General features: G+C 30.7%; 3 protein-coding genes across 9 annotated transcripts; 1 reads left to right on the plus strand and 2 right to left on the minus strand.

Annotated features, from left to right (window-relative positions):
- Positions 1-20,004: 20,004 nt before the first annotated feature.
- On the plus strand, positions 20,005-21,843 carry LOC137814297 (probable arabinose 5-phosphate isomerase). The gene is made up of 3 exons (XM_068616947.1): positions 20,005-20,805; positions 20,883-21,106; positions 21,397-21,843. Exons 1-3 carry the CDS (start codon positions 20,149-20,151, stop codon positions 21,551-21,553), a joined length of 1,038 nt encoding a protein of 345 aa, XP_068473048.1. The 5' UTR covers positions 20,005-20,148; the 3' UTR covers positions 21,554-21,843.
- A 310-nt stretch (positions 21,844-22,153) lies between these two features.
- On the minus strand, positions 22,154-29,817 carry LOC137814296 (putative lysine-specific demethylase JMJ16). Of its 7 annotated transcripts, none has more exons than XM_068616943.1 (11): positions 29,711-29,817; positions 29,494-29,621; positions 29,347-29,388; positions 27,248-27,519; positions 26,213-26,284; positions 26,047-26,124; positions 25,390-25,917; positions 25,082-25,300; positions 24,768-24,929; positions 23,492-23,863; positions 22,154-23,222 (listed from the first exon to the last, which is right to left on the minus strand). In XM_068616943.1, exons 4-11 carry the CDS (start codon positions 27,515-27,517, stop codon positions 22,335-22,337), a joined length of 2,589 nt encoding a protein of 862 aa, XP_068473044.1. In that variant the 5' UTR covers positions 27,518-27,519; positions 29,347-29,388; positions 29,494-29,621; positions 29,711-29,817; the 3' UTR covers positions 22,154-22,334. The 7 variants fall into 7 exon arrangements, with proteins under 7 accessions (XP_068473044.1, XP_068473043.1, XP_068473047.1 ...); XM_068616942.1 differs by having other exon boundaries at positions 29,494-29,638; positions 29,711-29,805; XM_068616946.1 differs by having other exon boundaries at positions 29,494-29,644; positions 29,731-29,801.
- A 16,395-nt stretch (positions 29,818-46,212) lies between these two features.
- LOC137814298 (protein CUP-SHAPED COTYLEDON 3-like) lies at positions 46,213-52,527 on the minus strand. Its single transcript, XM_068616948.1, has 3 exons — positions 52,101-52,527; positions 49,694-49,959; positions 46,213-46,962 (listed from the first exon to the last, which is right to left on the minus strand). The coding sequence occupies exons 1-3, from the start codon at positions 52,267-52,269 to the stop codon at positions 46,519-46,521; spliced, it is 879 nt and encodes a 292-aa protein (XP_068473049.1). The 5' UTR covers positions 52,270-52,527; the 3' UTR covers positions 46,213-46,518.
- Between the last annotated feature and the right edge of the window lie 19,562 nt (positions 52,528-72,089).

The following is a 72,089-nucleotide window of genomic DNA, read 5'->3' on the forward strand; positions in this document are numbered from 1 at the left end:
TTTTTATTATAAGTTTACACTCAAACCAATTCACTTTCAGGATTTTTTGCATTATTAGTCCAATTAGATTTTAATCCATATCTCTATTACATTACTGTGATTGTAGAACTGTTAACATTGTGTTTCACAGGACCACTTTTCATGTGCAAGGTTAAATACGTAGGAACATTAGGACAAATTTTTTTATTATAAGTTTACACTCAAACCAATTCACTTTCAGGATTTTTTGCATTATTAGTCCAATTAGATTTTAATCCATACACAGAAGACTTTCTCTATTACATTACTGTGATTGTAGAACTGTTAACATTGTGTTTCACAGGACCACTTTTCATGTGCAAGGTTAAATATGTACGAACATTAGGACAAAATTTTTTATTATAAGTTTACACTCAAACCAATTCACTTTCAGAATTTTTTGCATTATTAGTCCAATTAGATTTTAATCCATACACAGAAGACTTTCTCTATTACATTACTGTGATTGTAGAACTGTTAACATTGTGTTTCACAGGACCACTTTTCATGTGCAAGGTTAAATACGTAGGAACATTAGGACAAAATTTTTTATTATAAGTTTACACTCAAACCAATTCACTTTCAGGATTTTTTGCATTATTAGTCCAATTAGATTTTAATCCATACACAGAAGACTTTCTCTATTATATTACTGTGATTGTAGAACTGTTAACATTGTGTTTCACAGGACCACTTTTCATGTGCAAGGTTAAATATGTAGGAACATTAGGACAAAGATTTTTATTACAATTTGACTAACCAATCTATGTTTTGATATCTGTTTTTTAGGTCCTGCTTCAAAGATTTTATTTCATGCTTGGTGATAAACGAATCTTTTTGTAATCCCCCAATATAATAGACATGTCTTAAATTTTGTGATATAAGTTAAAGCATCTTTGAAATGCTTTAATTTATTCATTTTAAATATTGATAAAAAAAATCAAACTAAAATAAAGAGACTGAACACAATTTCTTAAACATATATTCTCAGTCAATTAATATCTAAAATAATTGATAGATTCTATTCTTTGGGTATTTTGTTTGATGTATGAATTTTTTATGTCTCTTAGATTAAAAATATGCACTTTGACCTTTGTAATTGGTAAGGTAGATTGATTTGGTTATCTGTTAAGACACTCTTTAAGTATTTTGTTTAATTATATTTATTTATTACTGATAAAAATATATTTAAAATATCAGTAGCTAAAGAATTATAAATATTTTTTATTAAAAATATCGTGATGTTAAGTAATTAAAGGAAACTTTTCTTGCTTAAAAAAAGGTATTTATAGGAAACATATTGATAAAAATATATAAAGAATACTAGAATAATCAGATAACCCAAATTCTAGTAGCTAATAAGATAAAAAGACAGGAAATCATCATCTAATTTCAGTAAACAGATACTAACTTTCTAACTTCAATCACCACAGCTGTAAAATCACAAGATTTCTTTCATTTTCAGATGGAACAAACTTCATTATGATCAGAAGTCACAAGGTCCCAAGCAACTTCTATCCACAGCTTTTTTCCATGCAAATTTTGTCCTTTGCATTTTATTTTAGGAACACAGCCCACGATGTTGAAGATAATGCTCTATATACTCATAAGAAAATTTTCATAATAACTTTATGAATCACAAAAAGTCAAACAAAATCAAATAAACATCTCTACAGTTTAGCAGCAAATGAGCAGAGATTCCCAACTAATCAAAACAAAAAGCACAAGGCTGGTTATAAAGAGATGATATCATATTGCTTTTGATTAAATTATGCTTATGAAGAGTTGTGTTAAAAAAAAGTCCCATACAAATAAAGTAGAGTTGTATGTATATATTATGTATTTTTATGACTGTATTTGAGTGCCTAGCAGATTTAGGTGTTTAAAAAATTAAAGAATAATGAAATTCATGCAACTAAGCATAGGTAATAATTTGTACTAGATTTTTCTATATCAAGTTAAAGCTACATAATCATGATGATATTAAGTCTTTATTTGAAAAATTAAATTTGGTTACAGACAGTATTAGAATCTTTTGGTAGAAAAATTTCATGGATATACAAAATTGAATGTATCTAAAATTTCCCTAAATTTAATGATAGTGAATCATTGCTATCAACAGATTAAACACTTTCAATCTTTTTGAATGACATGCAATTGGAATTTGTTCTTATGAATACGAGCTTAATTTATTTCATTAACAAAATTGAGATTTTGCCTTCTCACCATTGAGTTACAAACATAAGATTTAAATAAAGCAAATAAAAGATAAACAACATAGACTATCTTTCTAAAAATTTTGTTAGAACTGTTTTAAAAAAAAATCATTATTTTTTAATTTTAACATGTTTTGGGTAAACTTATTTTGAAATGCAACAAAAGAAAAAACAGTCCTACTATGTGCTTTAAGCAACTTGAAATGGTTTTTCATGAGAGAGGAGACATGTACAAGAAACAGAATTTAAGAAAAACATAGATATGTGTGTTATACGTCTGACTTCTATTAAAAACATTATCTTACAAATTTCTGAAGTCTCACAATATTTATTACTAAGGAATCTTCTCTCAGATTTCCTTCCTTTTAACTTTTAATTAATTTTTTAATATATATATATCAATTTTTGTTTAAATAAAAATAAATAATTTTTTAGCAATAGGTTTCTTTAACACAAACTTACTCATAACAAGTAGCAGCTCAAACAAAAAGATTAGGAAAGTAAATGATCATATAGATCAACAAACATAAAATAAAGAGAACAAATAAATTCTTAGTAAAACGTTGAATTTTATCCCACTACAAGAAAATTCTGAAATAGAAATCAATTTTAAATATAAAAAATAATTAGTTTCTAAGTTATTAAATTAGACATCATTTTAAAGACTAATTTTTTTTTGTTATAAATTAGTTGATATTATTGTTAAATAGTTTCTAAATTGGTATCTAATTAGCTACCAAAGTTTTAATTACCAATTATTTAGATTTTAAATTTGGTAGCAAAAACCTTGATAGCTAATTAGATACTAATTTGAAAATCATTTAACAATAATAGAAACTAATTTATAAACTAAGAGTTTTTTTAGTTTCTAAAATGGTTCCTAATTTAGTTATTGTAGCAACTAATTATTTTGGTCTCTAAAATTGGTTTCTATTTCATGATTTTCTTGTAGTGTGGGGTTATACATGCTATGCAGAAAACTTAAAAGATAAGGTTTACTAATGTCTGGTTGAAATGTGATGTTGCTTTTGTTTGTGTTGCGTTTACTGCTAGGACAAATGTTCCTTGGATGATTCGGAATCAATGGAATTCTTGTGGGAAAATCAGGTTTAGGTTTACTCATATTTTTCGTGAAGGGAATGTATGTGCTGATAAGTTAGTTAATTTAGAATTTATTCATAGATGATCATTTAAGGTATAATAGGCTTCCATTTAGTCTGTTCTTAGAATTCTTTGTGAATATGTATAATTTACTTAATGTATCGTTTTTGTTAACATATGAGTTTTTTTGACCTATTTCCTCCATACTTTTGTATTTTTTTAATAATATTTTTTTTATGTGATGACTGATGATTGTTGTTACTTGAGGTGTCAGCTTAGATGAAATGTCAAGTTGTATGATGTCTAACATAAAAACATTTTCATACTAAAAATATAAAAAAAATAAAAAAAAGACTTCACTCCCATTTACCTCCTAAATAAAGAAAATGTCCATGTTAAAAACTAAATTTAGGTTTAGGAATGTCTGTGATGAAAAAATTTGAATAAAAAAATTTAAAAAAAGCATTGAGAAAGTTTACATGCAAAGAAACCATAAAATAAAATAATAACTACAATTTTTCATATTTTCTACTAATTTTTCTGTTTCAAATGAGTCATTTCTATTATTATTTTATTTTATTTCAACGACAATAATGGTGTATTAATTTATTATATTTAAAAATATTTTAAAATTAAAAACAAACTTAATTTATTAGGTCTGTGAATCAATTCTATAATATTTATAAATAAAAAAGAAAACAATATAGTCAATTATATTAGTACATAATTGATTATATTTGCACAATTAAATACAATTAAATAATAACTATGAATTTTGCATTCTTTTATGTTATTTTTATTTTTTTAATTATTATATGGTAAAAGTAGCTTTAAATAAAAAATAAACTGAAATTTATAATACTTTTCTTTCAAACTAATTTTACCAAGCCTTAAAATTTTTAAAATATTTGTATTTGTAGATTATTTATAGTAATTATTTATCTGAAAATAATATTAAATTACTTGATAAATTAATTTTTTTCAAATAAATACAATGATTCAAATTATAATTTTTAATTTTATTGTCTAATTAGTTCTTAATATCTTGGGGATATATATATATATATATATATATATATATATATATATTATAGCTCATTTAATCCCTAATTGTCTTATTAATTCTCAACAAAGTTCCATAATTGTTATTGATTATTTAAAATATATTGATAATTAAAAAATATTTTAACCTCGATAAAATATAATCAAATTATTTCAATAACTTATTATATAATTCAAATTTATTTAATCTAACTATTGAATTTCATACTTTTTAGTTAGTATGTATAGAAAATTTTATATTATTTCAAAATTAGGTTAATATTGCAAAATTTAACAATTTAATTGATTATGTAAGAATTTATTGAATCTGTAATAACTTTCTAATAATTGTTGTTATAAAAAGGAAGTATAAACAGCCTATATCTTAAAACTATTTTGTCTCTTCATTTATTCTTTTGTCGTCTTGCCACGTATGTGGTTATATCTAAGAGCTACAAACATGTTGGAAGTGCTCCGGTAATTGTGTCTAGGGTTAGATGTTTATGGCCAACCGAATAAAATGTTCTCTGTAGTACATTCTCATTCCTTCATTATGATTTATTTTGATTCTCCTTAACATTGAAATACTTTTATATTTAATATTGATGTTGGATTCTAGTGTTTTTATGACACAATATATTATTTATATTTTTAATTAGTGATGAGAGTCTTGTTTAGTAATTTCAACTGTAGGTATTTAATTTTTATTTATCTAACTTGATTATATGTATGATATTTTATTATTTTAACACTATAAAAGGTATTTATATGATTATAAGTTAATTAAATATTTTATTCCTTCACATTTATCCATTAAGTAGTTCTATTTAAGATAATATAACGTTAATCAAATTAATTTATTCATGACATCTTTTATTCTTGTTTTATTATACTTTATCTGGTGGTCAAGAAAATAAAAAGAAGAAAATAGTAAATTTGCTGTCCAAAGTAATAAAATTAACATGAGAATGAACAAAAATATCTATAAACATATATGTTATTAGAGATAGTAAAATGAATAATATATTTTGTAAATTTATATTGTAAAGTTGGATTGGGACGAGATTTTGACTTATCCAACTAGAAAGTTCTGAAAAATGCGAGAGTTAAATAGATATTTTTTAATATATATATATATATATATATATTATATTTATATAAAATTTTGAAGTGATTAAATAATATATCTAATTGAATAGATTGAGATAATTTTGATCTTTATAGAATAAATTACTCGGTTATACAGTTAATTTAATGATTAATACTTAATTTGTAAGTGTTTATTATTTATATCATAATATTTTTTTCTATTTATATTTTTAAAAAACATAGCATATAATCTTTTATATTATATCATTTGATTTAAAATTTAATGAATCAATTTTAATATGTCACACATAATATAAAGATTTTAAATGAGTTGACGGGTTAGTCTATCCTATCCATTAGACTAATAAATTAAGTAGGAGAACAATTCAAGATAAATAAATAGGATAAAAAATATCAATTGAACTTGTGAAATTGATGGTCGATTAGGATCAAGTTTTCATAATTGTTTATTTAACAATTTTAAAAATATGAGGTGTCAAATGTGAAATTCTATCGGTGTTATATTTTTTTCTTATCTATGTTGTATGATTGGATAAGAAATAGCTAAGAAAAACGCATTGTAAGATCTTGAGTAATGGAGGAGTTGTTACTTGTAGGTAATAAAGAATTGATAATAGAGCAATGACTCAAATGTTTGGAATGAGACTATGGAGAATGGAGAAGAGGTCAATATATTTCAACTTTCTTCTTCTCTAGTTTCCTCAAGATTTTAGGGAGTGGGAGATGACAAAACTCAATAATGCTAGTTGGATTGTATTGAAATAAGAAATACCAAAATGTATGTCAATATCCTTGAATACTTTTCATCAAAGGTGAACACCAATTAAAGAGCATGATATATATTCTTGGTAACCTGAGCATATATGATTTTATGGCCAGGTACTAAAGGAGAATGACAAAAATGTAAAGGAAGCAAGAAGATGAACATTAAGGTTGACGTGAAGACAAAAATTGACTACATGACACCTAGGTTGAAGATTAGTAAATACCACAAAATTTAAGAAGTTACACAACATTCACAACATGTTTTTTTTTTATCAACAATGAATAAATAAAATTAAGAGGGATACTTCAGAGGTATCTCAACCCGTATACAGAACCAAAACTATTACACTCCTGATGGATACTAACAGGACCATACATAAAAGCTTATAACAGGTAAACCTAGAACTAACTACCACCAAACCTTCCTCGAGAACCTAAGGAGAGGCAAGCAAAAAAGAATCTACAAGAGCAACCTTGAGTATAGATCCCATAGGTCTTCACACCTGCAATGCCACCAGGAGATGCACAAAGAGGACTAGATTCTCAGCATCAGAAGACTGATATGATCTCTCCAAAAGCCTCAGGTTTAACAAGGCCATAAATCCAGGATGGCCCTTGGACCCACCCACCTTTATATACTGGCCACTTGGGGTAGAAACCACGGAAAATGTATGAGTTCATACTGTTTCTGCAGACTTGAGATATCTACTTCAAGTGATATAGGTTCCTGATAATCCTCCATGTCTCTTTCGAGCCCTCAGCCTCCAGATTGCCTCCTTTACTATGCTTAAACCTCTTTACTCCGACTGCTCCTTGTTCTGCAGACCCACACCAGCACACCAACCTTTCGACAGGAAAATCTGTGACTCATGTGTGCTCACGATGGTACCATATCGATACCACACTACTCCTTAACAGTCTACACCTTAATAAACTTCTAACAACAAAAAATTCTTCCAATTTGAATTCTTCCATCCATTTTCCACTGTTGTCCATCGTGTTGAGGGTATGGTGACAACTACTAGATCTCCTCTTACTGCTACACATTCAAAACACCATGACTGCCTACACTTTTTGCTGGGAATGGCACCCTGTATATTCTAACATTCCTCCAACACTACAGACCTCTCACAACATGCATAAACCCAACATGATAGCCTCCCTAATGCAATAACCAGCTGTGACTTCCTAATGATCCAAGCATAAGCTTCTCATACAAAGAAAAACCTTAAGCCAGGAAAACTAGAATCTGCCTCACAAGCAACACATGTAGTTCGTACATGTGATACATCTAGAGAGCTGACTAATTGTTGTGTCTCCATCTTCTCCACTTCCCTCCGCACCTAGCACCAGAACTCAATACCTGCACCGACATACACATTATCACAGATCCCATTTCCAGCAAGAGACATAAATTGTTGCACTAAAACCCATACATCTACTTCAGACCAGCCCATTCCATCATACTACACCCGTGACATGATATTTCTTTACGCATTTGGGCCTTACTTGTAACTTCTAATGCATATCATTGGATTAACCCAATCTACGAAGGAGTAGTGAAAGGACTGCACCTTATGCTTCATCTAGAGCCATGATTTGAGTTGAGCCTTTTGGAACACCTCCTCCGCATCTACTACCCCTTGCTTGGAAATTATCAGGTTCCTTTGATCCCAAATGCATCTAATAACAGTTGTCCATACACCTTTCCATACCAGATTTTGCTTATTACTGGCTTGGCTCAAATGGAAGCTTAGAAAGTTCATATTTAAGTCATTAAGTTGAACAAAGGAGATACCTATCCACTTGAAGCACATAGACCAAACCTAGTGTGCATGTTTACACTCCACAAAGAGATGCTGGCATGACTCCTCCTTTGACTGACACATTGCATATAATGTAGAGTTCATCATCACTCCTCTCCTGTTCAAGCACACCCTTGCAGGAACTCTACCCAACAACACCCTACAGGTTGTCGTTAACACATTTGAGAATGCCTTAGCCTTCCAAAGGAGTTTAAAAACTTAGGAGTGAGGACCTCTAGATCGCTTGGCTAGGCACTCATACGCAGAGTTCACGAAAAATAACCTTGGTATTTCCTTCCCTCACACCTGCACATCATTGACATCCTTTTTCAAAAGGGTCCCGGATAAAAGTGTAAACAGATCTGCTTCCAATGAAGATTCCCATTCAAATCTGGTACGTCTCCATCTCAGACTCCACCTCCATTCCGACTGAACCCAGTTGCCAACCTCGCCCACTGTTTGGCCCTGATTTAAGGACAATGAGTACAAATGGGGGAATATTGATTTGAGATCAGCATTTACAACCTACACCTCCTCCCAGAATTTTACTTTGTAGCGTCTAATGAATATGTTAATAGCAATATTGATAACATGGTGTATACAAGAGTGTTGATAATAACATACATGCCATAGTTTCTCACATACCATATAAATCAAATTCAATGAGGTTATTTCTATGGTGAGCATTGTTGAAGAAGGGTGCACCAAACAAAGGCATGCAAATATACACAATGGAGGTTTGTTAATAACTCTTCAAATGAACCTTTCTGTGCAAAAGATGGGGTGGGATACACCAAAAAAAGGAAATAAAGGGAGGGATGAAAGGGAAGATCACCTTAAGAGACCCAACAATCCTTGGGCTAAAGGGTAAATCAAAACCCTTATTAATAATGTGCAAAGTCATAAAAATAGACTATTAGGTATGGGGAGAAAAATTTATTAACACAAAGGATAAGTACATATATGGATAATGATAAAAGGGGAGATAATTGAAAGTGATGGTACATATAGCCAGAGAAAAGGAAGGACTACACGTCAAATGGTTAAAAGAAATGAAAATATATGTTACTTATCCTCATATAAATGGAATCTCAGGTTAAGAATGACACCTCAAATGTTGGCCCACACTAAAAAGTCTCGAAGACCTATCACATTTTTGGGCATTTGTATAATAGACCTACGTCAAATGGACATCAAGGAGGTGGAACAACCCAACAATAGATTAATATGACACCTCTATAGGACACATATAGGGCCCAAAGATGGATTTACATGAAACATAATTTGCACAAGAAGCAAAGAAAGGAAAAGTTTACAATCTCTAACCAAGATTTTCACACAAATGTGTCCTTATATAAGGTGGGTAGCTTATTTACTTCAGTCAGGATAGTGGAAGAAAGGCGATCAACAAGCTTCACGAGACAATCAATAAATGTTATTGAAATCCTTCCTTTATTCTAATTATCTTTCTATAAAATTTCTTTTGGATTGATACAAAAGCTTAGAAGACTAGAGGATTAGTACAATTTCATAGGGACTAGAGGTTTAATTGGCTCAGCTATTTGGGTTTTGATATAAGGCTATGGATAGGGTTTTTGGAAGGTTATGTTGACATCATAACCTCATGTTGTATAGGGTTAGAACATTCTTAAAATGCTTGACATTTATTCATTATTTTTGCCAATAAAAAAACTTAGAATAATGCAAAACATGGGGAGACGAGGGAGAATATAAAAAAGTATGGTAGGTTAGATGGAAAAATATATGTTGTTCAAGGAAGTAGGGTGGATTAGGGTTGAAATATTTAATTATGTTCAATGAAACCTTGTAAAATGGAAGTTGGGGAACTTCAAACCTCTTCCTTATGGAATCGGATTTTAGACGAGACAATTGATGTCACATGCAAAAATCTTCCATCAACAATTGTCCGGAGAATAAAGAACTCATGACTTTGACTTTGATACCAATTTTTGGATTTAACACTCATCACTAGATAAAAAACTATATTTAATATTCCTAGTGCAAACTCTTTACACTTAAGAGCTTGACAACCTAAGTATTTGATTGTAACTTGGATCATCTAACCTTTGTCACAAGATAAGTAATGTCACTTAGAACAAAGATATGGTGATTGGAGAAACATAAATAAGAAAACTAATCTCACATAAACATTTTTATAGTGGAGAGATATTAAAAAAAATGTGTGGAGGAGAGAGTAGTAATTTGATAAGATGGTCTAGAGGAATTTGAGAAATAGTACTAAACTTATAGGTACAAGGTACAAAGGTAATAAGTGATAAGAAGGATAGTTAGATGTGACAGGATAATACATGATTATATAATTCTTAATTAACAAATAGACTACAATGTGAATGTGATGAGGAGGACATATACCATGAAAAGTGGAAAACAAAAGTTTCTAAAGAAAAGTTAACTTTTTCATTTGGAAGATATTCAAGGATAGGTTATCAACTAATTATAATATATAGTTTTTATTACAATATCAAATTAATATCAACCAATTTAATTTAAAAATAAAATAGTATACATTCATTGAAATAAATTTTTTTAATCCACTAACATCTTATGAAATTCGAACAATTTAAGAAAACAAATTACATATCTCATTTTCGTACATAGTAGTTAAAATAGCGTAAGCTACATAAGTCTATATCTAGTAAAACGAAAAGAATCGTTTCAAAAAAAATAGTAGCCGTTCGTCTTTATTTCAACATCTTTTCATATCATACGTATAGGTTTGTGTAAATTACAGAATGAAATTTTCTTAGATTATATTTACATCTCCCTCCGGTTCTCAATGATTTTTTTTAATTAAAAAATATAATGTTTAAAAGCTATACCTATATATGTAAAGTGAAAGTGAAAAAGCAATGTAATATGTGTATATTTGAGTGAGAGAAAATGTAAAAGAAAAAAGAAGAAAAAAAAGTCTGTATAAAGTTTTTACGTATTGGTGGTTAGTTGAAGGAGAGAAGCATGCAGAGGGTGATTGTGTGGTGCGTGTGAGAAAGTGAGAGAGGTAAGAAATGGGGCAATAGAAGCCAAAACGGGGAGAAAAGGGTGTCCAAAGTTTACCTTCCCCATAACTGCGTGATTTAAGCTAGTGACTGCAATTTCTGATGAACCAAACCAAAGAGTTCCTCCAATCCAAGGGACTAGCCACTGAACCCTTCTGATCTCTGACCACCTCTCACGTTATGTACAGTATTTCACAGATCCAAGTGCAGACTCTGTGCTCACACAATTATTGCCCCACAATTTCAACTGCTCTTCCATTCATCTCTCCAACTCAACATCACCATCACCATAACCAAACACCACATCATCAACAAACACATCGATCTCTGTATCAATACCAGGAACCATATTCATTACTTAGGACTACAAAATCAATTTGTATTCCTCTTCAAACCTCTCTCCTCTGTCTACCTCAAAACAAACAACATGCATGTTAATGTTAATCCATCCAAGCTGCATACACTCCTTTTACCTTTGCTGGTAGAAATCAATTTTCGAAAGTTTTATTATATGAATGAATTTGAGTTTTAATTGATTAAGTGGTTTTAGTAATATAATGATGGTTCGAATTTTTTGAATGACTTTTTTGCTCCTCGAGAAACATAAAATAAGGGTATAATAAATAAAAGGATTTTCAGACCTTATTAATGAACTGCAATTAATTTCCTTTAATATTGTTGCACACAATTTTATTTCTTGGGTCCACAATTCTTCACACACTCTCTTTCATAATTGCCTTACTATTAATTACCTCGTGTCCCTCCTATGAATCAGACAGACACAGGATTGCTTTTATCTTTTATCTGGTGGAGGATGAAAGAAAAGCTAAATATAATGTTTTTAAACTATTTTTTTTACATTTTCTCTATTTCTGTTTCATCGTGTTATTTTATTTCTCTTTTTTTTTTTATCTATGTTCGTCTAACATGTTTTTTTTTCTCCTCTAATAAATTACTTAAAGAAGTGGAGAAAATATCTCCCGAAAATAAAACAAAATAAGAAAGTGACATTGTTTTGTTGAGTGAATAAGAGAGAAAAATATAAGATATATATATATATATATATATATATATATAATATTTAAATTTTTACAGGGAACAGTAAAGAAAATGAACAATCATGACATTTCAATAAACAATTTGTGGCATTTTCTTTACTGTTTGGTTTAAAATTTCCATCATAAAACATTCACCAGAAGCATACTTGCTTCTCTTTTGAAAAGTTTTCTGAGATGCATTCTATTTTTTCCTTTTTTTTCTCACAAATTTGAAAGTTACTTTTCTACAAATTTCATAAAAAAACATTGCTAAAATAATATAAGTATATTGTTATGGAAATTTCAAATTTATGTTATTTAAAATTGCTTTGGAGTTGAAGATCATAAAGTACAAATTGATTTTTTGTAAACTTGAAAAAAAAATGTTACGTAAAGATGATTCTTTTGTAATGACTTTTCAAGTTCATCAATATTTATGCATGCGATAATATCCTTTCAAAGAAAATAAAAAGCATTTTATAAAGATTTTTCACAAAAGATATTTCTAATATGCAAGAATAATAAAATCCAAAATGTTCAACATTAATATGAAATCTCTAATCTTTGTTAAAAAAAACCTCCACCTCTCAGAAAGGAGATAATAATTGAAGATTATTTTGTTTTTATCATATATTATCAGATTAACACATTATTCATTTGATAATATATTTTATGGATGACTCCTATTATTGTATCTTCTAATGGTTTATTTATGTGTATAATGATCATCAATATTAATGTTAGGGATGACAAATAGATTTGCAATCGTATGTAATTTTAACTATTAGGTTTACTTTCCCTATCAATTTTAATTTGTCTTTTTTAAGTGCATATATATACTCATTTATACTAATAATATTTCCAAGTGTAGAAGTGAAAGAAAGTTGTTAGATTTTAGGTTAACATAAATTTATTCTAGTTTTAATAACTAAAGTTGTAACATGTAGGACAATAAGAAAAGGGGTGAGACTTTTGATCCTAAAGTGCAATTTAAGTGTAATGATTAATTAATACAAATGTATAATATCAAGCTAAGCTAAGAAAGGTTACCACTTTAAAAGCAAACAAGGGATGTACTTAAAATAGAGAAGAAGAAGAAAAAAAAGAGGAAGAAGTTGGTTTTGATTCTAGCAAAAAATCATAGGTACTAATGGAAAATAGACCAAATGAATCGACCATTGACAAATAGAGGTATAATTCAATTAATAAAGTCTAATTAAATGCAATACAAAGAACAAAGAGACAATCTTAGAAAAATAATGTTGAAAAGAAGAAAAAAAGGTTTTAATAAGTTCTATGCCAAGAAGGCCCAAGAATGGTTCAAGTTTAGAAAACTATAATGAGTAGAAAAGGCTGATTCTCCCTACACCCAATCTAATTGGACCTGCATCCAATTACATTTGTGAAAGTACCGAATTATCCTTAATGAAAATGAAATTAGGGTTTAGTGATTTCTGTACCCAGTCACACATTCAAAATCGTTTCTGCCATTCTCGCACCCAACACCATCTCTCGCACGAGCGTTCGCATCCTCGCATCTTAGTTGACATTTCTCCGACAGCGTAGTGTTGAATGGAAGGACCCCTTGAACAAAGATGAAGCCAAGAGTGCGAAGGTGCTCCATTGTTGCGCGAAGGTATGAGGTTATCAACGCACCCTACAAGTTTTTTCAAAATAAACATGATAAGGATACAATTGAATTTTAGAATGTTCGTCGAGTGCCAATCACAATGAATTGGGTGTAGGAAGAAATTGGCAGTAGAAAAATGATTCTCAAGACAATACTATTGAAACACAATTATAACATAAAATTTGATTATTATGAGAAAACAAAATAAGGGGTTTTTTAATATGAATAATGAATGATAAGAGAAAATTAAGGTAGGTTATGTAAAATCAAGTTAAAGGATCAATGACAAGAAGTTGTTGATAAGAAAACTACTGCTGAAAGTGTCCAATTATATTTATATGTAAGTATATTAGTTAGAGTAACAAGCAAGACATGGAACAAGAAATAAGGAAGGTGTCAACCATGAGAGTGACAAAATTGAAAAACTTAATGAAAAAGTCTCAAGATAATGTGTGAACATGGTTTCTGACTTCTAATTATCTATGTTTTGATTATCTTTTGCTTAATTTTGTCAAATTTTAGAAGTATGAAAATCTTGTTCTATTTATTATTTTCTATTGTTTATTAGGGACAACAATGAGAAAATGAGGGATATGTTCACATTTTTTTTTACAACGTGCTACTAAAAAAGGTAAATAAATCTTGTTTAAACTGAAATGCTTGTTAAAAGTCTACAAAATAAAAATGAAAAAATAAATTGTGGGATGAATAAACAAATGACAGAATTGTTAATTTTATTCTACTAACACAAAATTTTCATTATAATATGTATTTCATAACTAATATTACTTTTAAAAGAAGGTAGGACTTTTTTTTTTCTTACGTTGAAAAAGCCATACAAATGAGGGAAACACTTATTGTTTAATTTTCAACTTCAAAAACATCTTATAATCAATTAGGGCATGAGTTCTTTTGTCCAAATCTTAATTTTTAATAGTAAGTAAAATAACAACACAAATATAAATAATAAAAAACAAATAAATTAATATTAAAAAAATATTGTCAATTCTTTAAACTAAACCATTTTTATTTTCATTCTATTTGTTATTTATTTATTTCTCCCCCATTAGGGACATACCTCTTTTTGACTTCTAACCTAAGCATCCCAATAAATTTTTGTTTCTGTAAGACATGTGTATAAAAAGTTTTATCTCTGGAATGAACATGATTCATAAATTTGCAGATACATTTGACCCGTGTTTCACTGGGGAAAAGAAGCATTCATTAACATAACATCCTTAAAAAAATACTCTATCACATATTTACACGCGTACGAGTGTTATACTTGACTTCATCACAAAAACAATAGATAGAACAATTAAAGCACGTGTTTATCCTTGAAACTTAGCGGTCAATTCTCTGAGACTAACTGAACTGAACAAGGAATTTGTTTCCTCACATTCATTCCTGTCACACAACAAAAATTTGAAACACACTTTCAAATAATCTGATTGGTCACATTTGTTTCACCATGTTTGCTAGGTTATTGAATTGTCGTTTACTTACTTCAAATCATAGAAAAATCATTTTCTTTCTTCCTTAACTTAAATGCCTTAAACAATATTTTACACATTTTAAAACAAAGAGGTGTCTTGTGTTGGGCCTAGACATCCTCAGACTTTTTTTTTTTTACATAACAAAACATCATTGGACCCTAAGTCAAATAATGTTCTGCAAAATGAACAACCTAGTTTGATTTCTTTCTTGGTATAAAATTTGATAGCATGTTTTTACCACAAGGGAAAGAAGAGACTGTGATAAGAAGTATTGAAATTAAACTGTGAAGAGAAGAAGAAGTTGTGAATTATGCATAGGAGTAGAAGGGGACCAAACTAGCACCCTTTTTTATTGCTTGTTAGTAATAGTTTGATTGTTGTTTCAATAATTGAGTTTGAAAATGACGTTAGAGAATAAAGAAATGCCTGCAGATTGTTATTTTTGTTTTCGTACAGAAAAGGGTAACTTTTATCAAACGCGTGTGTTTTGAGAAGACTTTTCCAATATCTCTCTTATATGTAAAGAAGATCAGCCCCTACGAACTTCAACTGTTTGTCCTTCTCTAAAGTATTCAAGTATATCACAAGTACATCAAAATGTTGCACTCCAATGCTCTTTATTTTGTATTTTATATATATAATTTAATAATGAAAGTAAGAAAATCTTACTTCAAATAGTACAGTGCACAAACTTTTATTAACTACTAACTTTATTTTGGAGATTGTTTTTTATCAGAGAACTTTTTCTCAGGGATTGAATAATTTCAAAGTTTTTAGTTTTAAGTTTTATTTAGTCAAAAAATAAAGAAAATAGATAGATAAGTAAACTTGAGAAATAAAATATGAATAAAAAAATTAAATTAAATTAAATTAAATATTTGAAAAAAACTCCATCTTATATGCACAAAATACAAGGAATTGTGCTCCAATTTTTATACACAAAATACAAGGACTTAAAAACCTAACTTCTCCATAATGTTACAACCCAGCCCAGTCACTTCTTACATTTTTTTTTTCCCAAAAAACAAGAACAAATAGACTATGGACCAAATTATATATAAAAAGAAGTTAATAGTTACACACTCAACAGGTTTATATAATTAATTATTAAATTTTATTGGTGCATTTGATTTGCTAATTTGTGCATAATATTTTAACCTAGATATAATTTTAATATACTCTTTCACTAAAAAACTTATTTATATTCTATCTTCATTAAAGTTTGGTGTTCTCAGTACTAGCAACAATAATGATAAGAATGTTTTATTTTGGTAATAGTGGGATTATTATAATATAATAATATAAGAATCTCATGTGCTGATAAATAATTTCTTATTTGGATGTGTATTATCAGAGCTTTTGAAACTAGTGTTTGTAGTTTAATAATAGTTTTTTTTTTAATTTAAAACTATTTTCTTAGTCTTTCTTTGAATTATGAGGTTGAGATTGGAGATTGAAGATTGGACAGTGGATGAATGATTTTCATGTGATGGGTATGGAAGAAATGAAAGCAATTATGGAGAAGATTGAAAAGGAAAGATGTTTATAAAGTTAACATTAAACTGATGAAAAAATATTTCAAATTATTTAAAAAACTAAATTATTTTTTTTAAAGATAAAAAAATTGAAATAAAACCTAAAAGTACAAAACTATTTATATAATTTAGTGAGTAAATTCAACATGGTTTCTCAAATATGTTTCAATATGAAAAATTTAGAAACATGTTTCGTGTTTGACTCAAATATGAAAAATATTTCATAGTTTGGTACTTGTATTGTTGCTTTTGGAAATATTAAAAACCATTTTCCACACTTTCACTTAACTTGGAAAAACCTTTATTGTATGTTTGACTTATCTTGGAAAAACTTTTATTGTATGTTTGACTTATCTTGAAAAAACCTTTATTGTATGTTTGAATTAAGAATTGAAGTAAAAAATAAAAAAAGTTAAAGAAAAAGTGATGTTCTTTGCATTAAAAAAGAAAAAGAAATAAGTGAAAAGATTGTAGAGTGATTTGATTGATATAATATAATAATTTGTTTTAATATAGTTTATAAAATAATTTAAAATAAAAATAATTTTTAAAAAGATAACTAATTTATTTTAATATATTTATTTTATTATTAAAAAATATAAATATTAAAATAATAATCGAATATATAAAAAAACTATAATTAATTATCTGCGGTATTTCTTCGTCAATTTTCTCATTGCAAAGAAAAATTAAGTTACCAAATTTTACTTTTTTTACTTTTTTTTTTAGTCCTCGATTGTTGCACTTTCTTTGCCTTTCTCTCCTCTCAATCTTTTCATGCTTAGAAACAAACAAGCATTAATTCTCAATTATATACTTGTAAAATCTATCTTGTTTTTAAAAGAATAGTTATGAAGTAAGAATTGACAAAGACAATGAAGTAGATGTTCTTTTGTTTCAAAATGAAAGTTTTTTAATTTATTTTCTATGTATGTTGGACTTACTAATTTTTCAGCTAATTAAATTCTCTCAGTAGAAATTTATTTTTAGAGAAATTATATATCAGTACACCCCATAATTAGATAATTGTTGCAATTCATTTATCAAATGATATAAATGCACTCCAATCTAATCTTTCTTTTCTAACCCATCCATCTTCTACCTAAAAAAATAAATAGTGAAATATTTACAAAAACACTCTAAGTATATAGTAAAATAAGAAAAACATGTGCTATTTATATAAAAAAATAAATTAAGTCAAGATAAAATAATTATTTCTAAATTAGCCCATTTTAAAAAATCATTCATTAGTGGTACATCAAAGTAATTAGGAAATTCTCTCTGCACCATTCTTTTAACACCTTCATATAATTTTAAAAAACATACCCATTTGTATGTACCAAATTTGAACTATCCATAACAACCCATTTAAAATTTAAAATGTATATACCGAATTGAATAATCAGAAGTTAAAATTTGTACAATTTAATCTGTAATTTAATTTTAATTTAATTTGTATATTGGATTGTATAATTCGATAGATAATTTAGATATAATTTTAACTTCTAAATTATTTAATCTGATATGTACTTTTTAATTTATATTACAAATTGGATTAATCTAACGATACATATATATATCGAATTGTATAATCTAGTATACATATATTTAGTATGCGCATCTTATATATAATAGATGATGTTAATATAAAAAAAAGTCATATTGTATATCAATGCAACACATAAAGAAAAGTCCAAAAAAAATAATGTGAGAAAGATAAAAAAAATAAAAAATTAAACTTAAAGAAGCTATACTATCATGAATGCAGTTGAAAATATTCTTGGTAATAAGAATAAATATTTATTATAAGTAGTTGTAGTGAAGGAAATGAAGGATGTGGTATAATGTTAGAATAAATTTAATTTGATTATATTGTTCAGTATAATTAATATATTTATATTTATAAGAGAGTTTAAGATTGAAAGTTGAAATTGTCAGTATTTATACTACAGTTACTTCCGTTGTCTTCTAACAGTGTTATTATGTGTTTGAAGAAACATAATTCCTCTTGAAAAATTAAATTAAGTTAATTGAAATAGAAAGAGCCTAATTGTAATTAAAACAGTTATACAAACTTACTTTAGTACATGATGGGATCCATTCAGAAGTGTCGTGTCAGTATAGCAGACAAAGATGACAGGTGTGCACGTGGGACTTCTGCTTTTGAACTGACTTTGAAGGGTACTATCCAATGTCACACACTTTCTTTTTTCTTAACACTCTTCTCATTTTCTTTTCCAAAATTTTCACCTCAATTTTTTTTTTCTCTTGTTCTTGTGAAAATATAAATTCAGACCTTATTTTGAGATTTAGTGGAATGAAAGGAGGATATAGATTTTTTAAAAAATATGATAAAAAAATATCAAAAATCCTTTTCATTATTGGTAATGTCTAATCTAAACACAAGCAATGTGTTAAACTAAGCATGGATGATTTTTTGTTGAAATATGTTGGAAAATTTAGTATTATTATTTTAGGGAAGTTGAGGGTTTTATTATTTTTTAAGAATTTTTCTAAGAAAAAAATGGGAAATACTGAGAGTAGAAAAATGTACCAAGATGTGAAATGTGATTGTGTGAACATACAAATGGACAATTTAAAAAGTTAGTTAGCCCAAAGAGAAGTAATATAACTTTGTACCCTTGAAATAGAATAACTCATCTTGCAAGTTGAACACTTTTAGCACATGGGCCTTTTTCCATTATCACAATTGTTGTCTAAAAGTAGAAAAGGTTTTCACAAAAACAGAATAAGCTCTGGTTTGCTTCTACAAGTTTTCTCACAGGTACTTATAAAAGAAAAATAATATTTTTTCATAAGGTTTTTAATCAATGATGAAAATTGCGATTAATAACTTATTTATGATTTAGCCTTTCAAAAATTTAATTAATTGAAAAAGATTATTTCATTTCTCTTTCAATTGTTTAGAAATTCTTTCATTCCACACTTTTCTTATCAGTTTGTAAAAAATTGAAACATACAATAGAAAGAACATTTAGCAATTTTTTAATAAAAATAAAATAAGTATATTTGACAAGTGCGCATGTTTTCCGAAAGCAATACCTCCAAATTTATTGAGTGGGCCGTAAGAGAAGTGGTTTAGTAATTAGGCGGGCCTTGGAATAGATGGTGGGCCTTATTAGTTGGTCCATTGGTAAATTGAAATGATTTTAATTTTAATTTTAACTAACGGCGCCACCAACAGTGGTTTTGTGACCGCGTAAATCAAAGGGAAATGAATCACCAGTGGTATGATATTAATAAGAGAAGAAGGGAAAGAGAAAAACCTGTTTGTTTGATGTTCCTTTCTTGTGATCAGAAAGGAACCAATAGAACTTTCTCACGAGCTCCTTGCCATGGGTTCTCTTCCTGCGCACGCATTCCCAACGACGGTGGGCAAAGATTGCCTTGACGAGAGCAGCCACATTGACGAGAGGGCCCTGACGAAGCTGTTCAAGTCGCAGCAGAGCCACCTCAACTTCTTCTTCGACCACATCGACTACTCTCAAACCCTGGCCTTCACGCGCGCCCTCCTTAACGCCTCCGGCACCGTCTTCTTCACCGGCGTCGGCAAGTCCGGCTTCGTTGCGCACAAGATCTCGCAGACGCTCGTCTCGCTCGGCATCCGCTCCGCCTTCCTGTCGCCGGTGGACGCGCTCCACGGCGACATCGGAATCCTCACTGACCGCGACGTGCTCGTCCTCCTCAGCAAGTCAGGCGCCACGGAGGAGCTCCTCCGCCTCGTGCCGTGCGCGAGGGCGAAGGGTGCACTCCTCATCGCCCTCACCTCCGTCGAAGGAAACGCGCTGGCCGCGGTGTGCGACATGACAGTGCATTTGCCTCTCCAGAGAGAGCTCTGTCCGTTCAACCTTGCGCCGGTCACATCCACCGCCATTCAGATGGTTTTTGGGGACACCGTGGCCATCGCGCTCATGGAGGCGAGGAATCTCACCAAGGAGGAGTACGCTGCGAACCATCCCGCTGGCAAGATCGGGAAGAGTCTCATCTTCAAGGTCCTTTTTCTATTCCATTTGCATCTGCTTTTGTTTTCCCCTAATTTGTTGTTGTCTGATTCGAATTTGAATTGCAGGTGAAGGATGTGATGAAGAAACAGGAAGACGTTCCGATATGCAGAGAATCGGATTTGATTATGGATCAGCTTGTGGAACTGACGAGTAAAGGATGCGGATGCCTCCTTGTTATCGATGACTGTTACCGTCTGATCGGAACGTTCACCGACGGTGATCTCCGTCGCACTCTCCGAGCCAGTGGAGAAGCCATTTTCAAACTCACTGTGGGGAAGATGTGCAATAGGTAACTTAATCATCATCATAATGTCTATATATACGTGCATACTACCTAAAAAACTCAATCAGAATAAAAGATCACAGTAAATGTCATTCATTAGGAATAAGTAGGTAAAGAGCAATACTCAGATGCTGTGTCTTCTTGCATTCTAGGAGGAAACTCCAATTCTGATCAGAGAATAGTGTAAATAATACATATGATACTGCATTCAAGTTTCGTGCACAAGTTAATAGTCATGTTTAATGTTTTGTTGAGGAGGCGAGTATATGACAATGAGGGTGTTTTCTTGATGTTAGGAATCCAAGAATTATTGGTCCGGAGGCTATGGCGGTGGATGCGATGAAGAAGATGGAGGCAGCTCCATCGCCTGTTCAGTTTTTGCCTGTGATAAACGATGAGAATATTTTGATTGGGATTGTGACCTTGCATGGATTGGTTTCAGCAGGCTTGTGAATTGTGTTTTATATTAATAGATATATTGCTTCATTCTTTTTAGTTTTTACTTCGATTAGCATGAATCCCACTCAATTTCAAGTGGGATTTCTTGTGTACTGTATAATTTCGAATAGGATTCAGAAGCATTTTTTTGCCCCTCCTTTTGCTCCGTAAGGATTTCGATTATTTTTTGTACGTCACACCTACCGACATTGCGGGCATGTTTACATTACCTGTTTTCGTAATTATTGATGTAACCTGTTCGACCTTGATGTTGTTTTGATTAATATATTTATTTACACTTTCAATTTAATTCGCCAAACAAATGGGTGGTGGGGGAGGATAGGAAACAAACTATGGAGCGACAGCATGGATTGATGTTTACACATTTTCCCCCTATTTCTGACTTTTTAATTTGAACAGAAAAAGAAACGAAGAACGGAGATTTTAGAATGTTAATTCGCTTCTGTCCGAGTGTTCGAGGGTATTTGGTCCTTAGTTGGGAGTAACATTACTCGAAGAAGAACGTACAAAAAAATAACGCAAGGAATGAATGTGACCCTGTATATTCATATATGCAGCTGAACGAAGACAGACATGCAAACTAATTCTGAGAAATTAAAAACTGCAGAGCATATATTTGACATTATTGAGAAATCGGAGCTTAATATCTAGTTCTGTTGAACAGAAGCATATATAATTTTTACAAACAGAAAAGCAGCCTAATCAAATTTGGCAATTTAGTTATTCAACCATTGCCAATATACTACGAATTCAATTCCTACACTGATAAATCTATTTATGCAACATCAGAATCTGATGATGAAGAGGCGCTCATACTATCAGATGAAACATCAAGTAACTCATGTTCTTTTAGAAAAGACAAGTAACGTACGTTTGTAACTGAGGGAACATTAGATGCTTTTGGTTCTCCTTTCTTTGAAATTGTTTTCTTGCTCCCAACCATCTTCATATCAATTTTGGTGCCAACAGAATTGATTCTTTTCGTACCCTCTGCAAAGCTTGACTGAACCAAATCTGTCTTAATTTCTGAATGAGTGTCATAAGAACTGTGAGTGCCACCAGAAGTCTGCGGGACCTGGGAAATCACTTCCTTTTGTTTCTTCTTGGATGGGAACGGAACCACTTCCTTTTGTTTCTTTTGGGAATAACTTGAAATCACTTCATTTTGTTTTTTCTTTGATGAATTCAATATTTCCTGCAATTGACGTCGCTTCTCTTTTGATTCATTTGCTGCTGTCTGGGATATAGATTTTTTCATATGCAACTCTTGCGAAGGGCAGGTTGAACCGCTAACATTTTCTGGACGTGGGTTTGATCTCTCGGAGGCAGCAGAGTTCAGAGTTAATCCCAGATACTCTTTGGCCCATTTAAAGACTGCACTTAATTTCCCATCCAAAGCTTGACTAAGAACATTCAGATCACTGATTTCATAACGGTAGAAGAGAATTTTGTTGCTCCAAGTGCAAGAACAGAAATGTTTTGCATGATCCAGACATGCAAACTTGTCATTTGAACATGAACACCCAACAGCAGACAAGTGTAAATCACACAGGCACATACTACATTCCCTTCTACAAGTGGCATGGAAATTTTCATCCATTCTTTGTGAGACTAAAGAACTGGAAAGAAATTTCCTCTTCAAACTTTCACTCTTAATGCGAGACTACACAAAGGAAACAAATATAATAAGAATGAATACAACCTGAATGAAGCAAACTATGTAGCCAAATTTGAACAAGAAAAATGAAATGAAGGAAGGAGGGAGAGAAGGTCTTCAGAACTCTCCAATATTATTAATACGAAAAATGCGTGCCTCTTCCGCCATTTCAGTTTATCAAGATAAATGATTGAATACTTGTTAATGATCAATGGAATTTGAAGTTGATAATAAACAACTCCAAAAAAACTAGGATTTCGAGCTGAATGACTTACGTTGAAAGCTTTTGTTAAGAACTCATTTTGTTGATAGGCACCTTTATATGTTAAGCTGTCGGACGACGTGCTCTTCATGCACAGACCAGTTTCCCACTGGGCCCTGACAGCTTCATTTGCAGCTCCTAACAAAAGCTTGTCATATGAAAGTAATGTCTTTTTCCTCTGTTCACGATAAAGTTCTATTACATTCTGTCCATGAAGCAGCCACTCAAGAGGAGCAAAACTTATTGCTTCAGAACAGTTGAAACCACAATCAAATCCTGAATGATATGCCCCAGGGAAGACAAGAACAAATTCACCAGGATACTGAACACAACGATATACAGGTATACCCTCTGCCTTCAATATGGAACATGATAATTGCATCTCCTGGAACCAAAAATTAGCATAAAAAAGTGTTTCCCTTAGAAACAACAATATAAACCTTATATTTGAGGTGACAGGAATTTATCCACATTGAACTAAACTGGTTGAAAAATAAATTTTTATACTACTATTTTCTCTATCATAAATTGATGGCAACAATTATTTTAAGTTTCAACAAAGCCAAAGAAATATTACTGCAAGCAGCAACAACAAGGTTTGGCAGACTTGGAGCCTAGATGAGATTGAGCTTTATTCTGAAAAAAGGATTGTGATGACAACAGTTTCAACAAAAGGTTGAACATTTAGCAAAAAGTGTTCTTCACAATTTTCAAGGTAAAAGGAAAAACCCACAACTCAAGGACATTGCATAGAACATTTGGTACTGCAATATCATGTTGATTACAATAATGTAAGCTATACTTAAGCAAGGGAAAACATACATCCTATGAGTGAAGCCTGTGCTTCCTTCTCTAAGTGCCCATTGGCCTATTGAATTTCAGTTGACGAAACAAATGAACATACAATTATTCTTCCTTGAAACCTAGGAATCAGCTACTACAAAAGACTAATACTTTGTATGGTCAATGAAACTTTTGAAATTCACTAGATGATATAAAGAGAGGAAATTATGACAATAAACATGTGGGATGGAGAAACGTGTTCATAAATGGTAATAGATGGGAGATATTGACAGGAAATGGGTGGGTGAAATTAATATACAAATAATCCAGCAGAAACAAAATCCATCTGACCAACAATACGATGTTTGTCAGAAGAGCATGCATGGATTCATAATGAAAGGGTTAACAGAAGACAAATATGAGAAATAAAAGGATGTTAGGTGTGCATCGCAGTTACTTTATAAAGAAACAAAAATTGTTCATAACAAGCAATCATATATTCTCACCATATTATCTTGCATACGAGGCTTTCCTGCATGCAGATCTGGTAGATACTTTTTCCAAATTGTTTCAAAGTTAGCAGCAAATCTTCCTGGGACGCTATACCACACTTTTGGTTCTCCCAAATGTATGTAAGATAATGAGTATAAGTGGTGTTCTTCAACTTTCTGTTTATGTCAAGTGATCAGATAGAGAAGTAAACAAAAGGGATTTGAATATTAGTCGGTAGTTTCCACCAGAAAACTATTAGGAGATGAGAGATATTGAAAACAAAGATGTGATCTGCATGCAAATATAAGGCAATAAAGCATAGTATTACCCAGTTGTCTGCAGAGAAGCACATTCCCACACTAATATTGGGGGCAAGGTTACATGAAACATCAGGGCTTTCAAACGAAAGAAGGGAATCTGAAAGCATATTATTCAAGTTCCATCCAGCTTTCACATATTCAGGGTAAGCGTGTGCCGCCACAGGATCAGAAACTGTCGGAAACCCACTTCCAAAAACTCCAGCCTCCAATTTTTTACAACAAAGCACCTAGCATAAGATCAATTAGAATTTTCACAATGTATAAAAGACCGAAGATGGAAAAGGCACTGCATATTTGAATTTATCCATCAATATACCTCAATTTCTTCGGTGGGATTTTGAACAATTCGGCCATATTCACCTTCAATATTCTCCACAGATGGTTCCCACTGCTGACGTATAGCCAACTTTATATTGGAACCTATGAATTTTTTCTTATCCTTGTAATTGAAGTACTGGTTCTTAAATACATCTGCATATTCCTTAAATGTTTTGAGACTGAATTTAGGACCAGGTTCAGACTCATAATCACATTCTTCAACATTATGGTTATTTGGAGTGCTGGTGTTTCTTTTACAAAGCTGAGGGCCCAAAGCTACTTTTACATCTCTTTTTCTCTTGGTTTTTGTATGTTCACGTGAACTAGCCATAATTTCTTGAGTATGCTGAACTTGGTGTCCATCAATCCGCTGAATCTGAGCGACAAATTCAGACTTTTCCCATATATTTTCTCTCTGAAGAAAGCATGGTGGTTTCCAGCAAGTAGGAGGGACAATTCGGCAAATTCCATAAGTTTCTGCTTTGGAACGTACGCTTGCAATATATTTAAGTGTGTCTTTGAATTCCTTCATAATGTACACAATCACACAAACATTTGATTCAACAATCACAAGAATCCACATTTGATGACATAAATCAAGATGTGCACAAGGAGACACAATGAAAGCACACAATTACAGTTAGGTGGTTGGTACCTCTTCTGTTGGGTGGAAGATAGGAGTTTCTTCCAAAGGTTCTCTTATCGCATCCTCAGGATGCCACCTTGCTGTTACCTGGTTCAAGACTTTGATAAACAAACAAAAATAAAGGATACATGGTCATGCCTATTCCAATGTGCATAGGTAAAGTGAAGGTACATACCTTCACACAATTACTGCAATTAGGACATCCACGTATGGTCCCTTTTGGACGACCAGCATTTAAAGGTAGGTTCTAAAAAATGAAAAAAGAAAACAATATCGTTAAATTTCTTTATGGTTAGAACATAGAAGAGAAACCAATCATGAGATTATGCTCACAAAAGCATATGAAAAATTGGTATCAAGTCCTGCAATCCAGAGTGTTACTTAGTCTACGTTTCAGCTTCTGTTACTTTGTTAATCTGTTATAACAGTAACAGTTCTCACACCTATATATGTGGTTCTGTATGACACTGTTGTAGATATCCTTTCAAAGGCAATAATATTCAGTTTTCCTCTCTCTTTCCTCTTACTCTCACACAGAGCCAACCACCACACTCATCACACAAGAGCCTAGGCAGTTTAAATACAATATCTGTATCTAAATGAGTCCTAATAACTATGTAGAACTCAAAGAAAGATTTTGTTCCAATTGTTGTAGGTTACCCACCACTTAAGGACATGAGGTATCTTGATTCTAGTATTCATTGTTAAACAATTTAAATCATACGATTCTATCATTAAATGGATCTCAAATGAATTTGAATCTCTTAATCGATGAATAAACTTGATTTTGTATAGTTGATATGAATCACAAAAAAAACAATTTTTTTTTTTACATTTCACTAATTTTCATGAAAGAAATTGAAAAGTCATATAAGTTTAAATTGTTAAATCAAAAGAAATTCAAAAAGAAGGCTAAACTTATCCTATTTGATTATTTCATAACTTCATTTGTCACTAAAACTAGTAATTTGTTCTCAGATTTATTACATTAAACACTTAAAATATACATCATGTGATATATTTAAAGTTACTTTTTCATTATCTCCAAATATTACAATTCAAAAGAAACTATGATTATACTTTCAAAATCAGCTTGGTGATTCCCAATTTGAATCTCAATTTAATAACCTTGTCTAGGACTGTGCCTTTCTAGTTTGATTTATTAGTAATGTAACCACTAACCAAAAGAATGCAAGATTCCCAACTTAACCATAGGAAGATGCTTTGTATGAGATTCCTCAGGCTTGTGGTGATTGCACATGTCCATGTTTATCCACGGCCGATGCATAAGACCCTGGCTATAAGCATTAATGCCATTCGTCTCAAGTTTAGTCTTCATGCAGATTGTCGAAGATTTGTCATTTTTCTTAACATTTCCAACCCTTCTCAAAATGAAAGATGAGAGGGATACAAAACCAGGGGGAACTGAATGATTTTTGTATTCCTGATATTTGGGGCAATCATTATCCGCTTCCATCATCACTGCAGGAAAAAGCCAAGAAAATATTTTCTAAAAAACCATTTTTTGCACAAATTAATTCTTTGAATAGGAAATGAAATATTGGGATAATATGCATTGCAGACAGTTTACTACCCCGATAGAATTCTTTATCACTCAACAGATTGAACTTCAAACCAGTACAACAGCTATTTAAAACACTCAACTTTCAGAAGGATAAGAGAAGTTCAGACAATAGCAAGGTGTCAAACTCAAGATTTTACTCAGACTCAGGGAGGGCAAACAAAGAATTATAAATTGTGGAATCATATCCTTCAAGATTTATAAAATTCTTATATTTGCATATAACACAGCATACATAAGAGAGACAAAAAGCCTTTTTAACACAAATCAAATGCTTAAATAAGCGTAAATTCATAATCATAGATTCATAAGTTTAAGAAAGTCAATAAATGACAAACATGAATGACAACCCAACTAGACAAACAGAGCAAACAAATTGGTCATAGAAAAAGTAGAACAGAACCAGACATACAGAGTTGCAGAAGAACAAAACAGAATTGGCTTAAACAGAGACAGGTCAAACATGGCCGAGAAGAACTCCGGACGTGATCGAGAAGAACTCCGGATGTGATCGAGAAGAACTCCAAACGTGACAGAGAAGAGCTCTGGTCATGATGGATTCGTCCAGCAGTTTGGGGAAAGGCTTGAGAGGTTGAACATGCAATCACTACGAAAAGAAGTGTTTTTCTCCTTTCTCTTAGTGTAAGGGTTAGTGAACGCTTGGGCTCAGGTTTGCTGAACCCCAAAAAGAGCAAAAAACAACATTGACACATCACCTACCAAGCATAATTGAAAAAACTCTACAATTGTACCGAGTTTTCAATTATATGCAGCGATTGTACCAATATACTCATTTATGATTCTGAGCAAACAGACTTGCCCAGGCACTGCAGAAGTGTAGAATTCTGCAATTCTAAAAATCAGTGCACAATTTTGACTATCATGGAGAAAAGAGAAGTGTGGACAAAGAAACCAAAAGCTGAAGAGATTCAACCATAAGTGTTGATCATATACAGAAGTTGTGCATCTTAATCTTACCATAGACACCGAAGCAACAATAATATATGGCAATAAATGATAAAAAAAAGTAGACACTGTTTCAAGTTAAGAATATATCAAAAGTAATGACGTCAATATTATTTAGTTATATTTTTTACTAGATGATGCAAAGTAAAAATCACCATATAATATAACATTATTCTCCCTAACTTCTATTAGCACTTGCAGAAGTCAAATTATTATTTATGCAAATTACTAATGATAAGTATATGAGAAGGTAGTAAATGAAGTCATAGAAGAATTGGAAGGGTTTGGAAATCACTCGCTTAGAAAAAAGGAAAGTGCGGAACCAAATGATGTACGCCCACTGAAATTGAGCTGAAAATGAGGGGTAGGTTATTCTAATTATGAATTTCCAAGATAATGTTCAACCCTACCAAGTAAGAAGAAAGTATAATGCTTTCCGATCCTCTCCATATTCTACTGTCTCAGTGAATATCCAAGATGAGAAAGTCAAAACCCATCATTTTCAGCCCCTCTCCACCTTTTCTAATTCTACCTTCTATGATATGATATGCACAGAATGAAACATCAAGATTGGAGTCATTTTTGTTTTTGACCTATTTCCAAAAATCCTTACATAAATCGTCATAAACATGGATTTCAAAGAGAACCCTCAAAGCGTAAAACACGTGCGCAGAAACACAGTGAATGAGAAATACGGAAAACTGAAGTAAAAGCTTAAAACTAAGAAGCATTCAAAACAATGTACAAATTTTGTTACGTACCCAAAATGTCGAAATGCAGAGATTGCCCCCAAAACCAGATTCCTGCAACAAATGAACGGTGAAAATTGAACTGAAGAGACAAAGTAGCAATGCAGCCAGCAAAAATTAAAACAAAAAAAAGTTATGAATTGAGAAAGACAAAGTTACCCAGAGGAATTGCTTGAATGATCAATGATTAATTGGTTGAATGATTAATGATTTATGAAGTTGAGAGTGAAAATTAAAAATGCATAGGATCTGGAGTCCTCTCTCCCCATCTTGCCCGAACCCAAAGACTGCGGATTATCAAACCCTAAAACTGAGCATTACAACGTTTCTATTAAATGAATACTAATAAATTGGTAACAAGGGATTGTCAACTCACAGAATGGAAAGAGTGAATACACTGTTCATGCGTTTCATGTGAACTGCGCAAAAAGAGAACTTCAATGCTTTCGTAAGTTCTACTGTTCAATTTTTGTTAAATAGTAGTGCCTGAAATGTTTTTACCGTGAATGAATACTTTAACATCCATTAAATAAAAGGAACATTCACTTGAATAATAATATTTTAACAATATTTATTTTATTACGTCTATGAGTAATATACTAATAGTATTTTAACAATATTTCTTTTATTAAAATTTTAATATATATTATTATACTTTTAAAGTGGGTTGTTAAATAAACATTTGTTGTGAATCAATGCAATCACGTAATCATGGAGAGTACCCTAGTTTTAATGATTTGTTTTCTCCATGTTTTTTAACCCACAATTATCTACAATTAACATGATGAAAAAATTATGTTTATATACCAACAAATTTTTGTATATTTAATTGTTATATTACTCTTTCAAACAAGTTATCAAGGAGTTGTTTCAGTTTCAAAAAATTATTTTCCCATAATAAAGCAAATCAACCAACTCGTTTGTTATTAATTTCTAATCCATATTTATATATAACACATTTGTTTTATTAAGCAACTAAAAGAAGATTGTGAAACACATCGTTTGTTTAAAAGTGGGTGAGTAGCTTATTGACTAAAGATTTATAACAGAATGTAGTTAATAAAGAAATATTTTTAACAAATGCTTATCTAAATTTAAATATATTTATATATAATTTTTTTATTTATATAAAAAAATAAGGTTTAATAGGATTGTTATCCAAATATTGTGGAGTTTAATCTTTTTCATTAAATTGATGTTGATACTACTAAGAGGGTGACAACGTGATAATTTAAATAACCATTTGACACTGTAAATATTTAAGGTGGTTTAAGGAGAGTGGATATTTGAGGATTAGGGTTAGACTCAGTTTTCATGTGGAGCTTCTACTTGTGTTTGTGTTGAAGAAGGAGATGAGGGAGTGGATTAGGGATTGGATGGAGCTTGATTATGAGATGTGTCTCATTTTGACTAAACTTCCAAATAGATGAGAAATAGATTCATTGGAGTGTTTCATGAATTTTTTTTCTCTTAAAAGCATTATCGTCCCAATCTTTGGGAAATTTTGCAATGAGTTTAAGTTTTCCAATCAATTTTCATCACTTTTACCTGACATTTTGGGATATTCTATTTGTCCTTGAAAGGTGATGATGAAAATCGTCCAACCATAAACACCCACAAAACAAGGAGGATGAAGATCTCCAAGCCCATTCCAAATTTGTATATAATAGATTAGGACTTTTGATTTGGGCATTTTGTTGGAGATCCCGCATCGACTAAAGATTAGAGCATTTCTTTGTATATAAATGAGTGCAAACCTCAACCCCATGAGCCGGTTTTATGAGGTTGAGTTAGGCTTAAAGTCCACTTCGTAATACATTTGTTTATTTTTTTGGGTCTTATATTTAAGTTAATAGTAGATTAGGACTAGTTAGGGTTACAATTGGGCTTCTTTGAGCCCAATGTGACCTTGTACCGTCTAGGGTTGGGTATGGAGCGAAACATATATACCTTGACAATGAGCACATGGACATCCACATGGGAGCCTAGGAGTGGAGGGGATTTGACATAGAAGGTGTGAGCTTCACATGAAAAGCATGACTCCACATAGAATCTTATCATTGAAGAGTTTTATTTTGAATTTTCAAATTTTGACTCCAAAATGTTCAGCCCATTACACTATAAATAAGTGGGTAGAATACATGTAAATTAACTTATAATTAGTAATGAAATGCTTCCCATTTTTTTTCCATTCTACTTGTTCTCAAGTTCTCCCTAGATATTCAAGACTTAGTATATACTCTTTCTTAGTGAGTTAGTCTCACCTCTCACTCTCACAAATTTCTAACTTCATTTCAAATCATCAAAACTCCTCTAAAGTTTCTAAGAATGCTTCTGCTCCTCAACTCTCCTTTATCTTCCATTCAAAGAAGAAATCGCAAAAAATTCTACAAGAAGAAGATCATTTTCCATCAGGCGGGATTGAAACGATATAGGAACCTAATAAATGCATTGAACCCAATATAATTGAAATGCTTTGGAAGTAATTAATTACCAATATAATTGAATTGCCTCTACATTCCTTCATGAACATTAGGTCCTAACCTCTGTGACAAAACAACAAACACTTTCTCTTCAACAATGAACTAATCCACATTAACATTTATACCACCTAATAAATAAATAAATAAGATATTCCATTAGTACCATGTTTCCACTATCATGAATATGGTACAAAGGAAAAAAAAACACTTGAACAAGCAAGTGCTGTTGGGTCTATTAGTGTCTAAGTTCAAGAGGGGAGGGGTGAATTGAGCTTATAAAATTTTCGCAAGAACACACAATTTTTCAGTATTCCAGAGGCAAAAAGAACAGATTGTTTTTACATGAAACAGATTGATTCTTCAGAGCAGTCTTGGCACAATTTAAATTTTGTTCAATGTAAAGTTGTGTTCAACAAGAAATATAACAGAACCAGATCAGCTTAATATTGTGAGGATGAAGGATATAGCTATGCTTAGAAATCAATCAAAAGTTACACAACACAAGATTTCAAGAAGTATGATCCTTTCTCAGGTTTTAATGAATGATCAGTTTGTTTACAATTCACTTAAACCATTATATGCAGCAACCTTGTTTATGATCAGAAAACTTTAACAAATCAGTAAGAACAGTTTTCACTTAACCCAGAATTAACAGATTCAATTTAAAAAGAACAGATTTAGTTCTTGACAGAATTAAGCAAAAACCAGAAAAGAGTGCAGGGATGAGAATACAAGATACACACGTTTTTATACTTGTTCACTCATACAGAGCTACATCCAGTCTCACCTTACCCCAAGGTGGAATTCACTAAAATATTACCAATCACTTACAAAACCAGCAGTTCTTGAACACTACAAGAACAACACACACAATGCTGAAAAACCCTATTTCAGCACACCTTGCACTCCAAGAAACCCTATCAAGGAGTGACTAACACTTACACCTTTACAAAACAGAATAAAGGAAAGATTACACCTGAAAAGAAGATGCAAGAACTCAAAACCAGTAGTTCAATTTGCTGCAGAACTGCACCAGCACCTTCACCAAGATTCAAGGTTTCCTAGAACAAGCACACTTGAAAATCTCTTTGGAAAACCTTTCAAAAACTCTTTCAATCCTTCTTCTCACATGGAAATTGTTTGATCTTTGTCAAAAGCGTAATTCCTCAGCACTAATTCATGTGAGAGAGACTTTTCTTTATATAGAAAACAGTTTCTAACTTCTTTTCAAAAAACAGTTGAAAAGCAGTTAAGAAAACAACAGATTCAGTTTTGAACTTAACAGATTTATTTTTGTGAAAACTGCCAACTCAGCTTAACAGAAATAACTGTCTGAGTGGTACCTTTGGTGCCCTAACTAACTTGTGAAAAACCTTTCAGCAGACCAAAGAATAAACCTGTTCTTTCACAGTAAAACAGATTAAAGTATAACACACAGGCCAGCTCAGCTTAACTGAAATAACGAACTGAGCTTTCCCTTGGTGCCCTAACAGAAATTTAGAAAAGCCTTTTAACAGAGAAGAAATAAACAGATTCTTTCTCCATAAAACAGATTTATTTGTGCACTGTTTTAAAATTGTTAAAAACATTTTAAAAGACTTTTCAAAACCATTTAACCACATCATGTGCTTGATCTAGACTTGGTTAGGCATCTAGGATAGGTTACACAGCAAAAGGCAATCATACACACTTACAAGCCTAATTACAAATGAATCTAAAAACCTATTACAATCTTCAAAGCACTCAAGCCATTTTCTTCATCAAACACACATCAAGCCTTGGTAGGGAAGAAGCTTCCTCCAGCTTCAACAAGTGCTTCAAATGCAACTTGGTGCAAGGGAACAACCCAAAAGAAAGCAGACAAGGTTTTGAGCATGATAACTTTGGGAATCGGCACTAAGAAAAAGGAAGAGGGTAAAATGGGAAATGAAAAAAGTGACTGAAAACTTAAAGATGCTTTTGATTTGTGGAACATAGAAGGAAGCCAAGTTCATCCCCCACTTAATAGCACAATTGGCTTCTCGCTTCAACTTGTTCTGGTTCTTCAACTTGTTGTTTCAGCTAAAAGATAAATTTGTTCAGTTGTTGGAAGAGGGGTGACGACATATAGAGGGTTGTAGTTGGGTAAAACCATTTCCATAAAGGTGACTAAACCCTTATTTGCAACCAAATTTCACATTGAGATTACAATCTAACTCCACTATAATCCGACATTGTTAGGCTCTAATGGTGGTGGTTGTGTGTTCGACTAGGGTGGAAGAGAGGAGTTGGAGGACAAGGTCGGTGAAGGCACAAATGAAAAACACAAGTGATGACTATTTTACAACAAATGTATTGTGTCAGAAGTAATAAATTTGTCCCTAAGGACGACTATTGAATCCAAAAGAAATCGTTGAATTCTCAAGTATAAGATTCACTAAATAGAAAACAATATAATAAAGTTTGTTGGAAGTTTGTTATGTATGATTGCAAGAATGTAAATAAAACAAATTAAATGGTTGTTTGATTTAAGTGGAAAAATTGGGATTGAGGTTCATCCTTCTCACTCTTTTGTATTTTGAAAAGCATAATAATATTCTATCTTTGATTGATATTGATGTCCATATAAAATTCATTTATATCGATTATTCGCATATAAAATTATTAAGATATTTTTCTAAATATCAATTTCTCACATATTTATTAAAACTCCTTATCGAACAAATGTTAGATAACAATTAACATTTCAAATTTATTCATAACATTTAAATATGTTCAATTATTTATATATATATATATATATTTTTACACCGATAGCACTGAAAATTTAACTTAGGTACACCCAAACCTCTAATCATCACACTATTATCTATCTGCCTATTAGATTCGTATATGTTAAAAATATACTTACCAAAAAAATACTACAAAATATAATACTTATATTTAGAGGGAGATTATAATACACTTTAAATTTTAATTATACATTTATCATTTTTAAAATAGCTTATATAAACGTATATTAAAAATGCTGAAATTAAAATATATATTAACATCATATATGTAAGTAGATAATGATAATAACAATTTGAATTTGTCTCTTAATTGCTATTCATAAATAACTTCAAATAAATTATTATGAACTATTTAAATATAACTATATATTTATAATTTACAAAAATTAAATTATTGTAATTTTATAATGCTATATTATTTATTATAAAATGATAGATGTGTGTTTTTAATAGAATTTTCATATAAGTTATAGTAAATAGAGTTGGCCCATGATTATTTTACAATCCCGGGAGTATGAGTGTAGGTTTGAATCCAACGTTCAACATTTTTTCGTAAAAAATATTTAACAAATGACTGACAGAATTTATTGTAAGTGAGAATAATTAGAATAATTAAAAACTTAAAAATGAAAATTATACCTCCACCTAACAAATTGTGACCTACACCCCATCTTTTCTGAAATTTCCAAAAATACACTTCATTCCAAAATTGAAAATTTGAAATTCAGAATATAAGAAAATTAAAAATAGATTATTATATTTTAGAAATGAAATTTCAGAATAGAGTTCAAATATAAAAAATCTTATTATGGAAAAAGAATTCCAAAATGAAAAAATATATTATAAAAAAAAAATTAGAAAAAAAAATCTAGAAACGTGTTCAAGAAAAGAATTTTTAAAATTAAAAAAAAAATGTCTGAAAATCCAATCCCGGAAACATGTTTTGGAGAAGGGTTCCATAAGTATTTTTGATTCACACCTCCTTTCATATTTAAAGTCATTTTTTCTTCACAACAAAATCGGGTAAGGTTCAAATTTAATCAGGTGGTGCATAAAGTAATTTTCCTTTAAATTTTTTTTGAGATACCAAATTAAACCTACAATAAAATGTTAGGTGTTTCTTCTTGCACTCCCATATTTTCGGAAAATACTGTTTTACCACTTTTAAAAATGACTTTCAGATTATTTTTTCTGAAATATTTCTGAAACATACATTTTATGAATTTTGGATATACCATTCCGTAAATAGAAAAAATGTGTTTTAGAAAAAATATTTTAGAATGATTTTTTGTCTTCCAAATTTTCTATTCTAGAAACACCTTTTACTTATGAAACTCCTATTCTAGAAATACCTTTTATTTACGGATTCCTTATTCTAAAATCACCCAAAACTATTAAAAATAATTTTAATATTTTAATATAGAGGTGCAATAAGAAAAATGTAGAAATACAAAAAGAAAGACCCTAAAATGTAATACTCCTAATAGGCCCAAAAGAACTCCATAAAATAATGTAGTCATCTCTAACATTTTCCTTTTTCACTTGCACTTAATTCCATTTGACATTGACACTTCCCTTTCACGTACAGAAAACAACAGACTTGAATATAATTTTGCCTTGCCCATTTCTCAATCTGTTTCGATTCCTTTATTTTTTTTAAATATTATTTCAATTAAATCTTCAAGTTTTTCTACTTTTTTATTTTATTTTATAATTAATTAAATATTTTTATGATATCTTGAATAATATGTGAGGTTCATGCTTCAATTGGACTAAAATAAAAGAAAAGAAAATAAATACGAACTTAAAGATTAGATCAAAATAAAAGAAGATCTAGATTAGATAATTTAGAAATACAGAGTAGATTACGCAATGCAAAATAAATCTCTAAAACTAAAAATACATATCAGATTATGTAATTTTTAACATGTTTTCAAATTTTGCAATATAAAAATATGAAATATAGATATTTTACGTCTTTTCCAACATTCCTAAAAGTACAAAAAGAAATAATGAAGGTACAAAAAATAATTGCCCATAGACTTTATTAACCGACAGATCTTGGACAGTAGTAAAAGCCTGTTTCGTGGGGCAAGACACAAAGTTTCTTCACCAGGATTGGGTTAATTTCTTTCTTTAATTATGCTTTCTCAAACTTGGTTTTAGGACATGTCTACATGCTCAATTTTCAAATCTGATCTAGCTTATTAGGTAATAGTTTTAGGTTTTTGGGAATGAATAAACATATTTTGTATTCTTAAGTTTTCAAGCCCTTATTGATAATGTTAATTGTTTTAACCAAATGATTAAGGGTTGTGTTTGAAGAAACTTCTGCTAAATATTTAGATTTTTTTTAAAGAAAGTATGGAATTAACTAAAATTGATTTACACGTGAGTTAAAAGTTAAATTTTTGAAAAGTCAATACGAAAATAACTGTATCGGTAGGGTCTGCACGACCGACACCATGGCTTGGAACTCGGTCGTTACACTGACCGACACCTTACGACCAATTACGCTTAAGTAGAATTAGTGAAGCTAGGTAATGTATTTTTAAACATGATCCAACTCTCTAATTTGGTCCAATAAGAAAGGGTCACCAAAATAATATAAATAACACCTATTCCAAGAATCAGGTACGTCATTATACAATACTCAGAATACCGAGTGCCGAATACTAAATCTGACTTGAGCGTCAGACTGCCTTCTGCAGGTACTATCCGAGTCGGGACTACGTGAAGGCCGAGGAGTGGAACGAGTAGAGGGGAGGAAGAAGCTTGCTTGGAGATAAACGTAAGTGCAAACTGACCAACCAACCAAGAAAGCATATGAGTAGTTTCAATCGTTCTCTAGGCCCCAACCCTTTTCGAAAACAATAACCTTTATGAATCAACTTTTACATAAACTAATTTTAATTTAAAATGAAACTAATATAATTTTTCTTATTTTTTTTTTATGTTTATGAAGAAAATATTTTAAACGTGTCAAATTAACTTATACGTAGAACCTATCTAGACAAGCTTCTCAATAAGAACTTTTAGGTGAAAAATAAGAGAAAAATAAAATATATTTTTTTTCTAAATTAAAATTAGTTTTTATTTATTTATAAAACTTACGCTAGACAATATGTGTAATCACATGAAAAATAGCATAAAAAAAAGAAAATAAATAACCATGAAAAAGCAGATCAAATTCATGAAAAAAAATAAAAATTGAAGAAAATCTCAAGAGTACAATGAGAGTTAAAATCGAAAAAGAAAAAATGAGACAAGAAAGAAAACAAAAAAAAAGTTATCTAAAAAGAAGCCCCATAAACAATACAAAAGACTTAATAATTGAAATTTAATCATACTGACCTGTTTGCATTCAACATAAGTAATAAAACCATGTGATAATTAGAAACATAACTATTATTACTTTTCTTGGATTGACTTGCTTTGGAGTTTTTTTTTTTTACTCTTACTCCGACTTTAGAAAGACGTCTCAATCTCCTATAGGTTTGTAGTGGTTCATCTTCTTCGCTTAATAATTCATCTTCTTCGCTTAATAATTCATCTTTATCCATTTTTCAACCCAAAATTTAGCGATCAAATGAGCTTCTTGTAAGAAAATACCATTTGAGATAGATTCAACTATATTCATTGCCAAAATAATTGAACATAACTCTTGAGTCTGGTTGATCATCAACGGAAACAGATTCAAAACAATTTGCAAGACTAAATCATAATAATAAATAGAGCAACTTGTTTGGCAACAACAAATTTAGAAGGCGTTGCATTATATATATATATATATATATATATATATATATAAAATTTGAGTTGAAATGATCCTTCAAAAGGTTGCAAATTATAAGTAGACAATGAATTATATTAACAAAAATATCAACCTAAGATCCTGATTCAACTTCTATATAATTACTTGCAACAATAGAGTTATCAACAACAAATAATTTTCGATTATGAGTTAAAATTAATTTACGCGTTAGTAAATTTATATGAATTATCTTACATTGATGTTCTATATTTTTTATTTTTTAATTTACATTTAAATTAATTTTAGTTTAATATAGGAAACATGGATAGATAATGTTAAATATCAATTTAGAAACCACTTTATAAATTTTTATTATTAAAAAAAAAACTTTACATATCAATAATAGTTTATTAAATAATATCTAACTTAGTCAACATAATAATTATTATTTTTTATTCATAAATTAATTTTATTTAATAATTTTTTTATAATATAATTTATTAGCCAATATAACACATGTGTGCTTTTGTCCTACAATAATCATCCCCAATATATACTATAGCATGACACATGATTGCAATATAATTTAATTTGAAATTGGTGATAGGGTTGAGTGGTGGTGACTATATACATGGAGAAGATTAATTAGAATACAACAACAAAAGAGGATGCCAAGGAGTTTAAAGTGGATAAATTCATTGGAATTATTCAATTTGGCAGAACTGCACACGTTGTTTATGCTAATAGCAGCAACAACAAACATCATTATACGTATTACTACTATTAAGTCTCGTGTCTACCTTGTTTCCCTAAGTTTAGTGTTACCTAATGGTGGACCAATCTAACTGATAACTCTTGCATCTTGTCACACCAATTTAGGTTGGAACACAATTTCCTTTAAGAGATTATTATCTTAGAAATTATTAAAAAATGATCTTAGATTCAAATCATCTCTCAATTATGGACCTCATAGCCTCAATTATTTATGTTTCTTAGGCTATTTGCGTAGTCTTTATCAGCTGAAAGCTAGGTAGGTGGGTTAAGCAGTAACCATATATATGCCTTATGAACACAGATGAAGAGAGAAACATCAAAAAGAGAACAAAGCAAACCATATCTGCGATGTGGAGTGAGGAATCTTTTTATTTATTTATCTGGCCCTATAGTTATTGACTCCTACGCCACACATTTCAATGTCAATCAATTATAGTACCGACAAATAACTAACACACAGTGAAATACGTTAGAAATAATGAAAGAATCATATCAGTAACCCTCCACTCATATCACTGTTGAAGTGACTACCTACAGAAATAAAGAAGCAAAATGGGAGAGACAAAGCAAGATCTGAACTGAACCTCTGTGTGTGCCTTGATCTCTGCCTCTTTATTTTACTTTAATCTCGTGCAAAAGTTATGTATGTTTGCATCAACCACGTGCACTTTTTTCTTAGTGTTTTGATTTTTCATGGGATGCACTTTCATTGGGTGTTGATCACATATAATAATAGATTTAGCATAGAGAAAGGTCTGATTAGTGTCTTTAAACATGAAAAGATGGAAGATTCCGTTTCATTCTTCAACCTTTTTCTCACATGGTTAAAACATATATGTCAAATGTACTTCTTTTCAAAGTTGTTTGACGAAAACATATCTCCTACCTATGGTCGATTAACACGTTTGTGTTCTGTATTGTTGTTCATGCCAAGTTCATGCTATTTTTTATTACAGTGATTGGAGAAATTTTGGGGGTGGGGTTTGAGTTTCAGCATTGGGTTTAAGATAACTTACTATATACAACTTGTTAACATATTTCAACTAAAATAAATAAATGAGTGCATGATACATAACAAGTTTCTTTATGTCAAGTTTTTAGTTAATATATTTTATGTCATGTCCTAACCTTAAAGTGATTTTTCCTAATTATCAGTTCAAATGACACGGAACTTGATTTAATTGTATAAGATTTTTCAAGTTTTAAATTTTATAAATCAATATAGTAAATAATTCAACAAGAACTCTATAAAGTTACTCAAATAATTAAATAAATTTTACAGCTTAAAAAGAATTTTAAAACACTATAACTATATATCTTTGACTTAGACGATTATCTTAGAAAATTACTAAAGTTTAAATTATGTTTAACACATAATTATCACTTCTTTATCTATTCTCTTTTTCTATCACAATGTACGAGTATCAAAATATTTGAATAGATTATTTCTAACATTTCACACATAACTTTTTTTTTTCTTCTTCCTCTTCAAGAGGTGATAAAAGGATACATTTTAAATATCTATCCACTCCAAAAATTGTATAAAATGTAAGACTCCAAATCCATTAACTTTATTAAAACATACAGATTACACATAAACTCCTCACACGCATATCTATTTCATCTATATATTACATACTCCAAAAACATGAACAAAATAATTAATCAAAATTATATAAACATTTGAGAATACATACTTCCTCCATCACTCATCATTTATGATCATAATTATAACATCAAACAGAAACCTCACATTCCTCTGAGCCAATCTACAATCAAGCTTTACGTAAGGTGTTGCAATGTTCTTTATCTCAAGTTCTGTTAGAGCAGCTCTGGAAGTTTGCAAAATTCTGCAGTATTTTTGAGCATTAAAATTGCTTCGCCAATATTCTTGACTTTTGCGGCAGTATTCTTCTGTAGCATGGATTGTACCATGGTGCTATGCTAATATCTCATCTCCTAAGATGCTTTATGGTTTCAACCATTAATCTATTATTCTGCTGAATCTGTGCTTGTTGTTAGAGTGTTTGGACTCTGTATTATAGTTTTATTTTTGAGCTGGTTTGTAGTAACTTTATAGACGGTGGCACATGGGTTATGAGTTTCATCATTTTCATGTCTTGGGATAGTATATTAGGTGGATGGGTGAAATGATATGAGTTATTTTTTTTTATAAGAGTTGAAATATTTTTAAAATATTTATTTATTTATTTATTTTGATAAAAAAAATCAACAAAAATCAAAAGGGACATATAAAGATGTGCAGTGTTTGTATGATGAAATTTTTTAGATTGATCTCCTAATAGAAGAATCACGGAAAGGATTCTTGTTAAAATTCAAAGGTAGTGGTTTAAGAACTTATTTGTGGTTTGTATTTTTGTATGGTTTTTTTTTTTAGAATTTTTTATTTGGAATGCAGAGCTAACATTTTGAATGTCATGTAATGTCCTTATGAAATATTAGATTTGCAAGTTATGATAGAGAAGTTATTCATTTTTAATTTTTTATTAAGTTAGATATGTAAAAGTAGATGATATTGTTAGGATCTATTGTATAAAAATTAGAGTATCCTTAAAATACTCTTTATTATTTTCTTGTTGATATATATATATATATATATATAATTTACCAAATGCCATACATTTTATTCCCATAAAAAGTATATGATTAGTGAATTCTTTTATAAAAGTAGTATTAAATTTGAACAGACTAATATTCTTTAGTAATACCTAGTTTGTATAGTAAAATCTAGCTATGAGTTGGTTATTATATTTTTTGGCACCCTCATCTCTTTTGAATTGAGGTTTTTTATACATGGGTTGGAGTACCTTACACTCCCATTTATATTATTTTTTTGTTATTGATTAAAAAAAAACTTAGTTTGTCTAGTAATTTATTCACCCTACATCAACTTAATTAGAAACATTAACTTTTACTATATAATATCTTTGTCTATGTGAGTTAGTGTATCATTAGAATCTTCCACGTTCACATACACATATATAGTCATCAAAAGTAATACTCCTTAACATCTTTAATAAAATGGTTAAATATGTTTTTCATCCCTCTATTATAAAGTAAAATTGATTTTTGTCCATAATCAAACTTTAGACCTTCTGGTATTTGTAGTAAAGAAATTATTGGAATGAGTTTTTATAAGTGTTTTTAATAAACGGATTTTAAAATGGACTGTATTATATAATATTATAACATCCACATCATCGATGAGTTAACATGAAATATTTTAATATCCTAGTTCACACTGAAAATTTGTGTCACGTAAAAAAAAACTAGCAATGATTTCCAATAATTTCCTTACTACAAGTACCCACGAGGTCTAAAATTTGGAATAAGGACGAAAATTAATTTCGCGTGAAAGTACAATGATGAAAAATATATTTAACCTTTAATAAAATATATTGTATTCATCAATCAATCATAGTAAGTGTTTTCACCATTTCATTCTTAACAATCTATATCATAACTATGTATAACATTCAAATAGAAGTAATACTCTAGAGTCTACATATATTTATAGTCACTACAAGAAATTTTTTGTTACCTACTAATATTTACCTACGAATTTGGATCCGTATGTAAATTGGGACTTACTTACGATTTTTTTTGTATATAATAACAAAATAGTTTGGTGAGAAAAAACCGTAGGTAACTTTGGCAGGCTGGGGCGAAAAATTGTTACCTACGGATATTACATTGTTACCTATAGATTTATCTGTAGATAATTACATATAGATCAAAATCCGTAGGTAATTATGTATGGATTAAAGTTTGTATATAATTACAAGTAATTACATTAGTATTAATATTATAGTTATTATTATTATTAATATTATTAAATAATAATATTAATATTATTATATCATAATATGACCAAAATATTTGTTTGGTGTAGTGGTTAAAGATTTTATGTGTTATAGGAGTACTTCAATCCTAATAAGGGTACCCTTATACAAAAGGTGTATTTAGCTTATCTAGACCCTAATCAAAATCCTATATAACCAAAATATAAAGTATTAAAATTGTTGTGTGCCATGTACTAAATAAACCAACATCAACTAAGGGTTATCCAGAAAACAAAAAAGCTCACACTAAGTACACTACAAGAAATAATGATGGTAGAGTCTCCAAAAGAGCGATGCAAAGAGCAAAAGAGAGACGCTACATGGGGTTAATGTGGGTTGTGTCCCAATATAAATGGAAGCTAGTCTTTTGGTGGCTATGCATTAGAGACGACCTTCATTGGGACACAAATTTACAAGGTAGTGTTGGTTAAGCCTACATAAAGAAAAATATATTATTTAACTATAGAGTAGGTTTCTGGGACACTACAATGGATATAAAATTAAATAATTATTAAGAAGTGGACTTTAAAAGCATAACTTTAACCTCATAAAACTGGTGAGGTTTGCACTTACTTATATACTATGAAATTTCATAATCTCTAGTGGGACTATATATTATGGGTGGTTCGATAACGGCCTGATAGCGAGTGACCTGATAAGACCAACAAAAAATCGCTAGGATAGGCTTGAAATGGTTCTAATACCATAATAATAAGTGAACTTTAAGCCTAACTCAACCTCATAAAATCGGCTTATAAGGTGAGGTTTGCACCCACTTATATACGAAATGTTCTAATCTCTAGTCGATGTGAGATCTCCAACGATAATTAACTTAGAGTGGGCTAAGGTGACAATAAATGTCCACGTCACCTTAATGTCACCTATACCTACACTAAATATAATAAAATATTAACTTGCATATACTTTGTGTCCCCATTCTAGACGCTAACTTATTATTATTATTTTAATAATTTTTAGTGAGTTAAAGGTCTCTATTGTGGACACAATATTTGACATTTATTTTGGTGTCCAACTTGAGTATACTTCACCCATGCTAGTGACTTTTTTTTACAGCCCTCGCTTTTTGTTGACAGCTAAAATGGATTTTTCTTATAGTGGTATACCAATTAAGTATTCCCATTTGTTTTCTCAAGTTGTAACCTATAGTCCAACTCAATTCATGTGCCATCAAGAATTCAAACTTTTGTCTTCCTCAAACATGTCCAAACTCAAATGTGTTATCTGTTTTGATTAGTTCTATGCATTTATATGCGTCTAAAGTGCCCCAGTCAGCACATTTTTTCTTTCTTGAATCCTCAATTCTATGATGAATGCATTGTGCCTATGTTTTCACATGCAAAACATGATTACAAATATCTTTCCCAACCAAGAACCAGAGATCAAGAAGCATAACCTTTCCTACCAAAATGTATAGATAAAAAAGTTCACATGTTGAGACTATAAAATCCTAATTATTGAGGGTGTTCATTGAATATGTTTAATAAAGATTTTAACATGAATTGAGGTAATAGTGGACATCTTGAGTCTTTTTGTTGACTAAATCGTTATCTTTTAAGACTGTGTAAGATGATAAAATTCTCTTGGTGTAAGTGCATTGATATTTGGTTATCTTACTCTTGATTAACAAGTACAAAACAATCCAAAATACAATCATCTAGAGTGAAAATGTTATACAAAGGTGGGAAAATAATCGATTTAATAATTTTGACTAGGATTTCTGATAGTAAGTGGATTTGAGTTAGAAAAATAAATAAATAATAGAAATTATTGTTTCATATGGTTTTTTCATATTTAGATTGGTTAATTTTTTTATCAGAAATAAAGAATCAATAAATATGAACCAAATTATGAGTGGTCTAATCCTTATACAAAATTGCACTTTATTCTCCTCCTACCTACCAAGAAACGCCTGCCATACTGACAAAATCACATACCCTAACAAAATAAAACTCGTAAAAAAAGCATCAAGAAAGCAACCTCATACAAACCAAAGGGTCCAAACACTAGTTAAAGTAAGAAAACAAACCAAATCTAGACCTTGAATAAAATTAAGACCAAACCTTTACTTGAACCATTGCAAACACTTCTTACGCACCAACCATGCCCATTTTAAAGATGACATTGTTTAAATAATATATCTTAAAATAAAATATTATCGTTATATCTCTGATAGATCAAGTATCGATTATATTTTCAAATATAATAGTGTAAATTTCATTTCTCAAACATAAAAAGGTAAATAGTTTACTTTGATTTTACACCAATTTAATATCTAAATAGGATTAAATTTTTTATAAACTTTTACTTTTTAAGATTGAAAATAATGATTTTTTTATTAATTTGGTTTAATCCAAAATTTTAAAGAGCTAAAATATTTTTTTAAATAGTTTTTATTTGTAAAAATATTAATTCATTACAAGAAAATCATTAAATAAAAAATAATTTTAAAAATAAAAATAATTAGTTACTATATTATTAAGTTAAATACCATTTTATAAATTAAAAAATTATTAATACTTAAAGTAATTTTGATTATTAAGAAAATTTTAAATTAACTTTCAAATTGTATCTAATATTAACTATCATGTTTTACCTATTTTATATATCAATAATATTTTAATTTACAAAATAATATAATTTATTTAATATAATAATTAATTATTTTTTATTTTTAAAAATATTTTTTATTTAATAACTTTTTATAATGTTTTATCGCTAAACAAATCATATCATAGAAGTGTGTATTAATAGTATCAAGTTTACAAAATATGAGAGATAAATCAATCACTTGACAACATAGTCACATAATGTATCAAGTTGAGCATTGAGAACTTTTGTGAAGATTTTTTTTATAAAGATTGAAATATCCTTCAAAGACTTTTATTTATATATTTATTTATTTTTTATTGATAAAAAAATTATTTAATCGATATTTATAACTTAACCACATAAAATTTGTAATTATTAATTGAAAAAGAATCTTACTATATATTATTTATTAGGAACACATGTTCTCATTTAAACTGTAACAGCAAGTCATGTAGTAGTATTTATTTTCACTCATCTTTCTTTTCAATTCACAAAAGATATGTCTTAAGTACGAAATGAATCCTTCTTTAAAGGACTAAATAAAGCTTTTCATCCTCATAACAAAATATCATCTTTCAGTCTCATCGAAAAGCTTTCAGAGATCACAATAAAAGAAATTATAATTAAAGAAGGAAAAATATAACCATTGCTAATTACATCACAAACTGTATACATAGGATTAATAGTTCCTAAAATAATAATAATAATAATTACGAGATGAACCTAATGGACCACAATATTTATACCCTACTACTTGAAGAATATAAACCACAACCTTGTGGTAACAACTAATCCAACCCAATCTATCATGTGACTTGTCCCTCATAGCGAAACACCATAAATACATTAGAAATAAACGAATCTTGACAATTTCCGACACATGAACCACATATATGCACACACGTACGATATATATAAGACATTCTTAATTATAGGAATACCATATTATTATCATTGTGATTATTGTCGATCTCAAACGTTATTGCGTCCAAGTTTGAAGCCACGCCATCTTCTAGGCTATTTTCTTCTAGATCCATGTCCCACAAGAAACCATATCCATCATCTCCTTTGGAACTAATCTGAGTAACGATGGTGTTGTTGGTGTTGGTGTCCCGAGAGAAGTGAAGCAGATCCATGAAAGAAGAGTTTTGGTTTGTGTTGAAATGATGATGGTGGTGGTGGTGGGTTGGCAATGGCATGGAGGAAGTGAAAGAGGTGGGAAATCTGTTGTACCCACCAGCCATGGTTTGGTTTGTGGGAGATGACGAAGCCATGGTTAGGGATTGAGGTGTTGTATCATATTCGTACATCACTTTGGAACCATTGTTATCTTCTTTGCTTTTGTGGAAGACTCTACACAGCACCCAGTCCTCCTGAAATCAACAACCATTTAATATGTGGTTTATTTAAATAAAAGCTAGCAGTGTAATGATGTTTTTATTATAAGTTTTTAAATTATATACTTATTATAATCTATTATTAAATAATTAAGTTCATTGACCTACATATAGTATGAGTCCGTTAGTAGTCTACTTAAACACATGTACATAATTTTATTTAATGAACTTTATTATTATATTATATCTACTTTTAAGCAATCTTTTAGGTCAAGACATAATTTAAAAAATGCAAGAACTTAAAGAATCTATATATCAACTGAATAAGTCAACCTTGAGTCTTTGATTTAGAAAGCTAGTTAGATTACGTCTTACAAAACTTAACCTACCTTAACTTATTTTTACTCTTTAATTTGACCGTTTAAAAGGTTTTTAGTTGATCTTTTATTTATTTTTTTAATTTTAAAGCAATCTTCATCACTTTCACGTTACATTCTATGATAACATATGATGTGACATGACTCATGACTCTATATATGTATATTATGTATATGTGGACAAATCAAATTAAAAGAGTAATGTTTTTTGTAATGATAAAATATTTTTTAGAGAATAGAAGATATCAAACAGTGTTTATCTTCTCTCTGTTGCTGATTAAAGTTGATCAGTTTCAACTCTAATGTATACAGGGAAGAAAGAGATTGGAAAAATCTGTGATTTTTCTTTTTAGGGAGAATATATTCCCAGTTGTTGCTGATTTTAAAAAAAAAATTCCCACTTGTTTTCAGTCATCAACCTTCTCCAGCAAAACTTGTCAAGTAATTTCTTAAAACAAAGGTATAATCTTTAAGCATATGTTTGTATTAAAATATTGTTAGTTAGTTTACAACTTGAATTTATTAAACACTCCTAAAGTCTTACATTATTAAAAAAATAAATGGTAATATATTATATATTGTGTACCATATATCAAATGAACCTTTTTTATAAAGACTGAAAGATAATATTAATTATGTTTTTTTATCATAAATGATTATGTCAGTGTGTGACATATCAAATAAGATGAGTTTTTTTGTGAGAAAAAATATTGTCTCAAATTTTATAATGATTGATAAAGATTAAAACATACTACTAGTTAATCACATGATTTTCTGAGTGTTAAAAAATTGATATTAGCTATTCATGTATATATAGATATACAATCAAAAGTATTTATTTTTCTCTTTTTTCATATAAAAATAATTTTTTCATTAAATATTGTACAACTTTTTATTGATGTGGTTTTGATTTTAATTTTCATAAAATGCAAATCAAACACATTTTATTCAATGGCCAGTTAAGACTTATACAAGGTGCCAATAAAAAAAAAAGCTTATAGAAGGTTCTATGCGCGAAAAATAATTTAGCTATAAAAGTGAAAAAAATTCACATTACATCAAAGAAGTTTAGTAGATCTGTGTAAAATTTTAGATTTTAATATATAGTTATGCAGATACACTATGTATCCTGAACATAAGTAACTCTGTTATTTTGGGTAAATACAGGGGAGAAAATGCTAAATTGACATGTGGAAAACATAAAATTATGTTAGAGTGGTTAAGCTGGGAAGAAGATAAATTAGTAGAAATTTTATTCTTTTGTATCAGTTTTGTATATGGATTGAGCAATTCAATTATTCTAACACATTATGTTGATAATAATAAAGACATTACAGAAGTCTTAGATCATGAAATTTTACAACCCTTGATCAAATATTAATTATGAAAAAAAATTGATTACAAATTTTTAAGATTTGGCTATTAATTAAATTTAGTGTTAGGATAATATTTGAAAACATTTATTTTATGCTCAAATAAAAAAAAATCATGTATTAGTGCACAAAAAATGTTAACCTTAGGATATACCTTCATTAATATATAGTCTTTTACTACTCCAGACCAAAATAATATATATCCATAAGATATCTACTAATATTATGTACAAGTGAGCATTTTTTTTATGTGAACTTAAAAATAATATTGTCTGATAAATCATATTATAAAATGGTCCAAATTAAAATACAAAAGTCACATCTTTTTTAAATGATTATATGATACTATTTTTTTAATCTTAATACTTTGTAATAGTTGTAGGATTCATTATTACTTTTATTAAAAATTTCCAATTATCTAGATACATCTTATGACATTATGTATAACATTTTTTATACTACAATCATTTTTATTAATTTTTTAATTTAATAATTTAATTTTTATTTGTATTAAATATTTTATTAATACATAGAGTTGTTAAATTTAAAATGAGACAAAATGTGAGTTGTCAAAAATAGTTTTTTTTTTTTTCATCTCACATTAGCATAAACGCTTGAGGAATACACACCCTAATAAAGCATATCAACGACAAAATCTTTTCCTAGCTTTAGCTAGAAACCACACCTAAGATCTGACCTTAATTACATCAATCAATCCTACCACATCACAACAATTTAATTTGTGTCCAAAAGTTATATTAATAAATATCATTCCAACGACAAAAGGTTTTAGTAAAGGACAATTTTCATGGTGGTATTACAAGCAAAATATTAAGAAAAGCAAAATCATGAGTAAAGAAGATATTTAATTTTTAAATAATTTCTTATTTTTTTAATAACATGTTATAGATTAACTTTACAGAAATTGCAGCTTCTGAAAAATTGAAAAAGAAAAGAAAGTTGCACCCACGAGAAAAAGCTAGTGAAAGAAGCAAAGTAGAAAGTAGAGAAACGAACCTTTGGAGGCATGTGTGGGGTCTCCAAGCGGAACTCATGCATGATCCACCCGGTTTTGATGCCATTTGGAGCTCTGTTCCGGTAGAACACCAGCGTTTTCCTCATCCCTACAACCTCTTGCGTGGTTGGATCCACCACCGTCCGATCCTTCCCCGTTGCTTTCCAATACCCTGATGTGGTTGCTCGGTTTGTTCGAAACCCCGTCGCGTATTTGCGGTCCCGGAAGCTGAAGAAGTACCACTCGTTCGCATTCAGCTTAGCCACCTCTGTGAGCATTCATATCAACACATGCATATGACAAGTCAATTTCTTGTGCTAGCAACCAGACAACACATGACTAAGCTATAAGGTTGAATTAGGTGCAATCGATTGTGTCTCCGAATAATAAATATTTAGGTCTAGTGTAGAATCACCATCACATGTCGGCTACTTCATTAATGACATCAAGTTTTCAAGTTTCCAATCCTACCAGACAAACATGACAGCAATTTCATGATACCAACACACACTGCTAATTTCTACTCAGAAGTTTCAACTATTTGTCTGTTTCCTATAAATGTGATTTCGTGCTCTCTTTTTTTTCTTCCTCTTCTCATAATGTTGTGCATCAAAAGAGGAGGACTCAATAATCAAACCAAGAAAGATCATGCACCAAAAAAATAGCTTTTCTTGTATTTCACTAAGGAAAAATATAGTTAATAATTGCTAACGGGTAAAAATCAAGTAGCTAAATCGATAGCGAGTCATGTCCAAGAAAGGTAGTGAATGGAGGCGTATATATGTACACGTATGTGTGCGTCAGTGTATGTTAACATCATCGGTGTTTGTTGCTTAGTGAAAGAGTATTGCTTTTTCAACTGTTATAATAAAAAGTAGCTACTAAGTATGTATGTATCTATCCCATAAGCGTAAAATTAAAGGAACATTACTGAAAAATGATAAATGAATGAAAGGACTCGATTTTGTGCATGAATCAAGCAGAGCTACTTGAATCACAAGAGTTATACATGGTCTCACGGAATTAGTAGTCCAGCTATTTACAATGCTTATTCTTAAAGAACATTTATGATGATAACTCCTAAAATATGGCCCAGACTCACTCATCATGATGAAAAAATAATTAACCCAAATAATTTAACTGTGAAATGAAATAGTACTCCGTACAGCAGAGTGCATGTGCTTTTTGAAGTTTATATTTGAAATAACAAAATAGTAGGAACATAGGAATGGGATGGATTTAATAAATGAAAAACAGATAAAAGAATATACTACTTGCTGGATATTTTTAAGAAGTAAATGCAAAAGTAAGAATGTAAAATAAATTGAATTTATTCTTGTGTAGTTCATTGTCATAGAAAATATTTTATCTAAATTCTTCAAAAAGGGGAAGTGCATAAATTCATTTTTAATTAGATGGGAAATTCAATTTCTTTTAATTTCTAATTTTCTTTTTTATAAGTAATTAAAGAGAATTTTATCCAAATAAAATTTATCTTTCACAGAAAAAACAGAGAGAAAGGAGACTATCACCTAGTTATTGGACTAATATTTTGTTATTATTCATAATTTACATATATATGAAAGTTTTACTAATTTACAGTTGAGGAAAATATAGAATAGAGTTTGTAAAAAATTAATTAATTTATTTTATAAGTATTATGGAAAATTTTATTCTTCCTAATTCTATAAGTAGCATATAAACCAGTCATAAATATGGTTTACATACAGACAAAGGGGGAAAAGAGTTTGGTAAGTGACAACAGGGAACGAAAAATAAATGATCCAAGAATATGTGCAAAAGACAAAAACATTTATATCGGATAATAATGAAGTGGAATATATGTTAATTATATAAAGAAGTAAATTAATATTATATAAAAGTAGTGAATGTTGTTTTATTTAATTTATTGACAGAGGCATAGTATTGAACTATTCATCAAGTTGGCATTGCGTTAATGATTGAAGAACTGAATGCACTGTCGTGTCTGCGAACGGGATAACATCATTACCCTCTCCTCTTACCTTAACCCTTTCAGTTTCTCGCCTTCTCATCTCTCTTCCTCTCTCTCTCTCGTCGTCTCTTCAGGAATCAAACAACCGTGTTTGTCTCCATATTAATTCGACAACATATATGCAGGACATGTTTGTCTGAGCAGGTTTATGAACAGATGAAACAAGCTATAGACACAGGTTTATGAGCAGAAAAGGACTTGTGAATGTGAAGTATACTAATTAATTTGTAGTTTCGCATAACGAACACGAACAGAAGGGAAAACACAACAAATGGGAAACCATATATAATTAAGATAGGTTATTCAGAAATTTTCGAAACCAGTTAAAATTAACTGGAATGATGAAGGTAGGAAATATATACAAGTGTATAATAATTGAGAACATATAGATGTACCTGGAAGTTGCCATGGTTCGCATATGTGGAGGTCAATTTCCACCAAGGTACCCTTGAGAACATCCTCATTTGCGATCTTTTTGTAGAGGTAATGGCAGACCAATTCCTCGTCACTGGGATAAAAGCGAAACCCAGGAGGCAGTGAAGCACCAATGTCTCTGAGACCCATGTATAGGAATGAAGGAGATCTAAGATGTGACACAGTTATGCAGAGGAAGAGAGAGGGAAATCTTATGAGTATTTAGTAGATATGGATAAAGCTAGGAATGTGGATAATGTATATAATTGAAGCTTGGAGAGATTACTTCCTCTGGGTATTTCAAATATTAAGGTATAGAGGCAGAAAGGTTGGTGTCGCCTATATATATATAGTTAGAAAGATATCATGCTTTGCCGTTTAATCAGAATTTCTTTATTCATATTCCATACAAGGGGCATGCTTGTGTAAGTGGTTAGTTATAGTAGGAAGTTTCAAGAAAAACCAAAGTTACAAGAAACCTTGACAAATAAGGGTAGAACAATAATATAACTAATAGACACCATCCAAAATGCCTTTTTTTTTAATTCATATTATTCCAAATTTTATGTCCTTCTTTATCTTCCCTTAATTCCAGGAAAAACTATTACTCCATAGTAATAACTAATTAGAACGTAAAGAGACTAACTTTTTTTTATAGAAAATCCTGTTATCTTTTCTTATCTTTCTTTACTTCGTGTATCTTTTTTTTTTTATCGACTTTTATTAGCAAAACTAACATTACCCTTCTGGGATATTTTATATATATTTTTTTTAAAGATTTTGTACTTGTAAAAATGTATGCCTTGCTACGTCTTATAAAGTTTCCCTGATCTATAACCATCCAATACTTTTTCAATAACTTTGTCCCTTCTTTAACGAGGTTTTTTAATCTCAACATCTGTTTGTCTCTAGTTGGATACTTTAAAGTTTTGAGGGGTTTTTGTGGAAGATCTCAACCTCGTTGGAACAAGTCCAACACTATGATGACTTTGGCTTTTAGATTGGCATGGGCATCTTACCTAATGAAATAGTTAAGTTTTTTTAAGGTACATGCAATGAATCAAGGTTATTTCCTGTAGATAGATAGTCCTAAAATCGCGTTTTTTCGTCCTTTTTTCCAATCGGTACTTTCGTCATGCACTCTTTTTATACATATCCCAAGTCCTTCTCTGTGATGCACTTTTTGATTTTACTCATGTTTGTTCCATATGGTAGGTTAGGAAACAAATAAAAAGCTATACACAGTGGTGGCAATGAGAGATCTAGGTAGTTTATTAATTTAGAATTATCCACATATGAGATTGTTTTGCATTAAATTAATGGAAGTCCTAAGATTGAATTGGGAGCACACGTGAGCATTTGATAAATTTCTGGGTGCAGTTTAACATGGACAGCTCTATATATATAAAACAGAGGAAATAATTGATGTAGCTGGAAATAGAAATTAATGCCAATGATGAAGTTGCAAGTCCCATCTGTTCCGGTTTGGATCACAGAATGATGATTTGGAATGATGCGGGGGTGTGTGGGGCAACCTGATTCATTGTCTTTTATATGGGGTCCCCTACCCTTGACATGGAGGACCAATTGTTAATTATAATTAAGCCATGTTACGTTATTGTACTTTGTACACATATTTCAAGTGGATAGTAATTTAAACATTAAGATGACAACTGTGTTATATATGGGAAAATGGAACCATAACAAATAAGAGTGAAACTTGACATGGTGGACGGATTGATTTAAGTGAAAATATGCCCTATAATATACAATGGTAAACTTGGAATGAAAGGTGTTCCGGTCAGTCAAATATCACCCTGCTATTTCACTAAATTAATAATTGGTTTAGGTTTAGATCGTTGCATAATTTTGATACCAACTGAATAAAAGCTGCAGATAGAGATAGAAGAATCTACATTATTCATTATTTTTATGTCATTGATGAAATATAATTGGGACAATTCTTAGAAAAAAAATATATATATTTTGAAAAAAAGTTAATGATTCACTCTTTTTATGTGATTGTTAGAGTGTTATTGGGATGACTCTTAAATTAATGTGTACACGTTTTATACGATGACGTGTGAATATGTTATCAAGTCTATTGTACATAGTTTATTAAGGTCATTTTTTATTGGGATGAGAGGAAGTAGTCACTATGAGTTTTTTCGAGTTGTGTCATACTTTGTGTTTGTTGTATCTATCTTACGTTTTTGTCTTTTGTTTTTGGCTTTATCCATGATCTGGAACACGTTGAGTAATTTATCTCGGATCTAACAAAGACCTCACCATAATTAAATGATCAAGATGATTAGAAATAGATTGGAGATGAATTAGAAAATCATACACTAAAATATGTGTATAAGATTTTAAGGAATAATATTTTCGATGAGGAAGATGTATTTTACATATTAATCTGGACAAGCAGTGCAATTTCCAAACGTAAAAGACTTTATGTAGAGATTAAGCCTAAATAGGATAGTAACTATGAACAATTTGAAGCGATGGGATTCCAGTCTCTTATAAGTTATGTGTCTTTAGTTAAGAATAGAGAGAAACAATCCAGCACTTATTATTGGATTGTAAGATATCCAATAATACTCTGCTATTTCACTAAATTAATAATTGGTAAATGTTTAGATTGTTGCATAATTTTGATACCAACTAAATAAGTGGTGTAGATAGAGATAGAAGAACCTATTTTGACCAAAGTTAATGATTCATTATTTTTATGTGATTGATAAAGTATAATTGAAACGATTTTTAGAAAAAAAAAAATATATTGAATAAAGTTAATGATTCACTCTTTTTATGTGATTGTTAGAGTGTTATTGAGATGACTCTTAAATTAATATGTACACGTTTTATACGATGACGTGTGAATATATTATCAAGTCTATTGTACATAGTTTACTAGTGTCATTTTTTGTTGGGATGAGAGGAAAGAATCACAATGAGTTTTTTCGAGTTGTGTCATGCTTTGTGTTTGTTGTATTTATCTTACGTTTTTGTCTTTTGTTTTGGGCTTTATCCATGATCTGGAACATTCCTAGTGTTGTAGATAAAAAAGTTGAGTAATTTATCCAGGATCTAACAAAGGCTTCACCACAATTAAATGGTCAAGATAATTAGAAATAGATTGGAGATGAATTAGAAAATCATACACTAAAATATGTGTATAAGATTTTAAGGAATGATATTTTCGATAAGAAAGATGTATTTTACATATTAATCTGGACAAGCAGTGCAATTTCCAAACGTAAAAGACTTTATGTATAGATTAAGTCTAAATAGGATAGTAACTATGAACAATTTGAAGCAAGGGGATTTCAGTCCCTTATAAGTTATGTGTCTTTAGTTAAGAATGGGGAGAAACAATCCAACACTTATTATTGGATTGTAAAATATCTAGAAGGACATGACATGTATGCTATAAATGAATGTCTCAAAACACTTGCACATAACAAAATTTTGAATCATTTTTATCAATTTCATTTACTTGGGTTGAACACAAATAGAAATATAATTTGGAAAAATATGTGGATGACATTAATGAGAGGTGTATAGGATCACAAAAATAAGGTAATGTTTAGGAATGTCATAATTGATATAGAAGAAATTTTTAAAATATACAATTGAAAGCTTGGACGTGGATTAAAAATAGATCTCAAAAGACAATATTTTCCTAATATGATTGATCTGCCCAAAAACCGGCATAATAACCCTAAAGAAGTAAATCCTATTTCAAGTATTTGATTCAGGTATAAAGATGACTAAAGTGGTGGTTGATAACAATACAAATAATTGGGAATAAATGGTCAAACACATATAAGCCTAAATTTAAGATTTAGCCTATGTTTGTTAGAAGTTGAGGATGGGATGAATGGGTGCCACCCGTTTGCTTTTGTGAGATGGGGAGGTTGAATGTGAGAGTGAATAGAAAGATGAGGGTATTTAGGGTACTCTCATAATTGAAGAAAAAGGAGAATGGACAAGTAGGATGTATGTAAAGACCATGATGCCTTTACTTTCTCACGTTTTTGGACTATCATTATTAATAATAATTTTATCTATATATATATATATATATATAAACATAACATAATTTAAAGAATCATAAATAATATTTAAGTTATCTAAATAAATTAACTTACGTAACAAAATTAATTTAAATTAATAAAATGGAAAATAATAAAATTATACTTAGATTTAAAATTATATTTAATTATTTCTTTGAATTTTACATTTTATTTTATTTATAAATGAAACTTTAAATTATTTTAATTAACTAACATATGCACAACATTAATAACTATTTATTCTTTTTTTATATACAAGGGTAAATTTGTAATCTTACAATTTACACTGTTCAAAATAAGTTAAAATAGTCTTACAATCATCACATCACTCATGTATTTCAATAAACTTTTCTCACACATTCACTCTATATACCTCAATCCAAACACACTCACATTTTCTTTTCAAATCCTCACACTTCCACTCTCTCACACTCTCAATTTTCCACTCCACAATCCAAACAAAGCCGAATTAAGGTAAAGAACATGTTAAGATGCTACTAAAATGGAACCTAATACATTAGTAGAATTAGATACATTGCCATACCATTGTGACACAATTTCATAATCTAGACAAATCTCTTTTATATAAAAATATCTATAAAGAAAATTGGGTATTTCTAAGACAACAAGTAGAGGGGTACTTATAAATAATAATAAGAAACACAAAACGCTCATTACATACATAGGAAATGAAAGATAACTGACACCGTGTGGCCTGTCATGAACCAAGAAGGAACATCTTTCTTCTTCTCAAACTTTCCCTTCGATCTTAAAGAATCGGATTTGTGGAAAATTTTCAGAAGATGGGGAAGGGTGAGCGATGTCTTTATATCTCATAGATTAAACATTAAGAAGCAAAGATTTGGTTTTGTTAGATTTCAGGGAGTACAGAACATCAGGGAGTTGGAATATCATCTAAACACAATATGGATTGGGAGCTGGAAGTTGTCTGTTAATAGACCAAAATGCAGTAGGGCAGCAGATACAAGAAAGGAGTGGAATGTTAAGTTGAAGGAGAAGGCAATAGAGTCTGAGAAATATGTTAAAAAAGAATGGAGGTCAAAAGGGTTAAGCACGTACGCAAATATTGTAAGGTATGGTCATAGAGATAGAGCACAAACGCAGAACAGAGATAACCTGCATGCAATTCATTTTAGAGCAGAGGAGACTCCCAGAGATTGGTTAAATAAGTGTTATATTGGGAGAGTCTCGGATTTAAATAAGGTATCTAGCCTAAATGAAAGCTTCATTTTGGGAGGCCTAGGTTACATTAAGGTCAAATTTCTGGGGGGTTTCCATGTGCTTCTGAAGGGGGAAAATGAGTTGAAGATCAAAGATGCCATAGAGGAGAATAAAGCTTGGTTTGAAGAAATGTTTGACACAATTATCCCATGGGAAGAACAATTCGTAGCGGTAGATAAGCTGGTTTGGGTGAGATGCAGAGGACTTCCTTTGAAGTTATGGAATACTGATTGTTTCAAGCACATCGCAGCGCTACTGGGAACACTTATTGAGGTTGACGAGGCGACTATGGCCCTGGAAGAGCTCGAGTATGCAAGGTTCAAAATCAGAGTTTCGGTGGGTTGCGAGGCGAAGATCACTAGTTATATGAAAATCAACGAGGTGTTGTACCAGGTTTCGGTGGAAGAAGAATGCACTATCCCAGACTATAAACTGTGCCAATGCCATTGGAGTGAAGAATCTGTAAGTATGGAAACAGAGGTGGACTCAATTGCGTCAAATGCATCAGTGCGTTCGGGGAGTAGGGACTTCGAGTACGGTAGAAAGGTGGTAGAGGAGAATTTGTTGGCGAAAATATGTGAAGAACAGCCACCGTCGACACAAGGTCACCGGAGATCGGCGCCAATCGTATCGTCTGGTTGTGGCGACCCCCTTTTGGGTAGACCCATAGGTCCTTATTCTGCACCTATCTTTAGCACACTCATTGGAAAGGATGACCTAGAGTCTAGAATTCCAACGGCTCCAAGCAGGGCTGACGTGGACAAGTGGTTTGGGCCTCCAGAAATGGCCCAAGAAGGGGAGACCCGTGCATCATATGTGGTGGAGGAAGGGGGGTGTAGAGGTAAAAACCTTAATGAGGCTACGTGGCTAAGTGGCCCAGTTGTCCATGGAGAGGAGCAGCTCTGTTTTGGGCCGCGTGGAAGCCTGACCATCTCCGAAAATTCCCAGGATCTCAACGAAACAGAGCAGGGAGGCCAACTTGGGGAAGACAAAGCCTCCCCACACCATGAGACATTTAGAAATGAAGTTATCACAGCATTCCCCCCTAGGTCGTTGGGGGCTACGGAGGAGAGTAGGAGAAATCTTCTTTGCACGAAAAGAGTGGAAGTGAAAGAAGCAGTAGGTTCAACCGTTCAAGCATCGACGATGGAGGAAGAGAATAAAGGGGGGAATCTCGATTCATCTAAGTCAGTATCGAGGGTGGAGGATTCATTAGGAGAGTCACAAGAGGTGGAGGCATACCAATTTTCTAATCAACAGGCCCTTGTCGTCACGAAGAACAAACATAAACTTAGGCAAACCCAAATGGATTCAAAATCAAGCAGAATCAAAGACACATACTTTCCTTTCGGCAAACAAAGGAACAAGGGGACCCAACTGATCGTGGATGCAGGGGACAACCAAAGAAAGCAAGTCAATAATTCGATTACTACTAATTCCTCTGCAACAATGGAAAGGAGAGTGTTCTGGGTGGGTGAATCAAGTAAAAGTAGCAAGCGGGAAGAACGTAAGAACATAAGGTCAGTACTATCTCAAATTAGTAATTCTGCTTCTGATTCGGCCATTAATAATTGTAATCGTTTATTTTGGTTGAAACATGGGAGTCTTGAAACAATTAGAGTTTGGGAATTGGGTAAACAGCTAGGGGCTACATGTGGGGAGGAAGGAAAAGTTATGGTAAGTCTAGAAGAACTAGAAAAAAGAGACAGGTTTATGAAACTCAAAAGGGAAGCGGGGGAGGCTATAGGTTGTTAATGAGTATTCTTTCTTTAAACGTGAGAGGGTTTAGGAGTGCTGTAAAGTGGAGGTATGTTAAGGAAACGATTAGAAAGGAAGAGATTAAAATGTTGTGTTTGCAAGAAGTAAGAATGAATAACTTCAGCTTAAATTTATGTTGTAAGTTATGGGGTGACAATGACATTGATTTCTTATATAGTGAACCATCTAATGGGTCAGGGGGTATTCTTATAAGTTGGCACAAAATGTTCTTCCAGTGTAATAGTAATATAATCAATAGACGGTTCATTGTGTTTTCTGGATGGTCTAAGGAGAAAAATATCCCTGTTGTTGTTGTAAATGTGTACTCTTCCTGTATTCTACATGAAAAAACGCAAATGTGGAAAGAGTTATTGGAAATTAGACAAAGGGACCCGTGTAATTCTTGGTGTATATTGGGGGATTTCAACTCCATAAGAAATGAAAGGGAACGAAAGGGGGTTAATAATGTAAGAGGCAATAAGAGAGAAATGCAAGGTTTTAATAACTTTATTGATAATATGGAGTTGGTCGATATACCCTGTATTGGAAGAAAATACACTTGGTATAGACCTAATGGTAAAGCAAAGAGTAGGCTTGATAGGTTTTTGTTGTCTTTTGAATGGTTACAACATTGGCCAGGGAGTAAGCAATACATTACAGAGAGACAAATATCTGATCACTGCGCGCTAGTGCTAAAATCAAACGTGGCAGATTGGGGTCCAAAACCCTTTAGGTTTCTTGACATTTGGCAGGAAAATAAAGAGTTAGAAGATTTTGTTAGAAGTAAGTGGGACAGTTACTTGGTTCAAGGTAACGAAATCTTGGTGCTAAAAGAGAAACTGAAAATGTTGAAGAGCGACCTCAAAGGTTGGAATAAAGATGTTTTTGGGTATACTGACAAGCTAAAATATGAGATCTTGAGGAAAATACAAGAGCTGGATTCGAGAGACGATGAAGACGGTTTGGATGAAAACAGGATCATAGAAAGAAGAGAGCTTTTGAGCCAATTACAGGTCATAAATGAGAGAAACGAATCCCTTCTACATCAAAAATCAAGAGCATTATGGATTAAGCAGGGGGACTCGAACTCCAAATTCTTTCATGCTTCTATTAAATGGAGGAGAATGAGGAATGAGATAAAAGGAGTTAATTGTAACCTATCTGGGAACTGGGTGGAAGAACCAAACAAGGTAAAAGAGATGGTGTTGGATTTTTACAAAAAGAAGATGTCGGCTACCGAAGATATTGGAGTTAGGTTGGATAATGTGGTCTTCAAGGAGATATCCGAATCTGAAAATAGGTTCTTGACAGATCCGTTTGATGATAAAGAAATAAAGGAAGCCATATGGAATTGTGATAGTCAAAAAAGTCCTGGCCCAGATGGTGTAACTTTCAGCTTCATTAAAAATAATTGGAGTTTTTTAGAAAAAGACATGTTGGGGGTCGTAAAATTCTTTCATAAAGAACGGACGATCCCAAAGGGTTGTAATGCATCTTTCATAACGATGATCCCTAAGTGAGAGAATCCCCAGTCCCTTGAAGAATACAGACCTATATCTCTTGTTGGTTGTCTGTACAAAATTCTGACAAAAGTGCTAGCAAATAGGATTAAAAAGGTCATCGAGAATGTGATAGATGGTTCGCAATCACCTTTTCTGTCTAATAGAGGCTTGTTAGACAGTGTCCTCGTAATGAATGAGGTTGTGGACGACTTGAAAAAAGGGAGGAAAAGTGGGGTGATCGTGAAACTTGACTTTGAGAAGGCGTATGATTCGGTAAGTTGGGAGTTCTTATTTTACATGATGGGAAGACTAGGTTTTTGCGGGAAATGGGTTCAGTGGATTAGAGCCTGCCTTGAATCAGCCACAGTTTCGGTCTTGGTAAATGGTAGTCCGACAAAGGAATTCAAACCAACTAGAGGTCTCAGACAAGGTGATCCGCTGGCACCGTTCTTGTTTCTGATTGTCGCTCAAGGCTTAGCTGGGTTAGTAAAACAAGCGACAAGAAAAAACTTGCTCTCAGGTGTTAAAATAGGGGATAAAAAGGTGGAGGTGAATTTACTACAATTTGCGGATGATACCCTTTTTGTATGTGAATCAAATGTCCAGAATATTTTGTGCATCAAGGCTATTTTAAGATGTTTTGAATTAAGCTCGGGCCTCAAAGTAAATTTTCATAAGAGCAAGATTGGGGCAATTGGAGTAGATAGGTACGAGGTGAAAATGTATTCAGAAATACTCCATTGCAGTCTAATGGATATACCGTTCACATACTTAGGCCTACCTATTGGCGGCAACCCAGCTAGGTGTGCTCTTTGGGAACCAGTGTTATCCAAGATAAGAAAGAAACTGTCCGTATGGAAGGGTAGGAATCTGTCGTTTGCGGGAAGAGTTTGTCTTATAAAATCTGTTATCAATGCCGTACCACTCTTCTTTTTATCCTTCTTTAAAGCCCCAACTGGAGTGTGTAAGGAAATTATCAAATTACAGAGGAAGTTTTTGTGGGGGTGGGGATCGGAAGGGAGGAAAATTGCTTGGACGAGCTGGGAAAATATCTGTAAAGCGAAAGAGGAGGGAGGCCTAGGAATTAGACGTATCGACTTGTTTAATAAGGCTCTCTTGGCAAAGTGGTTATGGAGATTACATTCCACAGAGGGCGGACTCTGGAAGGAGGTGTTGGAATCCAAATATGATTTGAGGGGGTTGTCGAACTTACATGCACTGAAACAAAGTAGGCTTACATCAAGATGGTGAATTGACATATGTAAAGTGGGTCTCTCAAACCAAGGAGACAATTGGTTTAATCAGAATACAACTTGGAAAATAGGATCAGCGGATAAGATCAAATTTTGGGAAGATAAATGGTTAGAAATTGGTCAACTCAAAGCAAGGTACGAAAGAATATACAACAATTCTGAGCTTAAAGATAAGAATATTGAAAGTTTTGGTAGTTGGAACACAGACAGATGGGAGTGGAAGTTCAGCTGGAGAAGGGAATGGTTTGAGTGGGAGAAGACTATGGTGGAGGATTTTATGTCTTTAATATCACTGGTGAAAATTCAACCTGAAAAGGAGGATGTAAGGATATGGAACGACCCTCCATCATACACTTTCTCGGTTAAATCTGCTTAAAATAAGTTAGTTGATTGCAGGCCTGGGGGGGAATCAGTGTTCAGTTCTCTTTGGAGTTTGAAGGTCCTGCTCTCAGCTATGTTTTACGTGTGGAGAGCCCTCTCGAATAGGATCGCGACAAAACATAATCTGAGTAAAAGGGGTGTCTCTCTAAGTGACACTTTATGTGCTTTATGCGAAAAGGAAGAGGAGACAACCACACACATTCTCCTTTCATGCAGGGAATCAAGTAAAGTATGGAATTTGTGCTTTAGCTGGATGGGAATTAGTTCGGTGAACCACAATGAGCTGTATCATCATTTCGAACAATTTTCTAGTATTTGCTTTAACAAGGAAGGCAATAGACTTTGGAAGAGCCTTTGGGTTTCAATTGTATGGAGTATATGGAAGCATAGAAATAGGGTCACTTTTAACCAAGCAAAGGTAGATGCAGAGGAAGTCTTCACTATGGCACAAGTACAATCATGGGTTTGGATGAAACATAAAGATAAGAAAGTCACTTTCTCCTTTTCAGACTGGATTTTATCACCATTAACCTGTGTCAATATGGTAACAAGGTAAGTGCATTTTTTTACTTGTTTACTGGTGTGTTCAATTCATATATATTTTGCTGCTACGGTTTCTTTGTTTTAGCTTTGTGTGGAGGGGAAGGTTGTTTCTTATTTATGCAGGTTAAGCCGTGGGGAGCAGGGATTTATTTCGGTTAAGGAGTAGGATGAGAGAAAAGCACTTTTGAAGGAAGGTGGAGTTCCCATGTATATAACGTAATATAAGGTGTGGAAGAAAGAGTTTTTTCTGGGAGATATTGGAATGATGCCGAAGAAAAGCTGGAAGTAGATTTAAGCAGAGGTTTTAAAGAAGAATTTACGGAAAGTGGAATGTTCATGAAAGATCATTGCAAAAGCATGTCGTGGTGCTAATGTGGTACATCAGTATTTACTCTAAGTAGTTGGATGGCCCTGCAGGGTGTTTTGGTCAACCAACTGTGTTAGACTAGTGCTGGGCATTGCAACATTTTTTTCATCTGACCGAAATAGGATGTTGGACTTTCTGCTTAGGAAGTCTCGAGCCCGTTGCTGCAGCCAAGTAGCAAGGCTTTTAATGAATCTGGAAAAGTGAAGGTGCCTTGTAACCTATAGCTAAATCTTGAGTTGGGGTGAGTATATGCTTTGTAGGATCAGTTAAAAGAGGGTGGTATAGGTGCACGCGTGTTTATTTTTTAAGGTAATGCTGGGCAACTTTGTTTCCTTTAGGTGGAGTGGTTTGAGGTTTTTTTGAGAGATATTAGTCTTGTATGTTGTTGGGTTTGTTTTTTTTTTTGGATGCCCAGGCATGTTTGTTTGTGTAGGTTAGTTTAATCTATCTGTTAGTTTTAGTTTTTTGGTTTTTTGTAAAATGGTTGAGACACCCCTAATGTGTCCCTCAATTTAATTTTATTAATTCTTTGCTGAAAAAAAGTAAATAAAAAAAAAAATAAAAAATTACATACATAGGAATATAAGGATTTTTAATAAACTTTTTGTGCAATTATAATAGAATCCATAATCGAGGACAATTCAACACTCTGCCCTTTTTCTTTAACCTAGTTGTATAAAATATAATTTGAAACTTTGAAGTTCTGTGGAAGAAATCTCCACGAATTAAATTGAAAACATGACCTTTGTACAATTTCTAATATTTTATGGAAAGGTAGTACGATACTATATATTGCTCAATACAATAAATTTTAGATTTACCAGATGAAAAATTATCGATAGATACGTATTTGTTGTTAGTAATTTCATTTTATCGGTGAATATGCACAACATAAAATTCATCAGTAATATCCGTCATTATTTGAGTGTCAATATCGGTTGATAATTTGACGTAAATTAATATTTTTTAATATTATTTTTCAATAATTTAACGTCAATAATAACTATCCAAAATAATAATATAAATATTAATTAAGATAATAATAATAACATTAATAATGATAATGAAAATAATTATCATAATACAAATAATTATCATAATAATTTTAATAAATTTTTCTACAATAATATTACTAATAATTTTATTTTATAAAAATATGTAATAAAATAAAAAATATTAATTTAATAATTTAATGTAATAATAATAATAATACTAATGATAATAAAATAATAGTTATAATAATAATATATATATAAATCATTATTTAGAGATATGTTTACAATATTATTTAAATTATATTTGATTGGCTGAAATTATGTTTTAATTTTAATATTTAATGTTTGGTCGATTTAATAATATAGTTTTTACTATTTAATATTTAAATTAATAAAAGATCATGATTACACTACAAATGTTTTTATATAATTAACAAAAAATTTAATTTTTTTATGTAAAATATAATGTTTTATTCTATGTCTGAGTATATAATAATAAGCATTTTTTTTTAATTTTTAGCCATATACAACTTCTGCAAGTTTTATAATTTTTTTACAAATTATTGAATTTTATCTTAATAAAACCATAATTTTTTTTCCTATCTAAACAAATATTTATATATGTTTTACATATGTTCGAATATAAAAGTAAGTATATTAACTAATGAAAGTATATTGTGTATAAAGATTGTGAAAGGTTATGGCAAATCAACAAATATAACATAAATAAACAATTAGACCCTATTATGGGAAAGTGAATTTTTTTTAATATCAAGTTTTAAGTTTTATTTAATAATAATAATAATAATAATAATGTAGATGAGGACAAAATGAATGTTACTCAAAAACGTGTATCATCTAAATTTGACATCATCGGGTTTTCTCCCCTAATCTTTCTTCGACTATTTGACCGCACACAACAATTATGAGTATCAGTTTTATATATACTTATTCCATTTCATCACACCAAATCCTTCTATTACACTTTTTTTTTATATATAAAGCTCAATTCAGAACATGTGTAAATCTCAACTTTTTTTTCATTTATTCATGTTTATAAAAGTTGTAGTGATTAAAAGATAAAATTAATTTATAATATAATTGAATTGTGAGTTTATTGTATAAATATTTTTTTAAGGTTGAGTTAAAGATATAAGAGTTTATTTTGAGAAGTGTATGTTGAATTTATTATATCATCTATATTTGAATTGTTATTGTATAATTTCACGTATTTTAGTGTAAAAAAAATATATTAATTTTTTTTTTGAAATCTCATATATATTTTACAAATAAATTTTATAGGATTTGAATTAAGATTGAGTTAATTTGAAAGAATATAATATATAATTTGGTTGTGATTATTCATTTAAGCTATGAAAAGAAGGAGTTAGAATCTTACATTAATGTCTAACCGAGGAAGATATGTGTATATCGGGATTACTTGTGAAATTGGTTGCTTTGCACATTGAGATGAGGGGCCTCTTTCGCCATTGCAAGAAAGGGGAACTGATCTGTGTGGTCCCGTGGTGAAGTTATATGTGGCATGAACGATGAGACAACTTTTCATGAAATCAGAACTTGGTGATTAATCGTTTAGTATGACCCTGTCGGAGAAACAGTGATATTCTTCTCAGTGGGACTCCCCACTGGGGCCACCAAATAATTATTATAGCCAATGCATAATTAATCATATATGCCAAACAAAACCACGTTACCACTCTCCTTGGCACCAACAGTAAATTAATCTGTAAATGAAGATCTTTTTTGTCTCACTGGATCCTTGTGTGCAATGCAAAGTGAAAATGACAATATATTTGGTTGAGGATATATTTTGTTTGAAATGAAAAGCCCAAATCAACGGAGTTGGGAATGGTTTTGGAGGAGACATGTAATAGGAGGAATGTAAACGTCATGTGGAGGGCGTGATGCAGAAGATTATAAGATGATAGAAATGATTAGGAGGAAAGTTTTGTTGTTGTGGTGAAGAGGATCATGATGTTGGACAATGAGTGACGGCTTAATATTCCTCTCCTCTCTCTTTATGCCCAATAATTTCATCTCTTTCCATGCCATAACAAGCTAACTAATATACTCCTAATTACTCTTTCAACAATTTTACAATCTAACTACCTACTAAATCATCTTTCATTTTCTAATTTGCATTATTTTTCGATCATTTACTCAATCCAATTTCAGGTGGGGTATCCATGATTATTATTAGTATTAGTACTACTATTATTGATCAGTCTACAAGGCTTTTTTGTGTGTCTGCCTCACAAACAGTAATCAATCAATTCATGCCACGTCACCATGAACCCACGTGCCCTTCTACCATTTTCTTTCATGTGGGATATCGTTTTCATGGTCACTTCTCAAATATCAAATAGTGTTGTGTTTTAACATTTAAATAGCTATTTCCAACGATTCTCCAAAGATTCGTGTAATAACCAAATAATGCTGCTTTATTACTGTTTCATTGTTTCCTACTTTCTTATATCATTGATAAACGGTTTATGGCGGCATAGCTCAAATATTCCCTTCCTCTCGCTATGATTCTCGTCTACTTTTTTTATTTTATTTCTCAACATTGTATTCAAATAAAGAAAACAAAAGAGCATTATACGGTGGTGATTATCTCAAACAAAGAAAAATCTAACTCTTAAAAAAAGTGGTGATTAGTCATCTCAAGATGAGATCCTTTACAAAAAAAAAAAAACTTGTAAAGAAAAGTGACGCTAAAAGCTAACATTGAAGGAAAAGAATACGCTTGGAATAGAATCAAAGATCCCTCTATATAATGGAAATTTATTTTTTATACCTTTCATAAATATTTAGTTGCGCCTTGTAGATTGATTCTAACGTACTTATTAACATGATCATGCAAAAAATTCAAAATCAAAGACATTTCATACATAAGATAGGGTAAAACACCAAATTAAAAAATGTTAACATGTATTATAATACAAATTTGTTAATTAGCTCTAACTAACATTTCAATTGTGATACACATTACAAGAAAATCATAAGATAGTAATCAAATTTAGATACCAACAATAATTAGTTATTATATTAACTAAATAAGATAGTGATTTAGAAACTACAAAATTATTCATACCTAAAATGATTTCCATTATTAATAAAAATTTACAAAACAGTTTATAAATTTGTATCTAAATTAGCTACTTAAGTTTTAACGACTAATATTTTAGATTCTAAATTAGTCCCTAAAAGACTAATGGAGACTAATTTAGAATATAAAGTAGTAAGTAGCAAAAATCTTGGTAGCTTAACATAAAAGCTTTAAAACAAAAATCTTGATAACTAATGGTTAAATACCAATTTATTTATTTTTATAAATTTTTATTAATAGTAGAAATTACTTTAAACACCAATAATTTTTCTAGTTTATAAAATGATATCTAATTTAATTAAATAGTAACTAGTTATTTTGGTCTCTAAAATTAGTTTTTATTTAATGATTTTCTTGCAATGACAGTACAAATTTTATTGGGATCAACCACTCCATTTCTGAAAATTGTATTGTTTTTGTGATTTCATATCACCCAAACTATAACCTTCCACATTTTTTTATCAACGAATAAAAAATAAATAAAATTATTTAAGAATACTCTAACCCTATTACAAAATAACTACTTTTAGTAGTAAATATCACATTCATAAATCTGTCCACAAAGGGTTCTTACTCATCCGAATGACTTTATCAAACATAAATCCAAAACAGTTGTGAAAGGATAAAAACCTATATAATACAACATAGTAGTTATCAATTTTTTATATTTCCATGTATTCGTCCAATACCTTGCAATCCAAACCAAGTTTGGTTTACTTCAGTCCTATTGAATTGACATATATGCAATTTGGCAGTATGCTACATAATCCTATCCACCTTGGAAGTTATATTTTTACACTCAGAATAATTCTCGAATCATATTCATATTAAAAGAAATATACGAAGAAGCATGACGAGGGGAGATATACAACGGACGAGAACAAGATAGAAAAAGATACTTTTTTTGGCAACTAAATCCTAAATTGGAGCATATAAAAAAAATATTATTCAAGTGGAGTTCTTACATAGTAAGTTTTAGAAGCAAGAATGGGAGAAGGGAGAAGAAGATAAGGGAATGAACGTGAACAATTGGAATCTAGTGGGCTCTTGTAGCCAAAATTTCAATTATACACAATAACCAATAAATTAGATATGCTTGTATTTGTATGAATTTTCGTACCATCATTATTTGTCTTGATATTAGAATAAAATTAGAGTTTAAATAATGTACAAATTTAAATATCATACAATAACTTTTCTAAAAAAAAGGAGAGGAAAAAAAACTATTGATGATGAGTTAGATTTGAATGCGTGCATTAATGAGATAGCCTTGGACGACAACTTTAACCATAAAAATGGCATTTTTGGCACTCCAATTCCAAAACACACTTTTGAAAAGAGAAATATGTTGTTGTTCACTTTATATTTGACGCTTTTTGAAAATCTTGGTATTTTGCCTTACTTGATTGAAAATTCATGACTCCTCATTACTTTTACCCTACTTTATCTTCTGAAAGTAACTTGCTTTCTTTTAGAAGAAAACTATCCAACACAGTTTCTTCTTTTTCGTAGATTAACTTACACAGCCTCTGTGTTATCATGTTAAGCGTAGCTTTCCATGAAATAAAAGCAGATTTTCATTTGTCCACAAGCAAATTCATGAATGAGATACAAAATTTCTCTTCATTTAAGCTAATTATAGAAAAGTGTGTTAAAGTATCTTTTATTGATTTTACATTAAATATAGTTAGGTCCTATAAAGTGATTTTTTTCTAGTATAAACTTTAGACTTATGAATACTTATAATAAGAAAACTATTGAAATATGTCGTTATCAGTGTAAATTGTGTTATAGTATTTTTTTTATCAGTATTGTGTTATAATACTATAACGTTTACATCGTAATCCATACTGAAAATTTGTTTCTAACGTAAAAAAAACAAAATAAAGACTCATTTTAATAGTTTTTTTTTATAAGTACCTAGAAGCTCTAAAGTTTAAACTAGAAAAAAAATTAATTTTGAATGAAAATATTGAGACGAAAAAGATATTTAAACCAATATAGTTTTAATCTTTTAAAGATTGTGATTAGTTTTACTTATATTTAAGTGAAGAAGGATAGAAATTTAATCATAGTGATGGTGTGATTTCATACTTAATAGTATGATCTAGAAAGGCAGCATGCTAGGGCAGAATCTGTAGGTATTCTTCTTTGTCAACAAAGCTAATGTAGCGTGTCGTTTATTAGTTTTTTAGTAACATTTTGAGGAAATTGATCATTTTCATGTGAAATTCAGGAATGCGCCTACAAAACAAAAACTGATTATTTGAGCATGGGATATTGATGGCTCTCTGAAATGGATAAATGATTCGTGTCCCACATTTTAAGACTTTATGTCATTTTCTGTTTAATAATTTCGTATATATTAAAAAATAAATTATGGAAGGAAAAAAATAAAAGGAAACCACATCGAAAGATTCTCGTGATAGCTTGAAAACGTAGGAAATTGATTTCTACAAGCATAAGCATCGTCAATCACGTACCACCTCAAGTATGATTAAGAAACACGAGAGCCATCATTTGTCTAAAACGAAACTCATAATCCTACATATATAATAACAATCTACGTTTGGATTAAGCACATCCCTTAATTAATCAATTAATTTTTTTAAACCACAGGGAAAGATTAAGTATGTTAGTCATTTGCTGAGCAACTAGTTTCACAACCCAGAACAAATCTCCCACCCTATTCAAAACTAACTATAGTTCAAAAAAATAATACATTAAACTACATAACAATATTTGTTTAGCTTTAATTTTATATTCAATTGTATGCTAAAAGCTTTAATCTCCCATCAGCTACATTAAACTTAAAAAAAAGTATATCAGTGAGTAACAATGCCATCAATATGAGATTGATTTTAAGAATATATCTAAGTTAATTTTAAATTCTTTGTAAAAAAATTCACTCTATACTAAATTTTAAAGACTCCCTTTATAATCAAAATACTATAGAAAAAAAAATATGTTAAATTCATTGAATCATTATAAGAAAAAATTATTTTATTCATCAACCGAAAGCAGCAATCATAAAAAAGAAACCACTAACATCGGTGAATCCTATTCATGTTGGATACAAAAATAAATGTAAACTATTGTGTCGATAATGAAAATATTTAACTCACACTAAAAATCATTAAAATCATAATAATAAGTTGACGTCTAGAATTAAGTGTCAACTATAGGTCATGATAAAATTTGTGTGAAATTTTGACAAATAAATAATATTTTATTACATTTAACATAGGTTTAGCCGACACTAAATTTTAAAGATTCGCTTAATAATCAAAATACTATAGAAAAAAAAAGTTATAATATAAGAATAAAACTTAAGTGAATAAAAAAAAATTAATCATACATAATAGATAGTGTATATGAAAAAAAAATATTGTAGGTTTGCTAATAATTATAGTGATAATAACTAGTGATAATATGATGAGAAAAGAAAGTCATTAACTATAAAGGTGAAAAAAGTAATAATTCAGCAATTAAACTAAAAATGTCTCAGCTAAAATCAAACTCATTTTAGGTTGAAGTATACAATTTCCAAACTAGTTTAATATGTACATGTTAGTTAACTAGGTGGTTTAATCATAGACTTGTTAGTGAACTAGGTGGTTGGCTCACCAAATTTTAAAAAATATAAAAATTAATAACAAGTTTATTAATGGGCTTTTTCTTCATGTATACATGTGTGAATGTGTATATATAATAATATTGATATTTAAATATTTAAATAATTAACCGATATTATGAAGAACTTTAACTTGATTCGTATTTCGGTTACATCTAAAGTTTTTTTTTTTTTTCACTTCTCCTTCTCTGATTGATGTTTTGTACTCATGACTTGTCTGAATTTGATTTATGTTATTTGCTACTTTTAGTCTCAGGTTGGATGTCTTGTGTGGATTGAGTATTGGTTGTTTGTGTAGTTGGGTTGGGTGTCACTTTTAGGTGCTATCTGTTTTGTTTGTTTGGGTTGTTAGTTTTGTTTTGTTAAGTTGAGGTCGCGTATGTTAGTGTTTTGGTTTCTTTTGCTAGGTGGTGGCTTTTCTTCCTCTCCTCGGGTGGGTAGCTAAATGAAGTGTGTTTTATTTTCATAATATGTATAAAGGTTTGACCACCCCTAAAGTGATTCTATTTATTCATTCTTTCTTCTTGATAAAAAAATTATTAAGAACTCGAATATCTTCAAATTGTATTTTTTTATTTATTTAGAACTAGGTCTCACTTATAATTAGACTCAATCTTTTTGACTCACATGTTAAGTGAGTTGTGGTGAGCTAAGTTGGGTTAGTATTGTAATATGTTGATTGTTATATATAACAATGACAAAATAAGTGACGATGTAAACGGTGGTTGTGACGATGTGGAGATAATTTCTAAGATGAAGATTACGTGTTGATAATGATGACAAAAATGATAATAAATGCAATTTCAATGAAATTACTAAAGTTTTGACAATAATAGAGGAAGGAGGAGTGATTTCTATAGCGGTAATGATAATGGAGATGATGTAAACAATAATCTAGGTGGTAACAACAACAATAATAACAATGCTAAGAATGGTTATGACAACGAGAATAAGGATAATTATGTTAATAAATATAAGGTGATATAAAAATATATGAAAAATAGATTACCATATCCTATTATTTTCTAACTTTGTTCCCTTTATACAATAAGAAAATACACTATACTAAAAAGATAAAATGATAAG

This window comes from Phaseolus vulgaris, chromosome 1, assembly GCF_000499845.2.
Source record: "Phaseolus vulgaris cultivar G19833 chromosome 1, P. vulgaris v2.0, whole genome shotgun sequence".
Taxonomy (NCBI): domain Eukaryota; kingdom Viridiplantae; phylum Streptophyta; class Magnoliopsida; order Fabales; family Fabaceae; genus Phaseolus; species Phaseolus vulgaris.

Bases quoted from the DNA above. Each gene is read 5' to 3' on its own strand.
- LOC137814298 (XM_068616948.1), bottom strand. From the start codon at position 52,269: ATGGGTCTCAGAGACATTGGTGCTTCACTGCCTCCTGGGTTTCGCTTT. The intron at 49,960-52,100 runs GTACATCTATAT...GAATGCTCACAG, and splicing joins CGAACCATGGCAACTTCCAG to AGGTGGCTAAGCTGAATGCG. The intron at 46,963-49,693 runs GTTCGTTTCTCT...TGTTGATTTCAG, and splicing joins CCCCACACATGCCTCCAAAG to GAGGACTGGGTGCTGTGTAG.
- LOC137814296 (XM_068616940.1), bottom strand. From the start codon at position 28,332: ATGTGTCAATGTTGTTTTTTGCTCTTTTTGGGGTTCAGCAAACCTGAG. The intron at 25,918-26,046 runs GTACCAACCACC...TACATTATGAAG, and splicing joins TCTTCCACCCAACAGAAGAG to GAATTCAAAGACACACTTAA. The intron at 25,301-25,389 runs GTATATTGATGG...ATCTTATGCTAG, and splicing joins ATCCCACCGAAGAAATTGAG to GTGCTTTGTTGTAAAAAATT.
- LOC137814297 (XM_068616947.1), top strand. From the start codon at position 20,149: ATGGGTTCTCTTCCTGCGCACGCATTCCCAACGACGGTGGGCAAAGAT. The intron at 20,806-20,882 runs GTCCTTTTTCTA...TTTGAATTGCAG, and splicing joins GGAAGAGTCTCATCTTCAAG to GTGAAGGATGTGATGAAGAA. The intron at 21,107-21,396 runs GTAACTTAATCA...TCTTGATGTTAG, and splicing joins GTGGGGAAGATGTGCAATAG to GAATCCAAGAATTATTGGTC.